Consider the following 72,089-nt stretch of genomic DNA (forward strand, 5'->3'; position numbering starts at 1 on the left):
AATTTAGCGTTAAAGTGCCAACTATTACTGAAGCAGTAAAGTGCCAAGTGCCAATTCAATTGCTATATGTCATATACTCATCACGGTTCAATGCAAAAGGTGGGAATGTCCTTATATGGGGTTTAACTGGAGCGGGGGTTTAGGCCAGGAATCACTGTCTCTTCTTGTCTTCGTGCGTATTGCCTGCAATCATAGAAACTAGAACCAGTTCATCTGTTCAGGTATATTTCACATATGAGGTTTAGGACCGTGGGTTTATAAAGGTAACGTTGCATAGAAGGACACTTACTCGCCCGCCAGACTGTACGTCTGGCTTTGAGGGTGTGAAGCGCGCAACGTTATCGCCACTGGACCTCTCCTCCGTTCCTTGGTTCGTCTGTCTGTCCTCCCCGTCTCTGCTGCTACTGCGCCGTCTGCTCACCGTCCGCTGCTGGTGGCTTGGTACGTGCCGCGATCACTGTATTCCCCACCTCTGCTCCGTGGTATGTCTGCTCCTCCTGTGCACAACCGTCCCTTCTGGCTGTCACTTCCACACTGCCCTGTATGCCTGTCTCTCTGCTGTCCAAGTGGCTCGCGCTCACTTTTGAATAAGGTGGGCCACACCCTACTCCGCCCTCATTCGCTCTGCCACCAGCGTGACCTGGGGACATTGGCCGTCCGCTGTCACAAGGCCAATGTCACACAGCCTATAGGGGAGTCCAATGTCAAGTGGCTCGGGGACCGGGGGGAAATACATTGTCAACCATAAAACATGCAGTGCAGAAATATAGTTAAGAGAATGATGTTTTTAAGTGCGTAATACAGGTTTTTCATCATCAATAAAAAATGTTACAATTTGGTTTCACCCCCCGGCTTTGACCCTGTCACACTCACACATAGTCACTAGTCACAGCCAGTTCAGGCCAGGTGTGACTGCTTAAATCAGCCATCATCCACACTACTGTATGTATGTATTTATGTATAGGCTATATATATGAGTACAATTATAGATATAGTGTTGGGTGTCTTTGTCTATGGGATGTGTTTAAAAACAGTAATATAGTGTGTGGTGTTTGTAAGGTGCAATCACAGTCTGTTTGGTGGCGATTCAAAGGGAAAGACAGGCCCCCTAGGCAGTCATCATGAGAAAACGTTAGGCAGTGGCTTTGATGACTGATTAAATGAGGCACTTTAATGCCTAACGTATAGTCTGTTGAAGGACGGTGTCCTGTGCAAAAATTGTAGTCTTCATGGCATGGTGTGTGTTGTTAGTGGTCTATTGAGGTATGTTTGTTTATAAAATGCTGGGTTAAACAGAGGACTGGTCCAAACTAATTAAAACGTATAGTAGAAATATATGCCCACCGGGGGAGGCAGTGGCTCAGGAGGTAGAGCAGTGTTATTGGCACAGGTAGGTAGATTGACTAGAGTCGATGTTATTGTCACAGATACGCCCATGTTTTATTGATTATTAATAGCTCCTTTGCGTATTTTCCCATCTATTTTTAAACATGCTGTGGTCCAAACTCTTTTAAAGAAATGTAACCATGATCTTTTTGTTCTTAACAATTTTAGACCAGTCTCTAAACTTACATTTGAGCTCAAACATTTTTGAAAAAAGTGGTTTCAACCCAACTTTTATCTTTAATGTGTCATAACATCTTCGAGAAGTTTCAGTCATATTTTAGAGCTTTACATTGTTGAGTTCTTCATGGGTCCAAAATGGCGGACCTAAATGCTGACCAATGAAATTTGTTCTAAGGTTCAATTGGTTTTGACCCGAATCCTAAATGGACCAATGAAATTCGTTCCGAGATCTGATCTGTTCCGAGATATATCAGAACTGACCCCGACTGTTGTGTATTATACGGATACAGAAAAAAGTAAAAAATACAACTAAGAATAGATAAATAAAAAAAATAACAATAGAACTAAACCAGTAGTAACATACAGGGATTGGGAATAGGTTACCAAAAACCAAAAGGAGATTTAGGGTCCATTTTATGAATGTATGCAAGTGTACATAAACAATCTATCCCCAGAAGTTTGGGGAAATATGAACAGTCACTCTACAGTATAATAGAGACACATGTTTGAAGAAAGCAGACAAAAACAACACGTGAGGATTTATAAATGCAAGGTAGTTGCTTTAACAGCGGAGAAAACAGCCGCTAACAGACCAACACCCACTGCTATAAAAAACATTCATACAATCGCCCCATTATGAAGGACCACCTTAAAGACTTTAGATTGATTCTGCATTGCTGTTTATTTTCAACAAAAGCTGAGACATTTTCCTCAGTCTCTATTGAGAGAAGCGTTTAGGGCCTGACTTCACTCAACATTTATATCCTCAGTAGTCTAGTATTTGGTGACATCAGTATTCACTAAATTTGTATTCAAATCAACAGGCCCCATCATTAAGAGATGTTGTTTATGTCGAGCATATCTTCTGAATGAGACTTTGCTGTAGTGACAAGGAGCTGCCAGCTGAATCTGTGTTAAAGTGTTACAGTCCATATTATGTAAACTCATTGCAAATCAAAAGACTATAGAAAACGGAGGGTGATGAAGGGAGAAGGAGAAAGACAGATGGCAGGACAGAGGAAGAGTGTCAAGTTCCCTGGAACGGCTGAGCTGTAATTTACTTGAGAGACGACAGCAGAGATACCAGCAGAAGTCCCAGACTGATAGCTTGTGGTTATGAGGGGAATGGAACATCAGTTATCTGCTGCCTAAGTGACAGAGCGTGTTGATAGTACACAATGCACCCACAACTCTTTGAAGAGGAACACCGGCTCTTAAATCAAGGAGAATCCCTGTCATTTCCCCCCCTCTATTGTCTTCCCTTGCATTGTATTCCTTTTTAACATTTGCTCAGCAGCAGACTCTCTTCTACTGTACCTCATAGTTCATTTTCACATTTCACAAACAACGGGGGACACGTCAACCAGACCCACATAATTACTATAGTTTGTGAATTTGTAAGTAGTATAACATTTTGATTTTTGAATGATTCATTTGAGATTTTCAGTGTTGGGGGTGAGTGTTAGTTAAAGGAGTAGTTCACCCAAAAAAGTTATTTTCTATCAATTACACGCCCCATGAAGCCTTGAATTCATGGAGATTTTTTTGTTTTTGTCGCATTCCTAAGCCAATAATTTGATGACCGGCGGAGACTCAATTGACCTGCATTTGAGTCATCAAATTATTGGCTTAGGAATGCAAAAAAAAAAGAAAAAAATCACCATGAATTCAAGGCTTCATGGGGTGATGATAGAAAATACATTTATTTGGGTGAAATACTCCTTTAATATCTTATTGTCAGACACCAATTGTGTCTGGCAGTTTTGAATCATGGGTAATTCTGTCACGTATATATATATATTGATGATGTAGGATATAGTGGATCTGACTACGTGAGACTAGGAGGGAGGAATGTGGTCTTTCCAGGGATGGGGGAGTGCTTTTTTGTTTCACGTCCTGCATTATGTGCAACTTCCAGGTGGCGTGCCGTGCTTGTTGACACGCAAGACTGCCTGTTTTAAAGTGTGTGTGTGTGTGTGCGTGCGTGCGTGCGTGCGTGCGTGCGTGCGTGCGTGCGTGTGTGTGTGTGTGTGTGTGTGTGTGCGTGTGTGTGCGTGCACGTGTGTGTGTGTGTGTGTGTGAACTGCATATCCTTTGATAATGCAATGATCAGTGCCGTGATATCAAACAAAAGCCAATCATCGACTTAACTCCCCTACCCTAAAGCTTGAATTGGGCTGTCGAGGGAGCCTTTATGCAGTATCATTGGGCCTTGAGCAGCAACTAAGAGACTATCAGCTGCCAGATAAAACAGAACCCTTCTCAACTTCTTTTCCTTGCTTTTCTTTTTTAATCTTCCAACCTTTTACACTTTTTAAAGCCACTAGTTGAGATTAGCTCGACGCCATTTTTTTTTACCAAAAGTTTAAATATTATCACTGTGTGATACAGTACAGCACAGTACAGTGCCAGGCAGGGAGCTGTACCTCTAGATCTGGATAGGCCAGAACTTTGCTCCAGCGTTCTCAAAATGGGGTCCAGTTAACCCTCAGGGTTCCTTGGGGGGGTTCCAAATGGACCCTTACACAGGGCTGTAACTCTGAGAGTGTACATTTTGTACACTCTCAGAGTTACAGTTATGAGTGTCTTTGAAATTTGAAAACATTTGAGAACCACTGCTCTATAGTGCCACAAGTTGACCAAAACTACCACTTGCACACAAGATATAAAAGCAAAACATCAAATGGATAGATTTCCATAAAACTTGCTGAGCACGTACTCCTCACAGGATGAACCTTGACAAGTTGAGTGACCCCTTGTGCCACCCACAGGCCAAAAGGTTAACTTTGCAGTCAAGATTTCTCATAATAGACAGGAAGGAGATGCAGAACCTCTAGAGGCCGCTAGCAGGACTTTATACAGTTTTAAGTGTTTGGCAGATGCTGTTCTAAATGCAAGAAGCTATATTGTAATGTATTACCAGTGGTGGAAAAAGTACTACAATTTTACTGCAACGTAGAAATACTCTGTTACAGGTAAAAGTCCGGAATTCAAAATGTACTTGAGTAAAAGTATAAAAGTATTGGTATCAACATGTACTTAAAGTACCAAAAGTAGAAGGTACCGGTACTCATTATGCAGAATGTCCCATTTCACAATGTTTTCAAATATAAAGTATAGAATCAAGTATAAAATGCATAAAAATCTTTGGAAAAAAGCTGATCTACAAGATCACAATGCGTCGCATCGTAACGCATTGTGAGCTTGTAGATCGGCTATTTTCAAATGGCCGAAATGTATATCGGGCTGAAGTGGTTTTGTAATAATAATCAAAATAAATCTACAAACTAACTAAAGTTTTCAAATAATTGTAGTGGAGTGAAAGTACAATATTTGCCTCTGAGATGGAGTAGAAGTAAAAGTACTAAAAATTATAAATACTCCAGTAAAGTAAAAATACCTCAAAATGTTACGTAAGTACAATACTTGAGTACATGTACTTAGTTACTTTACACCACTGTGTATTACTTCTATTTTATTGTTATATTGTAAGGTGTGTTAACATGAGTTAAGTCTCAATCAAAAAACCTTGCTTGACTTGAGAAGGGAATGAAGTCATGTTCTACTGCTCGCGGTCTGTTCTTTATGACGACCATGATCCAAGCACTCTCTCATAAGCTGCCCTAGAGAGAGGAGAGAGGCCTTAATATTGATGTTATGAAATGATCAATGGCATGTCAAGATGACTAATAAAATTAGCCCAAGAAGCATATTATGCTAATTTCCATCAAAAGGCCACTTTGATTACATTGCAGATATGCTGTTGGTGCTGTTCATGCTGTTCAGGGCCTGAAACCTGAATCTTATTATTATTTAAAAAGGGTGAAGACATGGCAAGAAATTAATCTTGAAAATCTACCGCACTGAGCTCTATTAAGTTATTTGAAAATAGCCGTATTAATAGGTACATGCTATTAATATAGATATAGACAAGATCTACTGTATATCTATACTAAAAATCTTGAATAATTGTGAACAATTTAATTTGGGGAAAATAACTCACATCTTCTCTTATGGGTACTGTCGTGAAATTCTCAATCAATCAGCAATCGATGAGGCACATAGGAGTCAAGACAATAGTCTTGGTGGTGTTTATGCTTTATGTACATGATATCATGGGGAGAAGTACAATAACACTCAATGTCAGTGGTAAGGTAGTTCTGCCTGGAGCACAGGGCAGAGATCATAGTTATACTGTTAGCTGCTTGAAGGACAAACTGAACCATAACAAGATAGGCTGCACCAAAACAATAGCTATTAGGCCTAGTGGAGACATTTAGGCTCTTACAAGCTGTCAAATATCATAATGTATTGTAGAAGTATTATAAGTGATGGTAAAGTATAAAGGTTAGATATAAGCAGCAATATAATTTCTTCCTCAGTACCACTGGCAATTGCCATAATATGGACCCTCATGGCCAAATGCATATCAATTTGGGGGAATCCTTGACGTGAAGAACCTCTGTCCTATGCTAATCAATGGTAAATCAATAGTAACAACAAAGGCGCTCTACCACCTGTTTTAGTACAACTCTCCGGTACAGCACCATTATCAGGACAAAGATGTTTGTATTATATTTTTCAGCTTGAGAGAACATATATCTTTTCATCCTCTGCTCAGTGGCTGCCTTTTTCCCCCCAATCGTCTCCTTCACTTGGGCAGGTCATTTTTTGGGGTCTTTTTCCTGGGTCCAGCCTTTGGGGATGGCCTCAATCTTCTCTGGAGTAGATCTGTTGTGTCCAGATATAGTGGATGGGAGAAGGGAAGGGGAGGCATACCTGTAGTGGTGTTGGCCTGTGGGGTCAGAATGGGCAGGCAGGAGCGAATTCTGACACCTCTGTTGAGGGGAGATACGTATCATTTTCACACAGAACACTTACTGAATGTTGACCAAATATAGCAAGAGGGAAGGCTGTGGCTAAATGTTTTAGTATTATGAATAGTCCTTGTTTTTCCCAGATTATTCAACATCCAAGCAGATCAAGTCCAACAAATTGTGCAAATTAGATAATGGTAATGAAAGTTGACCCGGGAGAAAATAAAATAAGGAATACTGTTCCTGGTCTCGCACTCACTCACTCCTGATTGTAGCCTCTCCTACTTATACCTTGTTTGGTTTGTGGACAGTGGTAACAACAGGTTTCGACCATATGGACTGGAGCGGTGTCTTGCCATCACATTGTACATGCTGGTGAAGAACAGGAAGGCTACTCATTGTAAAGGCACAGCATGTGCAAGGCTGGTGACCTCTGGAGTCCTGATTGATAGCGATGGGTGTCTCTTCTTGAACCCAGGGAACTAGTCTGCCCCTGCTATCACCTTCCTTGCCTAGTTTGTGCAGACAGGAGCATTATTGAGGACTGCATAAGGTGTACAGTATACATTTTTGGACTTTGAAAGGAAAGAGGCCATAACAAATGTCAGAGGCATTGGTTATGTATTCTTCCAGTTTACTTTGCTGGTCCTCACTGAAAACTAAACAGTTTTTTTTATCCATCGCACTGGCAGGGATGGGCAAATTCCATCTCCAGAAAAATCTGGTTCGACTTATTTTACTAAAATATCTTCGCAATATTTCCTGGTCTACCCCGAATTTGAACCCAAGTCTCCTGCGCAAGTGCTGAATTATTTACCACTGAGCTAATAGAGCCTGCCTGCTTGCTCTGTGGAGAAATTTAATGTTGACCTTCAGGTCAAAATTTTAGTTGAACCAGAAACAGGATCGAGTCAACGGTTGTGTCCAACCTAGACACATGATCTAAATGTTCCAATAGAAGAGCAGGGAGACCAAACACATCCACCCCATTATATAAGTTGTGTCACACTTTGTCCCAGTGTGGGTAGGATATGGCACAATTAATGGAATCGAACACAGTCCGTAGGTGCAAAACAAGTGTTTTATTTGTCCTTTTTAGAAAAGTCCCAGGGAAACACAATACATCACAAACTATACAATACTGGCCTGATTGGCTCTAGGTCTGCTCCCTACGGCAGCCCTTCACTGACTGCCTGGGCAGTGGTAGGCACCCTTCTTTTAAAGGCTAAGCCCCTCCCACTGGACCATACCAATCTTAATTGACTCAATCAATTTACACATAAACCATGTCCAAGGACATTATATTTCACATTTAACACATTTAAAGCGTCCTCACATTACCACATTTCCAATAATAATTCATAACAACAATTAGAATACCCCATTTCACTCAAACCCACAGTTGGTATGGTACAGCAGGTATGGACTGAGCATGCTCACTACAAACAGACAGGCACTATAAAAGGCTGCCTGCAGCTACACTCGGGTCCTTCGTCACTGCCCAGAACCAGGAAGCACTGTGGTAAGAGAAAGAAAAAACAGTCAAACATTTGTCAAAAGAACATTCCCTGCAACTTCAAAAATAAAGAACAATTTTACCCTTTAACCCTGTGTTGTGTGAAATCATTTAAGTCATATGTGTAAAAAACAATAATACATGAAACATACTAAAAGCTGTTAAATGGAGTTTAGTGTGTGCACCCACCAAACTATCCTAGCATGCTACCTGGCTATTGTGTGTATGGTGTATTGTGTAGTGTTGATGTGGTGTTAGTGGCAGGGTGAACTGCCACAAGTTGTATTGTTATACAGTATTACATTAACATTCTTTTTATTTCTAAACGTTTTAACGTAAATGTTTGGCTCTTATATTATTTGACAATTTGCCCAATGTTTTTTTTCGAATAGCCAATAATGTTTTACGCCCTTTTTTCTCCCCAATATAGGCACCTGTCGGCAGGGAGTGTTGAGCGGGAGGAGTAGGACGAAGGCCCCACGTCCTCGCGGTGGGGGCTCCTCACTGGCAGGTGAGTCAGTGGGATACAACAAGCAGTGTGTGTGGGGAGGAATTCATTGGCATAACGACTAAATTGGGGGAGAAAAAAGGGGGTAAAAAATAATTGGCTACTCTAAATAATAATTTAAAAAGCATGGATATTATAATACATTATACCAGCGGTCCTTACTGGGGGTTCCAGGGGGTCAGGAAGGGAAGTTCGCACACTGTAGCACCCAGTAGAAAATGTATTTAAGTTAGAACAGGGGTGGGCAACTTTGATGATGGAGAGGGCCACTCTCCATCATCAACTCATCGTACTTAAAGCGGGTCATGTTTGCATGCAGCTGAAATCAATAATATATCAGTATTCTGATCTTAACCTGCGGGCCACATTAAGTGAAGGGGGCCGCCTGTTGCCCATGTATGAGTTAGAACAACGTTTCGACCACTGTGGGTGGTTCATCTGGTATGAGCCGGTTCCAGGGGGTCCCCAGCAAAATGCATTTAACCACTTCAACCCTACAGTATATACATCGAGCAATTTGAAAACAGACGCTCTACAAGCTGTTGTAACTGTGTACTGTGCCACACTGTGTTACTGTAACTGCGCCACATCCACCTCAATCAAACACACTCTGACCGGTAAATAACTACAGTAATTGTACCACAGTGACACCATTGGGTATTATTAATTTGTCATTTCAAATGCTTGCTTATTTCTTTTTTGTGTGCATTTTTACCTTGGCCTAAAGGCATTTCGTTGAATTCTGACAATCTCAAAGGTATCACAGAATGAATAGGCATTAAACCCTGTTTAATTTGTTGAACAGGGTCTGTTTCACACACGCACACTCGCACGCACGCACGCACGCACGCACGCACACACACACACACACACACACACACACACACACACACACACACACACACACACACACACACACACAGACACACAGACACGCACACACACTCAGATGATTCTCTGTCATAACAGTTTGTTTCATCTGCTCCTGTTTGGATCATATTTCTGTGTGGTGACAGCTACTAGCAATTATCATGGCCACGTTAACCCTATGGGCTTACAGGGCCCAGGGCCACTGCCACTATGAGGACCCCAGATGAGCAGGAATTTAATTGAGAAATTGCAAAAAAACAAAATTGAACTTTTGCACTCACCGTAGATTGATGCAATTCCCTCACAATATACTACAACAGCCAAGAACTACTGCAAAAACATGTTTTGTTCATGTGAAGCCAGAGCAAAGAAGCCACATGAGAGCTGTGTATTTCGTCGACTAAAACTATGACGAAAAATGTCCGTCGACTACCTTTTTTCAATGACAAAATATAAATAGAAACCAAATAAAAACTAAGACTAAATGACTGACAATTTCGTCAACAAATAAAATCAGCCACTACGACGCCATCAAGGCACCGCCAAAATACATTTTAGTCGACTAAATCAAATGTAGATTTAGTCGACTATAATCTTATGATATTGACTAAAACTAGACTAACAGTAAAACATTTCAGATGCATAAAATATGACTAAAACTAAATGGAATTTTATTCAAAAGACTGACTAAAACTAAATCAAAATTTGCTGTCAAAATCAACACTGGAGCAGTATTGATTTCGTCGACTAAAACTATGACGAAAAAATACCTTTTTTCACTAACAAACAAAATAAAAACAAAATAAAAACTAAGCTATGATGACTAATTTTGTCAACAAATAAAAACTAGACTAAAATGTTAGGGAGGGACTAGTGGAGAAGAGATCCAGTAGAACTAAAAGACAAGTAATTTTATGTTTGGTTGCGCTCTGGTGTTGTGCTGTGAAAATAGCAGATTTACGGCTATTTTCAGCATGCAAGTGTAAAATCAGCCATTACGACGCCATTAAGGCACTGCCGAAATTCATTTTAGTCGACTAAGTCAACTGTAGATTTAGTCGACTATAATCTTAGGATATTTAGTCAACTAAAACTAGACAAAAACTAAAACATTTCAGATGACAAAAATTTGACTAAAACTAAATGGAATTGTATTCTAAAGACTATGACTACAACTAAATCAAAATTTGCTGTCACAGCTCCAGAGTGTTTCCTAATGTTGACATTTCATTCAGAATATCTCTCTCCCTCTTCAAACGCCAGCAGGCAGAGATAATTTTCTATGCTGGAAATGACAAAAAAACAAATAGACAGAGGACTTTGATGCATGAAAACAGAGACCATCTAACTTAGATGTCCATTGAATATCAAGCTACCTGTTGTGTCAGTTTGATTTTAACTGACATTTGGAAGAACTTTTCCTCTGTACACTTTGTACAATTGTAGCTTTTAACTCATGTTTGATGTCGATGGAAGGCGTAGAAAGCATTGAAAACATGTGTGTGTGTGTGTGTGTGTGTGTGTGTGTGTGTGTGTGTGTGTGTGTGTGTGTGTGTGTGTGTGTGTGTGTGTGTGTGTGTGTGTGTGTGTGTGTGTGTGTGTGTGTGTGTGTGTGTGTGTGTGTGTGTGTGTGTGTGTGTGTGTGTGTGTGTCTGGGGGGTCATGGTCACTGTAACCACCCCTATCGCCCATGGTTTCGTATCCAGTAACATTTATTTCTATATGACAATGACAAATAGTGGCTAAATGCACATAAACCAACATCATTAATTAGCATAAACATGTGACCTGGTTCCCAACTCAAATAACAAAACAAAGTGTTGGTGTATGCTATGGCTCAAGGCATGCTGGGAAATCCTCCTCCGTCCATTGGGACTCTACAATATATCAGCCAAAAAAACAGACCAGTAACTCATCTGTTCTCTATTTTGGTCACATTAATCTGAACATCTTGTGTTTACACTGACAGTGTTATCCACCCAGTGGTGGACAGTAAATACTGTAAGTACATTTACTTAAGTATATACTTAAGTAGTGTACACGTAGGTGTGATTTTCACTCCACTACATCAAAGACAAATATTGTACTTTTGACCATACATTTCTAGGAAGTGGAAAAAGCACATCTTTAATTAACAACTTAAGATCTATATAGAGAAATATAGATATGAATATAGAGCAAATCTACAAGCTCACAACATGTCATGAAATTTCTGGAAAATTTAATTCCTTTTTGGTGCAGCAATGCTTTGATATTAGAACGATTGTAATTTGTACTTTTAAGTATTTTTAAAAGCAAGAACTCATGCTAACTCAAGTACAAATTTGAATGAGCAACTTTCACTTGTAGTTGAGTAATATTTGACCAGGAGTACAGATACAGTACTCTGACTCTGAAGTACTGCGGTTGAGTTCCTTATCCACCACTGAACCCACCTTAATTCAACTACCTCCCACAATCAATCATCTACGTTTGTAATGTGTGTAATGTGTGTAATGTGTGTGCATTCTCTCTGCTCTGCCAGGGTGCAAGGTAGCAGTGAAAGCATGGTATGGAACTGCATTGATTTTGGGCATTTTCTCGATAAGCAAAGTGGACTGGATTTGATTGTGAAGCACTGGCAGCACTCTGAAAACAGCGCAGAGTGGATAGACATTCTTACATGCATAGATTTTCAGCTATGACCCAACTTTCATGCTCTTCAGAGTTTCTATTTCAAGACCATTTTAGAAGACAAATGTCTTCTAAATCCCAACAGTATTCTGAGTATTCCCCCAAAATTATATGTATTTGGCCGCCGACCCCAATCTCAAAATATTTTGTTCCAGGGACCCCCAGAAGTAAAGATTCAAGTTAAAAATGTTTGCTTTAAAACAATATATATATTCAAAGATTTGCACACATTTTCACGATTTTTCAAAAATAGCAGATCTACAAAGCTCGTAGCGCGGCACTCGGTGCCGCGCTATGAGCTTGTAGATCTGCTATTTTTGAATAGCTAAAGTGTAAAATAATGCTTTTTAGCTCAAATCAAAAAGTGACACAGATGCGTTCCAGGTCTTAACGGGTTAATTTACCAGGTATTTCCTTGACTTGTCAGGCTTTCAATGGTCAAAGGTGTTTCTGATTAATCACATCATGCACATAGCAGAAGGAGTTGCGAATGGTGTACTTTGAAGGGACATACAGTACACTTACATAAAGTACATTCAGTATCGGTCATTTCATTCATTTGAAAGACAATTACAGTCATTACAAGAAGTTTGGAACGAAACAATCTTGTTTGTTAAATTGCATGTCACAGAAATATGTAAAATATTTTCAAGGCTATACGTCACAAGATGTTATCTATGTTAAAGAATAACCTTTAAAGAAGTTCAGGAACTTCATAGTTCATACATGCGAGGTGTATGGCATTTCACGAGGCTATTAATGAGCAGTCTCTGGGCAGGTCTGGTATTACGATATGTGACATCAGATCATTATCTACAATAAATGTGATAAGGATCACTTTATCAAACACCCCTGGTGAACTCGCATTGGCCTATCGTTATGAACTTAATGAGAAGATTAATTGATACTGTGGTTATCGGTTGGACTGAGAAGAGGTCAAATACTGTGAATCCACTTATGCTTGTCATATACAATTTAATATTGAACAGCAATCTGTGAACTGTATACAGTTTCCGCTATAAGACACATTTTCCAAGCTAAGCATACTATCCATTTGGGGAGCAATCGATTTCGCCACCCCCCCACAACAGAATGCTAGCAAGTCAAAGTTATCTGAGCCTATGATAGTTAGTGTTTTCTATAGAAATGGTCAATTCATTGTAATATGAGTCATATTTCCTTTAGATAACGAATACATAATTAATTTAGATAATAAATTAATCACAACCCCTTGTTGTGGTGGAACATCCCTATATACAGGATCTATTTTTAATGAACTCTCTGGATTTACAGCATTTTATTGCATAAGAAACAAAGCCAGATTTAGTCAACACTAACTGGTCATAGTTAGATCCCTACCCTGGATAGCCCACTCTGCATGGGATTCTTCCCTTAGGCTACCTCTTGTCCTATATTTATTGCTCCCAAACTTTATATAAAAAGATGTATTTTTATTTGTTTAATGGTTGTTTGTACAGTTTGTTGCGTGTTGTTCTATGTCTCAAGGAAACAATGGAAACAAGCTTTGGCTTGGTTGTGTGTAATCCACATTTTTCCGCGTTTTCCTAAATAATGAGATTGTTGTGATTTTTTGTTTTAAACTGCCCATGAAGTATTATATCTATCTATCTATAATAAATATCTCAAATGCAACAGAAATGTAGATAGAGTATTCACCACTGTATATATATATAGGCTACTGTATGTATATCACTAAAACATTTCTAACGGAGAGGATTTGGTCAAATATTGAGTGGAGGGTGTTGAGCTGCAATGTATCTCAAAGCACACGTTGCACACAGAGCCATTTTCCTCTGTGGAAATGAGACTGCCAAGTGGACAGATGTAGACCAGATTAGACCTCTTCAATGGCTGCCAATGACCAAAGAGATTCTTAGCCACGGACACGGCATCTACAGTAGATAGATACAGTACGGTCTGTACTCTAGATACGGTTATTACAGTAGATGGATCTGTCAGCTACCTTTCTTGGCAAGAAGCAGAGAAAGGAACTGGGGATGGTGCAACCATGATTGGTTTACACAGTAAAATCAACAGTGTTAAAGTCATACTGTGTAACCTTTTCAATTAGACACAAGTTATTTTTTGTGGAATCTTTCACTGGTATATTTATCACAATACACAGAGAGAATTATGTGCACATCCCACGCCTGCATTTAGGCCAGGTGCTGGACATCAAGGGAAGAATCAAGGATAAGAAGAAGAAAGTCTACACACTGTTCTTAAGCTTTTTATTCATGCAACGTTTCGACCTTCTAGGTCTTCATCAGGCTTCATCATTTGCCTGATGAAGACCTAGGTCGTCGAAACGTTGCATAAATAAAAAGTTATTTTTTTTGGAGCTTGAGAACAGTGTGCGGACTTTCTTCTTCTTATCATATTTATCACAATAACCATTTCACATAAATGTGTTTTTGAAAACTTCTCTAAACACTATTAAACACAATTTCTATTCACAAGTGTCTGCCACCGACACTTGAGCCAAAATGACCTAGTGTACCGGAAATTAATTTATTTGTGTTATGCAACGATTATAAATACTGTTTCTGACAACTTTTTGCGTTTCAAAGTATCCTCGGGCGCTAGGACCTTGGAGCATTCCTTTTTGAGCGGTACTTCCGTTTTGACAAACGCTGTAATGACAGCGGTGCTACAAGAGGTGTCAAATAAGACTAAATGAATGGTACACAGTATGGCTTTAAAGCTGCACTCCGGAACTTATTTTTAATGAATACAACCAATCTGTATGGCAGAGTATGTTAATACCATATCTGCAGTGGTTGGAGGTGGTCTCCCTACACTTGCATTGAGGAATTTAGATGGTTGACAAGTAGTACTGCCTGAAGCTCATTAGTGCAATATCTCCCCTGTCCATGCAGGGGTTGCATCTGGGATGAGCGGTAGAAATGTGGTCTCATGCAGGAGACCTGGGTTTGAATCCCACGTGTTAGAGTGCAGCTTTAATTTAAGTGTACAAGTGGACCCAAATTCCATATGTACATTAGTACAGTAGAGTTAAATTAGCACCCAGGATTTTACAGTGTATGTGACAGGTGTCTCTTGCTCCAACTTCTGTACAGCAACACCGAAAGTGTAAAAATGTTTTTTTGACACTGGATTTGACTGTGTAATAGAGTTATAATGGCACTTAACAGTACTGTAGGTGCTAGGCTAAATATTGAGAGAGAGATATGGCGCCATTAATGCATCCCCAATATACCAGCCCCAGGGGCTCATACACAAACATGAGAGTGTGATAATTGGTATTGGCCTTTTCTTTTTAAAGCTTTATAACAAGCTTCCTCAGCAATGGAGGGCCATTAAAATGTGCAAGACAATACAATACAACAAAGAAGCATTATTTACAGTGAGCATATTCCCACCCCAAAACTAAAAAGCTAGCACCTCTCTAATTTAGGGTCAAGGCGGACAAAATACTTATATTTCACTTTTTCATTTGGCTCACCATCGCAATAGAAAAACACTTACTGTACACATTTCGGCACAGAGCCTTATTCAGAGTGTTACAGGTTTAATTCAACAATATACTGGGGCACAGTTGAACCCCAGCATGCCTATTCTGGGGCGTACATTAGACAAAAATAGCGGATCTAAAAGCTCACAACGTGTCACGTTGGTTAACTTTACAAGGAAAAAAGTGAGTACAAGTGAGTAAAAGTTGTAGCGGTTCTCTGAGACTAGAGGGTTTTATACACAGCATGGGGGTTGGACCCATGCAGGAACCAATCACCTTTCTTATTCTATGGATATAGAATAGATACAGGGAGGGACCAATCACAGATATTAAATGACACTAAATGTCACACTGTTACAACACCTCTGTTGCATATACAGTACGGTTCGCTATTTCTCCGTCACGGCCATAGATAGATACACAGATATTTGGGTATTTCGCCTATTTGAGACAGCGCTAATCTGGTGTAAAGCCAGAGTGGTTTTGCAATTCTCAATGCTTTCCCTATGAGAGGTGTTTCAAAATACCCTCTTTTCACTGGTAGACTGAGGCTTTAGTGTTTTTATTTGAATCAATATCGTCTCCAGTTCATTGAATTACAGTGGATACCTATGGTATGGGCTGGCCATACGAGAGGATAAGGCAGCAGTCATGCAGTTGCAACGGTGTAACACAATGGCTGCCTCCTTTCTTGGAGGAAAAGTATCAATTCATTTTCAAAACAAATTTCTATAATGTTATTCACACCTTTTTAAAAGCTTTGTGGATGTGTTAATTTTGTTTTATTTTATTAGTTATAATATATATATATATATATATTTGTTTTATCTCTATACTCTTTAAACCCCATTGCATAGCCAACAACATAAAGCTTCACAAAACAATTTTTCTGGCCATCGTTGATTCACTGTTAATACCATACATTAGATGGCAATAAAGGGACACAGATTACATACAGTCCTAACCTAAAATCCACATGTCTATGCTGTCCATTAGATGTATAGTATTGAGTTTGTGTTGAGTATTATGTTTGTTGAACAAACCAAACAACCTCTTAAACAATGAATATCAGAGCACAACACTGCAATCAGCACAGGAATGGATTATGCAATGGCAAAGCATTATGCTGAAGCAAATCATGGTTCACCCTCTTCATTTAAAGAAAGCCAAACTGGCCTATACAGAAATGTTTTGGATACATCCACACCTATTATTAGACTTATTGATGATTACAGCTTAAAATGCTTTTTAGGTTAGGACTGTTTGTAATCTATGTCCATGTATTTCCATCTAATGTATGGTATTAACTGTGAATCTATGATAGACAGAAACAGTATTATGAGGAGCGTGTGTGTGTGTGTGTGTGTGTGTGTGTGTGTGTGTGTGTGTGTGTGTGTGTGTGTGTGTGTGTGTGTGTGTGTGTGTGTGTGTGTGTGTGTGTGTGTGTGTGTGTGTGTGTGTGTGTGTGTGTGTGTGTGTGTGTGTGTAAGCGCGCGCACATGTATATAAATGTGTGTGTGTGTGAAATGCATGTATTTTATACTCCTTCAGCTGACATTTTAGATTTTCATATTTTTTGCTCACCGGATATTAGAGTTAGCACTCAACTGAGAATCCCATTGTTGAAGCACAACCCCCCTTTTCTAACCAACGTATTATTTACATTTCAGACAGGAAGTGAATCAATTGCTTGATTTCATTTTCCACGATCTTCAGCCATCGACTTGTCATTTAACAACCATCAAGCCAGGTGAAATCAATTTAGGAATGCCATAATGATTGCTAATATCACTGGAGCGCGATGACTCACCGGCGAAAGCAGATAATCCTCATTTTCTATTGCTGGAAGTTGAGCAGGGCTGTGTTGTAATTCTATTTCCATGATGAGTGACTCATTTCTGCCTTTTTCGAGGCACAACTCTTTTGATCCGCTGCTCTTTAACATTATGGAGAGGCTTACTTTTGTCTCCATTGCCTCATTGGGGCTTTAGAACACACCCCATTGCATTTTCATTATTTTCTCATTTGCTGACATCCCATGGGCATCCCAGCATATTGTGGGAAGAGCTTAGGAGGTTGCTTCTCTGGGTGATTAAAATGTCATTTTCAGCACATGGTATCTTCGCAAAAACAAACTAATTTGACTTCACATTATGCACCTTGACAGGCCCCGAATATATATATATACAGAGGTGTGTGTGTGTGTGTGTGTGTGTGCGTGTGTGTGTGCGTGCGTGTGTGTGTGTGTGTGTGTGTGTGTGTGTGTGTGTGTGTGTGTGTGTGTGCGTGCGCGCTAGTGATACATATATGAAGAGAGAGAGATAATAGTCTGAAAATTAGGCTATATTCAAAGTAATCTCGCTACCAAGAACCCGTCAGTATTGTACACTGCACCATGTGAATGAGATGGAGAAAGTATTCTGCCATGATGTGCTGTTTTGTGGCACCAGGTTATGGTATTAAAAGTGTACATTAAGCGTGCCTGGGTAGACAGATGGTTGACGCCTCGAACATGCAACTGTACGTGCTTTGATTCTGGCCGTAAAATCCTTGGTTAATTCGAATCTGAGTGGGAACAAAATGTAACCACATGGACCAAGGGTCCACTTGGTTACATGTGGACCCTCTCAGAGTTACAAATGGATATATGAACACTGTGTGTGCATTGCATGTCATTTGTCCTCTCTGCCACAGTATTCGTGTCTCTCCTGTTGTGATAAATAATATAAACCATACATTTCTTAATGAGGCAGAATTTACTGTATACAGTGGCAGGCCTGTGTTAAGAGATTTGAAAGCCATACATATTAAACAGTATGGCCCGTACTTACACATACTGTATGGGTAAATATGGTTTGGTTTGTGCACTTCTGCTCACAATAGAAAGTGATGCATGGTGCGTCGTTGAAAGGCCAGGCTGGAGCTGTGGAGCATTATGGATCTAACTGATGGCCTTGTCACCGTGAAATCGACCTGTTTACGTTCAACAGCACTGATCAATATGCAGGTAACAGAAAATGTATTGCCGTTGCTTTCTTTCTTTAAATGGATTGAAGACGGACAGTAAAATATAGTAAACTACTATACGATTAGAGCCCACGAAAGCAGGTTTTTAGGATTCACCGTGATCATTTGTGGCGTTTGGGGTAGCGCTGCAACAATTGGGACTCGAAGCATATCGTGGTATTCATAAATAACCTGGTATATTGATACTACTGTAGACATTGTCATTTATACTGACCAAGTCCTCAGCTTAACCCCCTCCACACGCACGCACGCATGCGCGCGCGCGCACACACACACACACACACACACACACACACACACACACACACACACACACACACACACACACACACACACACACACACACACACACACACACACACACAGCACTAATGTTCAATTTACAGTCTCTCTGTTCCGTTACACATACCACCTATCATTGTTTCTGTTTATTTCAGCATGGCAATGAAATGTCTTCAAAAGTATCCGTTGGTTAAAGAACCCATTTACAGTATAAAGAAGACCATCAGCCACCCGCATTAAAGGACTCTTTATTTGATAATGGCCGGGACTGATGTGAGTGACAAACAATAAAAAAAACTGAAACAACTATATAACGGAGAAATTCAATCACATCTTCACACAGTTTTCCCCTACATAAGAAATACATTCCTCGAGGCTTAAGGATTAAACTATCTCCCTCTATTGGCAGGGAGAATCCAGCCCTCTGTGACCAGTGGTTCAGTGTTCATTCAACTTAATGGCCACTCAACCACCAACAAACTTTAATGTTGTCGATCATAAGCTATTTTAGTTTGTGTAAAACAGTTATCTTATGGCCCAGTCCTTTAAGCCTCGCACAGCAAATCTTTAGTGTTTACTGTAACTGTTAAGGTCCATTTTGTTGCTGTAGGGCAGAAACCTATATTTCATTTTTTTTTTGAGTGTGTAACACTCTCTAAGAAACACCCTGAATGGAATGTGGGCGTGCACTTCTGTTCATATATATACGGTGGGGGCGTGGCTGTGGAAAGGGGGCGGGTTTGGTAAAAAAGGGTCCAGAACGCGTCATTCTTGGTTGCCATGCTTATTGTAAGCGTAATTGCGTAAAAATTAATTGCGTAAAAGGATTTTTTTGTGAAGGTGCTTGTAAAGACTGGTGGTTGCGGTTTGTCCCTGTTTCTAAAATGTTGTTGATATTTGGTATGAGTTATTGGTTGATATATTGATATATTTTACACACTCTCACATTGGATTAATATCCAATTAAGTCTTGTTTGTAAATGAATGCCCTACTACTTCGTCATACAAGAGTGTCACCTCAACGTAGTGAAAATAGCAGATATACAAGCTCACAAAGGGTCGGATCGCGATGCGTTGTGAGGTCGTAGATCGGCTGTTTTAACTATTTTTTGTGATGACAGCCGCTCTACATTTGACCGTGTGTGTTTGTCCGTCCGATCACGGCATAAACAGTGGCAGCTGATATTGCAATACAAAGACAATAGGACCTCAATGGAAAGGAGTCCGCTGGACGTTTTTGTGTTATATCCATTTAGATTAAGTGTATGACTGTACTCGTTATGTTATTAAAATATTCAATCAATCAAAAGATGCAACCAATTAGTGTTTAAACAGGAGGCGGGGCAACACATGCGCCACTTAAAGACATGCATACACTCATCAAATGGAGTAGTACCGCCTGAATACCAGCACCCACAACAAATAGCTGCTACTGATATTATCAGCAGGTGCCATCCTCTGGGAAGCATGAATAAGCTTAGATTCATGGCACTCCAGCCATTACATTTTGAGAGAGTTTGATGGCAATCCTCCCATTACAGGACATTTTGGCCTACGGGTCAGAGAGGAAAGGCCATTGGGTCACCAAAATCAGTAGGGGTCATCCCATGGGGACCATGAAGGTGCACAACAAATCCTGTGGCAATTCAGCCAGTAGTTTTCAAGATATTTTGTTCGGGACCCAAGTGGCCACTTAAAGACAGACAGACCACCTGACATCTTTAGAGCCCCACCGCTGGCAGGGCTATAAAACAATGTCCCTTGTGAAATTCAAACACAGGAGAAAGCTTGAAAGTGAATGTATGTTACAGCATGAGGTTGCGTTTGTAGAAAATTTGAACTTTCTTCCCAAAATATCATTATTAGTGTTTTCAGTTATTGAATTTGTATTCATGAAAACACGTTTTTTTGTCATTCTGCATGTTGTTGATATTAACAGATTATGCAGTAACAGCAACAAATCAGTATGTCTCCAAATACAGCTCACTGAGCTTAACCCATTAAGACCTGAGGTGATTCTTAAAAATGTTTTTGAAAAAAAAAAAGTGCCGCGCTATGAGCTTGTAGATCTGCTATTTTTTAATAGCCAAAGAAATCTAAAGTGACACAGATGCGTTCCAGGTCTAAGGAGCTTTAAATCCAAAATCCATAGTGTTTATGCTTCCAACAATATAGATCTTAATATAATGTTGGTTTCAATTGTGTGCATAACTGATCACTTTCCACCCTGTTTCTCAAGTTTTCAAATTGCAACCTTGATTCAACAGGTTGTTGATTGTGAAGAATAGACCCTGTTAACCCTCCACACAGAGCTGTACCACTGATCACCTGTTTTGCATGTAATTTATCATTCAAGCAGTCTTGATTATAAAATAAATCTAAGAGCCGATTGATTGCCTGTAACAATTACAATCTCTTGTCTAGCCTCTTAAACAGAAACAAATATACACTATATGTACTCACTTCTCAGATACTGTAAATAATATTCACAATCATACACTTATACTGGTTAAGATATCAACCATAAGCATAAGCACAAGCATATTGTCTCTGTTAGGTGGAAACCTCATATGTCCAAAATCGTTCCTTTTTCATTATTGTTTTACAAATATTTTAAATTAGTGAAAATAGCCAGAGGTTCTACAAGCTCACGACACGCTGTGAGCTTGTAGATTGGCTATTTTCACTACTTGTGTGCTACACAAACGATGAAGTAGGGCATTCCTTTACGGGTAAAAAAAAAAACATGGAGATACAAGCTTTCCTCCCGACTTTATCAATATAATAAATTATTCTAAGGCTTAATTCCTTGCACACTGAACAAAATGAAATGTAGATCAACCGATTTCACACAATGTCTGCTATCAAAGACATGATCCAAAATGGTCCTACAACATATCGTCGCTGTTGGGCAGAAACCTTGTATCTCCACATTTCAGCTTTTGTTGTTTTCGTAAATTAATGCCCTACTACTGTACTTCATTATACAAGAGTGTTGTGAGCTTCTAGACAGGCTATTTTCGCTATTTTGAAAGGGAAAGTGGTTAAGTCTGTCTGTGGGTTTGGGCCTGAAGTAACGGTTCAGAACATAAAAGGTTTCCGTGTGACAGTGACAATGTCTAAACACAGCCTACAGCTTTATCAGAAATCTGATGGAGATAAACTCTAAATTGTCGAGCTATTGAAACTGTAACCCATCCCGTGAAATTATCATTAATTAGCCCGGAGGCCGGTGCTGACATTGAAACCACAGCACAATCTATCACCTTACTGCAATCTATCACCCCATCTATTTTGTTTGGAGCACCCATTTGGCTCTGACGCTATGTGAAAGTGTTTGTAAGTAAGCGTGGATGGGAGCCCTGCCCCGACTCTGTACCTTACTGTAATTACATCTTCCATCACCACAGATGTCAGACTAGTCCAACCTCCATGCTGGCCTCAGATCTGGGGTACCATCATCCTGGGAGCTCATGGGATTCTTGCCCAGTACAGCACACTCGGCGTTTGATTCCAGGCATTTGATGATTTCTCCCTCAAGCCTCTAGAGTCCTTGCACCTCCTCCCTCTCTCTTGATTTGTTTTTGATTGGCCTTGATCAATTTGTCCTCTGACGCCCGACTCTGTCGGTTATTTGATGCAAGCTGCTAGTCTCCCGTTTTCACATTATTCAGCTTTACTGCATTGCCTCGTTCGCTAAGCGGCACCTTTTTGATGTCTTTCTGTCATGTCCGTGGTGTTCTCTCACTTCACTGTACCGTCGCTGTTTGTTTTCGGATGCAGTCTCCTATTCTTGACATTAACCACTTGAGCCCTACACATAGTAGCTGCCGTGTGTGAGCTTGTAGATCTGCTATTTTCACTTCTTTTGTGCAGCGCTCTTGTATGATTAAGTAGGGCTTTCATTTATGGGCCATTGGGTCACCAAGATCAGTAGCTAGGGTCATCCCATGGGGGTATGGTGCACAACAAATCCCATGGCAATTCAGCCAGTAGTTTTGAATACATTTTGTTTGGGACCCAAGTGGCCATTAACAAGAGCTTGTGACAATAATAACTACATTGGGTCCATTGGAACACATGTTCCTGAAGTAACGGTTTAGGACACACAAGGTTTGACAAAATTACAGCGACAATATCTAAACATTATCAGAAATTTGATGGAGATAAAATAAATTGTCATGATATTGAATGGTTGGAAAAAGTTGAAATATGGAGATACAAGGTTTCTGCCCGAGCCAATTCGCTTAACGGCTCAGTCGTGAAGTCTCTGTCACAGTGAAGCCCTACCGTAGACAAGCACATGTCTCCTCCAATACACATGAAGTCACCAGCCACTGATTTTCACCTGACAGTGAGGAGTTTCCACGGGAGGAAGTAGCTCATACGGAGGAACACGCCGTTTTTCTCCATGAACAACCTGTAGGAGTCGGCGAGTAGGTATTGCTATTGACAGAGTTTGCCCGGCTTCCCACCCTCAAAGTCGGCCAGTTGTGTTTTATGGATGCACCATGGAGGGTTCGAAACCCCAGTCTCTATGGTGGTGGGCAGGAACTTTACCCTTGCGCCACCCGAACGTCCCAAAGTGAAAACCTAACTTCAAAGGACATCACCTCTTGATTGCTGTTTTTGTCCTTGTCTGTTAAGATCAATAAAACAATGAGTGTTCATGGAATAAGACAAGTTTGGGGGCGCTGCTGCCCCAGCCCTTTGTACAAGAGTGTTGTGCAAAAAGTAGGCTATGTTTAGATATAGATACAGGAGTTGCTAACACAACAGATTACATTGCCCGAACACGGTTAATTGTGTTTCTATAGGCGCTCCAACCCAGATGCACCACTACTTGGATAGGTACCTCGACAAACCCTGTTCCGAATGGCTACCTACGGCCATCTCCCAGCACTGGCAACATCAAAGTAAAGCAGTCTTTTATTTTCACTTTGTAGGTGCTCATGTATTGTTCTCTTTCAAGAGCTCAGGTTGAAATAAGCATGCAGTGCTGGAATAATTATAGTTGAAGTACTGTGATGCTCTCTACAGTGTAAAGGGACATTCATGAGCAGTTATACTAAAGAACAAATAACCGGCAGAAAGTAATAATACAGTACATCCTATTATTTGCCAAAAGGGTGTCATTCATTGTGTGGCATTTCATCTTCTACCTGATACTACATGAATTATAGCATTAACGTGAGTGTACTGTAACTGCAGAACCTCTTATATAATCTCCATACAGTATGTATGAGTATGACTCATTGGGATTCTTTTGCCCTCACTGTGCCAGTGAGTCTATCAACAGCATGTAGGAGAGACTATGGGAGACATTTTAAAGCCACAATCCGGTTTAATGAATAAAACATTAGCGTAAACCTGTAAAATCTGTATGGTATAGTGTATGTGGGTCGCAGAACCCACATACACTATACCATACAAAAATACAAATCACAGTTTTTCATAATTAAAAACTAAATCTAGCATTTTTCAAAATAAATTCCATAAATAAATAAAAACAATACCTTTCAGAAGTAGAGAAAATCTACAAGTTCACAAAGTGTCAGAACTTTTTGTTTGTTTGTTTGTTTGTTTGGAATAATGACATGCCCAAAAGCCAAAACCCACCTGGCTGAACTTGCCACTACAACACATTTGGAGTCACAGCTTCAGCTATACTGTACATGTGGACCATGGTTACCTCTTTGGAAGGTGCAATTTCTTTCTTGCTCCCTGAGCTATCACAGCTGTATAGGGGAAACATACTGTACTAACCCCAAGTAGCGCACTAAGTGGAATTTTAACGCTAAGACTCTTTTCCCAGCAAGTTGATGTAACGGGCTGTGTCAAGGGATGGAGCAAAGCTTTTTGCACATACTGTACTGTACAGTGCTCCATAGGGAGAGGGCCTAGGAAACAAGCTAAGTCAAGATCCAGGAAGACTTCCCTTTCTTACTGATGTGAAAAGGACTGATACCAAGGTCAAGGATTGGCCTGAAGGCTGGGAGAGGTGCAACCAGAACGTACAGGGTGGCTCACTTCTACGAAATTAATCCTTACGCTTTATACAGTAAATCCTTGTTTTACCACACCACTTTTCTATAGAAAAAAGTAGTGGTGCAGACAGGAAAGTGATCTCGTCCCTGTAGGATGGAAACCTTGTATGTCCAAAACCCTTTTCAGGAAATGGAAAAAAAAAACTACATGTGTTCGATGGATCTAATATAGATATTATTTAGTCACAAGCTCTTATCAATACTTTTCGTTGGTTTAATAATTATAAAACCTACGGACAGACTTAACCCGCTCAAAACCCAATTTTGGGCATGTCATTTACAGGCACATTTTTTTCCCCAAATGTTTCAAAAATGTAAAATCATTTTCAAAAGTAGTGGAGATAGCAGATCTGCAAGTACAAGCTCACAGTGATCTTGTAGACCGGTATTTTCACTACTCGTGTCATAGGACACTGGTCACTGTTATAGGATGTTATAGGATGGCAATAATGAAAACCATATGAAATACGGAGGTATAAGGTTTCTGCTCGACAACGACAATCCAATATACGTTCCCTAAAGGAAGGAAATGCACCATTTCCGTGTTGGTGTTAACCCAAGTTGTCAGGAAGTTGTATTTTGAGAAAGAAAAGAAAGAACTTATTTTTTTGTGAAAAATATGTTTGATTTCAGTTTGTCTTTAAGCATTATGCAACGTGTTGTGAGCTTGTAAATGTGCTATTTTCAGCATGCAACACCATGGTATGATGGTGTCATTAGGCATTAGTTTATGCATATTGGTTAGTCACATTGCATCTTGATTTCTGCAGTCAACTGAGGTGTTGTCTACTTCCTAGATTAAGTTGACTGTAGCATTATCAAATGTGCGATCTCTATTTATGTATAACTAGAGTTTCGGGGGGCTACGCCCCCCTCAACCCCAGCCGCGCACGGGGCCCAGCGTGGCCGTGTGTATATTGGGGGACCCAAATCGCCGGAGTGAAACTGTGGAAAAGTTTTTTTGAAAAAGGTAAAAATTTGAAGAAATAATATTTGTTATGTTTCAGGGGGTCCACAGGGGGTCCGCGGACCCCCTGATGGTCCACTGACCCCCTGTGGAGTGTTGGGACGCGCAGGGACACCCCTGGAACATTGCGGACCATTTCGGTGTTTTTTTTTTTTTCATGAAGGTGGTTGCTTGTTTCTGGCGCAGGCTGTGCAAACCTGGCAACCCAGCGCATGCTGCCGCACGTTTAAGTGGCGTAGCGTCATGAGGGTCAGTGGGGCCGTGGCTCGGTCAGTGAAGACCCTGTAGTGCGGATGATATGTGGCATAGAGGGGCAGATTGTAAATCCACAGAGGAAACATCCGTGGGCTACCATTGGTTCAGCGATGTGTGCGGTCGGCCTGCGGCCCCTCCTCCTCCACCAATGTGCAGTATTGAGAGCCCTGACGTCACAACAATTGGAGCGATGGGCACTGCACTGTGGTTGGTTAGGGTACACCTAGGGCCCAGGTAGAAGCCAGTTAAAGCCTGCATGGGCAAACCCAGTTAGGACCCGCCTTGGTCCCACATAAACATGGCTAGTTGGGGCCCACCTAAGGGCCAGGTAGAAGCTACTTATAGCCTGCATGGGCATCGCAGTTGGGACTGAAGTGGATGGCGCTGACATTGCTGACATGGGGTCCATATGGTTTAGCCCACCTTGAAACCATATGGGAACTACGCTGGCATGCTGGCTGTAATGCAAACGCTGCATCATACCTGCAGTGTGTAGTTTGATGTTGTGTGTGTAGCAGATATACCTGCAGTGTGTAGATCAATGTCCATAGGAAAGTCAATGCCCAGCAGTGTTTTTTTTCCCCAGCAGAGTTTCTAGTGTCTCTGTGTCTCTCTGGAAGAGGTTGCACATGAACTCTGCAGCCGCACTGAGGCGCTCCAACACAAACACTCTGACATTAAGCTGCTTCACACAACAAACATCAGCACCACGCTGCTGTTTGTCCAAAAGACACAATATCTCCTCTCCCACAGACGTCATGTGTTCATTTATCGACAGCCGTACAGACTCCTTTTGACACATTTTACGTCGTTTATCCAGCTCTTACTGACTCTCCACATCGGGCTGTTATTTTGCTGCGATCAAGTCAACGATGTGAGAGATTAGCTATCACAGACGGACGGACAGGGGGTGAAACATAGTCTTGCGCCATGCCTTTCGGCCTGGCGGAGACAATAAAAAACCGAAAGTAAGGGAAATGGCCATTTCTGCAACAGAAGTAGTCAATAAACTATGCTATGAAAACATGGGCCACATTGGCAAAGAATGTAAGAAAGAGGCAATCATGTAGAAAATAGCCGATCTCCAAGCGTACAAAGCCTCTGAACGTGAGGCGTTTCGAGCTTGTAGATCGGCTATTTTCACAATATGTACTTGTGGAACGGAGTCAAACAGAATGGGGGGGTCCCAGATCAAGTACGTGTATTTGGGGGGGGGGGGGGGGGGGCGGCGTGAAAGGGTTGATAAACACTGCTGTAATCGGAGCGAAATTATCTGAAATTACTACATGAGCATAATGCAGCGTAACATGCGTTGCACGGGGCGGTCCTGCCATTACGTTAGTTACTGTAGTTGCTGTGGAGCTACATAGTTCTCCAGAAGACACACACAAACATACACCATGTACAATGGACGAACTGAGCAGCAATATAGACATTCACCACACGAACGTGCATTGTTGACAAAGTGATTGCACAGCCGCTGCAGGCATGACAACCAGGCTAGCGTTAGCGACATGGCAGCTATCACAGCGCCCTGTCCGTCGTGCTGCAACTGCCTGTGATGGCTACAGCAGTAACAGCAAGCTGTCTGCGATGCCATTGTCTGGAGACTGCTGTTAGCGTGACACGACCAATGAGAGTGAGCGCTGTAGTTGTTGCTAAGATACGGTGGCGTCTCTGCCCCATAGCTTGTAGATCTCTCACACATGATTGGCGTAGGCTGCGTTGCCAGGTCTGACTTTGTGTGTAAGCAATGGGCGGCTTATTTTTGCGCGCCTTTGGGCTCGTTTGCATTGTGCGCACGGCAGCGCTTGTTTAGCGTACGTCAGCGCGACGTGGCAACGGACGTGGCAACGTGAAAGGTGATTGGCTGGTGAAAAGAAACACCCGACGTTACACCAGAAATGGTGCCTGGAGAAAATGGTGACCAAAAAAAAAGTTTGGAAAAAAAGGAAAAAAAAACCGCAGCGGCTGGCTGCTGTTGTGGTGATGAGGTCGTGCGCACGGTAAACGGTACGAAGCTGGCTCCCCTTCCGTTTTGTCCGACATTTGGTGAGTAGAATTAATTATGTTGCGCGGTGGAAAAGGTGTAGTGAACAGTGAGATGTCCCCTACGCGAGGCGTAAATTCAGCGCGGCCGCCGTGGCGAGTCAGTAGGCGACATGTGGTCTGGCGGTGCGTTGTTTATTCGATAACAGAGCTGTGGGGTGTCGCCACCGAGGGTGCGGAAGTTGCTCGCCATTTATATAGTTAGATTGCATTAATTACTTAACACCTTTGCTACCGTAGACAGTACTTGAGACAGTAGTTGAGCTTTTATTGTGATTAAATGAACAAGAGATGAGCTTTAATTGCGATGTGCATGACTGACCAAAATAATTTACAATAGTCTTCTAATTCATATTTGAATATTCGATCCCCCCTCCAAAAGAAAAAGGCAACAACAAAACAACAACTATACACAACATTCTGTTATTCTTTTTTCATAACATGGATCATTAAAATCAAAGGCTATTGCAAATAAATAGGCACTTCAGGATAATCCTTCACAACATTGATTGGCTCAACTGACCGACAATAAATCAAAATGACTCACGATTCACCATCGTAGTCTATAACAGCATTGCATTGGCCTATTAATCCATTAAGACCGGGAAGGCATCTGAAGATTTCTTTGGCTATTCAAAAATAGCATATGAGCTTGTAGATCTGCTATTTTTGAAAAATTGTGAAAATGTGTGCAAATCTTTGAATACATATTTTTTGAGCATTTGTAACTCAAATCTTTGCTTCTGGGGGTCCCTGGAACAAAATATTTTACAAATTATATATATATATACACACATTATATACATTATATTTTATATTTAAAAAATATATATATTCAAAGATTTGCCCAAAATCGTCACGATTTCTTCAAAAAATAGCAGATCTACAAGCTCATAGCGCGGCACTCGGTGCCGAGCTATGAGCTTGTAGATCTGTAGATTTTTGAATAGCCAAAGAAATGCACACAGATGCATTCCCGGTCTGAACGGGTTAACCAGTTGTTTATATAAACAGAAACAAAAATAGCATCTATTAGACCATTGTAAATAAACTGGAAAAGGCAGAGAAAGGACACCTGTGTCTCATCTCTTGTTTTCCATTCTTCCTCTTATTGACACAGCATAGAGCGCTTTGCACTCCTCTGACAGAGGTCCACCCCCCCCCTGCCCGCCCCCCCCTCGTCTTGCCTATTTCTCTCCCACACATTGGCTGGCTCTCTCTGAGGCCTAATTAGTCGGTGGACAGTAGTCAATACAGGAGAGAGTGAAGGTCTCCATGCAGCCGGCTTGAAAGACCCCCCCCTGCCCACCGCCCCCACCCTTAACTTCCTTCAGCCCTCCCTTCCCTTAGATGTATGTTATATTATGTCGCTGTGGGTGGAAACCTTGTACGTCCAAATTCAAAACGGTTACTTTTCAGGAAATGGAAGGGAGAAAAAAAAACCTGTGTTCCAATGGTTCCAATGAAGTCATTATTTACTAGTCAGAGGCTTGTGTTAATACTTTTCATTGGTTCAATATTTATAAAACCCAGACACACTTTCACGTAAAAAAAATACATTAAAGGAGTAGTTCACCCAAAGAAATGACTTTTTTTCTATTAATTGCACACCAAAGCCTTGAATTCATGGAGATTATTATTTTTTTGTTGTTGCATTCCTAAGCCAATAATTTGATGGCCGTGTGTAATTCCGGTAGGAGACACAAAGAGTCTCCTTTGTGTCTCCTACCGGATACATTAGCCGGTAGGAGGCGGTAATCAAATTATTGTCTTAGGAATGCGACAAAAACAAATTCATGGGCTTCATGGGGTGTGTAATTGATAGAAAATCAGTCACTTTTGGGTAATTACTTGTTCAAGTTTTTGGGAACTACTCCTTTAAAAAAAATTGAGGTTGTAGATTGGCTATTTTTGCTACTTTTTGTGTGACAAAGTAGGACATACTTTCACGATAAAAACCCATAAAGAGTTGAAATATGGAGATAGAAGGTTTCTGCCTGACACCAACGACTTGTGGACCAGTAAGTCATCTTGATTTTTAGTGGACACAGGACCCAGGCCCTTCTGTTCCCCAAGCACCGCCTGTTACATAAACCCAGAGGAAGTGTATTGATCTATCACCCCGAGGGTCTCGCTATCAAATACACAAGCACCATACCTACCACTGCAAAAGTGTACAAACTGTAGTGTACGCTGTCTGAGTTACAAATGGATAAATTATCACTGAGAACTTTACTGTGTGCTTACAGGCATACACCGTAAAAGTCCAGAGTGCTCATTTCATTCCGAAAGAGCAAATGGATAAATTAATACCAACGATTTTTTACTGATCTTAGACTCGAGGCATGCGCAATAAAGTCCACAGTGCTCATTTAATTCAGAAAATACAAAAAGGGACCTGTAATGTTTCATTTTTGGGGCGGTGTAGCCGCCCCCTATAAGTGAGTTTTGGACACCGACCAAAAGATTTGTATACCCCCTAACCCTTCCATTGTTAATGCAAATCGATACTTTTGCAAAGTCAGCCAATCACATTACAGCTAGTGTCATCACCACTAACTGTAATGTGATTGGCTGACTTCGCAAATTCAGGACTGTGATTGGCTAGCGAAACACATGACACATGTGCAGCCCTATGAATAGCAGTATGGACTTTAAAAAAAGTCATTTATCCTTTTTTTAAAGTGAGTCATGTTGTGATGACCACACACCGCCCACTTCACACTGGGTATGATTTTTATACTTTAAGAGAAGAGTTGTGAAAAAATGTGCAGCCTCTATTTTGCTATACAACATAGACAAGCAACAAGAGAACATTGTTAAATATACATAACAGTGAAATACTTTTTTATACAAAGAGCGGGTCTAAGCAGTAAGGATATTTAAGTTAGACTAGTCCTAACTAGACTACTACACCACCACAGAGGCATGTCAAATTATAGGATGATTGTGTGTGTGGCACTGGCATGCATACGCACATTGAGTTTTGTATGAAACATGTTTAACAAAAGGCTTATGGATTAATCTGGATTTATATTAGTTTCTCATTGTCTCAAACGTGTGCATTGAATACTGTACATCTTGAAACACTTAGCAAAAGTCCAGTTTTGAATGGCTGCCTGCTGCTATGTGCACAGAAGCACCTCCGGCTACAAAAGCCTGAAGTGCCCAGTTAAGTGAAAGTGAAACTTAACGATTGTGAAAGTTGGATTGTAATTACAAATCTATACATGTACTGTCTGAGTCTGCGAATCACCCAGTTATATTATTCTTATGACGCAATTCAGTTGTTATTGGTGATGTATGTACAGTAATATATGGCTATTTCCATTTGGCTAAAGGAGACAGACTGTCACCAGAGACTGGGATACTCAGCTGAGTATCACCATTACATACTGTAATGTGTGCATATATATATGTGTGTGTGTATTTATGTATTTAGCACAAATACATTGTGGCTCCTAGGGGTCGAGCCGTCTAGAAGAGGGTCTGTGAGTCTGGAGCTAATCTTGCAAAGTGCTGTACTAATCCGCGCCAAATTTCCCATGCATGCTGCCAGTAGGCCAAGGAAGGAATTATAAAGCAACGGAAATTACATCGATATAATCTGCGTGAAAAATGTAATGCCAAATACAGGGTGCAGCCTTAGTGTAGCTCGGTATAGTTTCCTTCTACTTAATAAAGTGAATTTTCTAGTTACGTAAATCAGTATGACCTTTTATGAATTTCAATACAACATCCTTCCAACTTGAATGTTTTTTTGTGATCTGAACAAAAAGTGGAATGTGGTGAGCAAGAGCTCTTGAGATTACATTAGTTCAAGGAACTAATGAAGGTTCTTGGTGAAGCCTTTATAGACTCACTGGTGCTTAGCAACTAATTTATGTATAACTAATTCTTAAGTCTAGCACTGGGATTCAACTATGTGGTGACTTGCAGAAATCTACCATGCAAATTGTTCAACAATGACAAGACCAATCATCTTCCTCATGAGTAATTTAAGTGGGATTTTGGCATAACCCCACCATAGCACCGGTATGACTTATACTAAAGATGAGGCTATTAATGATTCTGAACACGCCATCTACTCTGATCATTGCTAGATTTTAATGCATGCAAGTCTGTTCTTTTGTCTTTTGTGCTATTCAAAGCTACAATATGGGACTTGGTTTAATGAATAAAACTTAATTTTAACCAATCTGTATGGTAGAGTATGTTAATACATTATAACTTATGCAGTGGTTGGGGGAGGACTCCTTGCTCTTCATTCATTGAGACATTCAGACCCTGGTGTCGGTAGGTCACCGAGTGGCTGACACCTGATTGGCCACTAGCTGCGCTGTACTGATTGCATTCTTACCATTGTGACCAGTGAAGTAACGGATTCATCTATACTGGTCATTTAATGAAATTACTGGTACTTTAAAGTAGTTTTCCAAATCCAGTAATGATTTAAATATATAAACTAGTTTGTCCAAGTCGCCTGTTCAGCGCAGTGCGGAATTGAGTCAGATAGCATGAACCTCCATGCAAGTTACACTCTCTCTGCAGAATTCTTCACTGTCAGGAGAGGAAAGTGGAGGAAATGTGACTGTGTACAACCTTCTACAGACCAACAGTGGAGGTTAGCAGCAACAGAAAACACCGTACACACGGTGAACTGACAACCAACTGAGGCTAAATAGAAAAACAGAAAGGAGGGGGTAAACACACAAAAGGTAAAAACAAAACAAAAAACTAACAAAAAAAAACACCATTGTCTTGCAGCCTTCCTGCTTACCTGTATGCATCGTACTGTAGGCATGGACATCCTCTCCAAGGCACCACCCACCATGTGTGTGTGTGTGCCTCTACTGCTCCTCAGCTGTGTTTGTCTCCGGCTGGTGCCAGCACCACCGCCATGAATGTAGGTTTCTCCTTTGTTGTGCCTCTCGGTCTTGTCCAGCAGCAGAACAGGCTCTCTTCCAAAGCCTTTTTTTTCCCCAGAGACTCTTCTTTTTTTCATTTGTTGTTGGTGTGCTCTACCAAAGCCTCCCTCTCACTGGCACAAAGCATTTCTTTGTTGGTGAGTTGTGTGTTCTCTGAGGGCTTTTCTCAGCCTCTATAGTTGCCTCAGTCTCAGATGATCCATGGCTGAGTTGACGTTACGTGTAACATGTTGAGGGTATTTTTACATGAGTACCAGAAAATATGGTTATGCATTATGCATGTACGGTAGAGTTCTGTTGCATCCCATATAGGGATGTAGCCGTTTATTAGAAATACATCAACGAGCATACTTAACAGCTTATTGATTATTTGGGTTTGCATAATAATAAATGCATCTTCTGACATTTTGTTGACAATGTTATTTGGTGGAGGGGAGCTTTTATTAATCAATAGATGAGCTTAGATTCGCAAAAGAATTGGAGAAATATAGGTTGCATTTCCACACTGGGAGGTCTAGTTGATCAGAGAGTGAGAGCCAATGAAAACGAAAATGAAAATCACAAAGTGTATCTCGGGTTGGGACCATTTCACAAAGGACGACGGCAATGTTGCGTGTAAACTTTGTGACATGGTGCCCAAAAACAGCAGCATGAGCAGCATGCTAAATGTGCTTGTGCTGCCTGGTAATCTGGTAGATATTAGATGTGTATACAGTATAAGCAGCAGTGCTTATTTGTTGTTACAAACCTGGTGACCCCAATAGAAAAAATAAAAGTGCAGATTTGCGCTCACCGCCTAAAAGAGCTAAATTAGCAAACTACTCTCTCCATTGACATCAATGGCAACTGTCGCTCTTACGTGTGTCCTATGTGAAAGAGACCCTCCTGGTTACACCGTTAATAAAAAAATAACTAAGTAAAATAAAACTGTTAATTAACCAAATATTGATGTCATCTAACCGGCTGCAAAATGATCCGTTTTTGGCATAATGTAAGGCAATAGTGGTCGGATGTGGCTGAAACGTTGCCCTAACATGAAGTCATAGATAGCCTATGTCCAAAAAAAATGTAAATGAAAAAAATAAAAAATAAAAACAAAACTGCTCAGTATGTAAATAAGCAGTTTTTACTCACATAATGTGAGTGGATTAATGTATAGCCTATGTGAATACCTTACTGCACATTCTATGAATCCAGATACTAAGCCCCCCTCCCCTTATTCTGCACATGTCCCCCATTGCGCTAAACTTGTTTATTCATTGATGTATTTAATCTTCTTAAGTGTTGTTTACCTGTACTATTGCAACTATTTATTTATGTATGTATTTTTAATCTACTGAAGTGGTTATTTTTGTAATATTTTCTTCTCTTTTATTTTTTGTATTATTATTACATCCAGTATTGTCATTAACATTATTACAGTGTATTGTATTGTTGTTAGCATATTGTTGCGGAACATGCCACACCAACATTGTGCTTGATTGTACTTGTATGAGCGAGTGACACAACCATTTTGAACACACACATGGAACTCCAAGATTCACATGGGAGCCAACACCATTATTACTCCCCTGTCATGTTAAATGAGGTTTGCTGTGGTCAGAGAGGTCTGTAGTCTAGACCGGCTCAGAAATCCCTGATGACCGGCTCAGAAATCCCTGATCAATCTCATAGTGCCCGGGCGGCAGTGGCTCAGGAGGTAGCTTGGGAAATGGGAAAGGGTTCCCGGTTCGATACCGGCTCCCCAGTGTTACTGTCGAAGCGTCCTTGAGCAAGACACTTGCTCCCAAGGCGGGTTGGTGCCTTGCATGGTTTGCTCCGCTGTCAGTGTGTGAATGTGTGTGTGAATGGGTGAATGTAATGCACGTTGTAAATCGCTTTGGCGAAAGGCGTTAGGAATAGTTAGGAATGGTGGTAGTTACCCTCCTGTTCTCTCTTCTCTCAGCTCCTGCTGCTGTAGTCGCGTCACACGGTTAGACTTCCACATCGTCTTCTCCAGTTGTTGCTTCAGACCTGTTTTAGCTACGCAAAGCTTTTGGGCAGGCACTGCAAGGCGCTGGTCCAGGCTGTGGCGGTCTTCTAGAATCTGAACCGCTGAGGAAAGATTCTTCCTCATTCTGCTCACAGAGCAGTTTTTCACATGACATCATGTGAGCATTGTTGCGTCCCAGAGCCTATGTGCACTTACTTCTTCATCAGACTCTTGTTCAATCTCAACTCTCTCCAGATGGGTATGGTGGTCGGCATATCCTGTCTTGTTTCCAGCCAGTTCGATGTGCGCGTACTTCCCGCTCTTCCCTTTCTTCCTTCCGCGTGGTGGTTGGGCTGACCTCCTTCCATTACTGGTTGGGGTCAAGACGGCCAGCTCCTTCACCCTGTTAGCGTAGTGTAGCGTATTGCGGGTATTTTCACATGATGACATACCAGGAGATATGGTTGAAATCATGCATGTACGGGAGTCCTCCCCAATTAAGGAGTCTTTGAGGACCTGAGTGAGCTTGCTGTCCCTGAAGGGAGTGTAAGGGTCATTGCGTCGCAGAGCCCTGATGCACTTCTTTAGCGCCAGCAGACTCTTGTTTATCTCAGCTCTTTCCCGACGAATGTGTTGGTCAGTGCTGTACGCATCAGCTGCTCTCTCATTCCCAGCCAGGTCGATGAGCGAGAACTTCCCGTGCATCTTCCCCTTCCTCCTCAGAATGATCTGGAAGACGGCGTGGCTCCTTGAAGAGCGCGCGTTTGCCGACGTCTGACCCTGTGTTCTCCAGCTGCTACCCACCTCTATGAGTTTGAGAACATCCTCCGAACATTCGACTTCTGTCTCCTGTAGTCCTAGCACACGAACCTGTTTACCATTATCTGACACCCTCAGCTCAGTTTTACCATTCAGAAGGTCAAACACCATCCCGTTGTATATTTCAAAGAAGGTTGCGGACACTTGTAGTTCTAACTTGCTATAGATGGGTTTCTTCAACATGAGAAATACATCCCAAGCAGTCAATGCGTAGATTCCTTTGGAACAATCCTGGCTTCCGCCAGAGATTTCTCCACACATAGTATGTGTTTTTCCACTTCCCGTCTGTCCATAGGCAAAGCAGGTAGCCATGCCCCTCTCGAAGATGGTCTCCACCAGAGGCCTAGCTGTGAACCTGTACACCATCTCGTTGGTCGTGGAGTCGTCAAAGGTGTAGTCGAAGCGGAAGGTCTGGTTCTTCAGGTAGCTGGTCAGGTCCACCTTCTGTTTGGGTTTGTGGACCATCACCACGTCTTTGCTGGGTATGGTGATCACGTCCAACTCCTTCATGGCCCGTTCCTTCTTGTTCAGCGGACGCTTCCTCACACAAACGCATATTCTGTGTTTTTTAATCAGATCTGTGGTGGTCAGAGGTGCGCAGTCTAGACTGGTTCGAAAATCCCTGATCATGTACTTGATCTGCTGCTGTTGACGTTTTTCTCGGGTCTCCCCCTCTCCATTTGATGTCCTCCTCCTGTTCTGCAGGTATTGTTGGGCAGTCTCCTCCTCCCCACTTGATGTCCTCCTCCTGTTCTGCCGGTATTGTTGGGCAGGGGGAGGGGGGGATGTCTCTGGCTCTGAGGGAGACCTGGCGCTCTGTACGGCTCTGTTATGTCTGGATGGAGCAGCGTCACTCTTAGACGGGGCAATTGTACGATGGTTCTTTGCAATTCTATTGATTTTAACAGAAGCAGCAGTGGGACGCGGTGGGGGGGTCCCGGGGGGGCTGGGGACAATGTCCTCATCTGGGGCAACATCTGGGTTTAGAGCAAATATAAATCCCAAGTCGACCTCTTTAGCTTTTGGCTCCCCGTTCTCAATCCATTCCACGGTGACAGTCTTCCTGTCCTCGTTCAGCGAGGTCACCAATGCCCGGTGGATTCGCCAGTTTTGCTCATCGCCGCGGTTTATTTCCACATGAGTACCAACATCAATCTTTCCAAAACCACATGCCATCCTACATCAGATTAATTAGTGAGATTGAACTCTTTTGATATGCATATAACTATCCATATACCTATCCATATACCTATCCATATAACTATAAACTAAGCTCTCCAGTGCTTTGCTCGTTTATTTGTATTCCCAGACCCTCCGGAGTTGCTTCGTCACACCCGATTGGACGGTGTTTTGACAACGTCATGGTTGCTATTGTAGCAGAGATCAAACAGAATAGTTTTTATAGTATGGCTCTGTAGGAGAGGTGAGCAGGCTAGAAGTGTCTGCCTGTAGGCCAGCAGGCCAAGGAAATACCTGGACATAATTTTTCTACATGTGGATCAGATCGGACTGTATACTTTTCCCAAATTTGGAGTCATACGTCATAGATAACTCATGTCATAGACTGGCCAAATGAAGTCTGAGGGAGCCACGCTGTTGTTAGACCCCGTATTTTTATCTCTGCAAAGTCGAAGGCAAGGGGAGGAGATAATGTTTTCGCCCATGTGTCCGCATGCAGCTAATCTCGCAAATCTGGATTTGGTGTCACTTTTTTTGGTGAATTTTATTCATTGTTGAACAATTTTCCCCTGGATTCCTTGGATTATGACACAACCTCCTACATTAGTGCCAGACTAGATCACCCGCCATTTAGCATTTTCGTCAAAACTTTGCTACTTTTGCTACTACTACTACTTACAAACTATTATGTCCAAAACTCACACACATCGGTACACATTACTGTATCTCTGGACTCGTACGATGAAGATGTGTGCGCACGCACACACACACACACACACACACACACACACACACACACACACACACACACACACACACACACACACACACACACACTCACGGACGGGGTGCAAAACATAATCTCGGCCATGCCTTCAGCCTGGCGGAAACAATAAAGAAAATAAATACTTACAATTACAAATAATTATGGCAGCCAAATATATTACACGTATTAGCCATGTACATTTATGCAAGTAATATAGCACAACAAACACAAACAAACACTATCCTTCATTTTCGCCTTGCCTACTTGTTGTTAACTAGTTGTACGAACTCTTGTTTTATTGGATCTTGTTTATTCGATACACTTATTTGTTTTAGCTCTTGCTCATTTGATTTTCCTATTTTGTCTCATCTGTTTATGAAAGTATGTTGCTGATATATTGTACTTTTACTTTAGCGCTAGGAATACTCTTAGTTGCTTGTTTTAGAAGAGAATGCACTTAATACTTCTGGTGATTAGTAGTTTCGTTCCCTACCTATAGTATGTTGAATGCACTTATTGTAAGTCGCTTTGAATAAAATGCTAAATGACTGTAATGTAATGAATCTAGCAATTTGTACAGATTGAGAGAGAGAGAGGGAGAGGGGGGGCGGGGGGGAGAGAGAGAGTTATAAACTCTTTACGAGCCTTAGTCAGAAACAGCCCATTACCGGGGTGGTGTGCATCCTTCATGATCATTTTTGCCCTACTCAAGCACCTGCTGGCGTTTGCATCCTGCAGGGACGGCAGGGAGCTCCCTGTGGTGCGCTTGGCCAACTGCAACGCCTTCCACGGGATTCGCAGATCCTGGGAAGAGCTATTCCCATAACATATTACATACAGTGACTTCCATTTGTAGCCTGCACTCTCAGAGTTGAGTTCACACTGATGATTTTGCTGTGTAGCAATGCCCAGCTCCTTTGTCATTTGTGCCCGTACTCTGTCTGCACCATCTTTGTTCTTCCTGTATCTGGACATGGCTGTATGCCATGGTGTGAGAGTTTGAGAGCACAAAGCCAGTGCTAATTAAAGTGGGCAAACTTCAACAAGCTTGTCTCACTCTCACTGACCTTTATCAAAACACTGGCATTCATGTCGGGCAAACGCTGGCATATTCCCCTGAAAGCAACGTAGGCGTCAAAGTAAACAAACACAGCCTCATTAGGTTGCACCAGAGGGCATCCTATCGCCCTCGTAATCTTATGTTGCTTAACAATTCGGCAGACCCTCTACTCCCTTGTGGTCGGTGGACGTTGTGTCCCTTACAGACTGTGGAACACCACGTTCCTCCCCGGTATCAGTCTGGACTTCGGCCCATAGGGAGCCAGTATGAGAAATCAGAAAATGATATTGATGCTTTTCACTGTTGTACGGACAGCAGTTGAAACGCAGTCACCGATTGGCCCGATCATTTTCAGATTTCTCATACTCGCTCCCTATGGGCCGAAGTCCAGACTGATACCGGGGAGGAACGTGATAGTGAATGGCGATCGTGGTCAGGAGGAGGAGGACAATCTCCTCACTTTCATTGTTAAAACTGGGTGGAAAACGCAGTAAAACAAAACTGCATTGCAAAGTCTTTAGGGCAGTCCTTCATATTGGGGTGCGTTGACATGATGGTTTCCAAAGCAGTGGGTGTAGGTTGTTCTCGCTGCTGTTCTAGCAACCTCCTTTCATCCTTTCATGTACTGTATGTATGTATGTACACACACACACACACGCACACGCACACGCACACACACGCACACGCACACGCACACGCACATGCACACGCACACATGTACTGTATCTCCTACTCCCACTCTCTCTCTCTCTCTCGCTGATTGAGCCCCCTCTGGCCTTTTCATAGAATTGCTATCTGCTCAAATGTTGTCGAAATTGTTTATCCTTTGGAGCAAATATAAGGCCAGTAAATGAAAAAAAAAATCATGAATTAATTGGGCTTTTTTCTTGGACAGAACCATTAGTAGGGGTCAGAAGGCAGTACAATCCTGAGTGTTAATTTAACACTGATAGCGTACAGATGTACATTTGTATACTACTACTCTCAGGGTCCATTTTGTGGAACCCTGTAGAGCAGATTTGTCATCACTCTCAACTGAATGTAGCACCTATGTAAATGTTGCTAGGATACGGGCTGAACATTGTGTTATCTTGAGAATATAGGTACAACATACAATGCTAACATTTCCGTTACTTTGACATAATTTTACCCAATAGGATAAACACATTATTTTTCCATCGACAAAAGAAAGACCATTAGCAGGCACGCAGGCACACAGGCACATTGACGTCAGAGAAAGTGAACGTGACATCGAATCATTGAAAGTAATAGCGACGGTCCTCTCAAGATGGCGCTCACCATGGAAGAGGGGGGTACCATCTTGAGAGCCACATTGACAGGAGCTTTGAGAGGCTTGAGAGGCCCTTTGAGTTCAATGGATGTGTGTGTGTGTGTGTGTGTGTGTGTGTGTGTGTGGGGGGGGGGGGGGGGGGGGGGGGCATACACAGTGGTGTAAAGTAACTTAGTACATTTAATCAAGTACTGTACTTAAGTAAACCTTCGAGGATTGTTTACTTTACTGGAGTATTTCCCATTTTCAATACTTTTACTTTTTAAATATCAGAGGCAAATATTTTTACTCCACTACAATTATTTGACAGCTGTAGTTACTAGTTACTTTGCAGATTTAGAGTATTATTACAAAACATACATTATCCACTTCAGCCCTATATACATTTCGTCCATTTGAAAATAGCCGATCTACAAGCTCACAATGCGTCGCGATGCGACGCATTGTGAGCTTGTAGATCTGCTATTTTCAAAAGATTTGATACATGTTGAACTTGGGAAATGGGACATTCTGCACACAATGTACTTTTACTTTTGGTACTTTAGGTATAATTTGATGCCAATACTTCTGTACTTTTACTCAAGTACATTTTGAATACCGGACTTTTACTTGGAACAGAGTATTTCTACACTGCAGTATGACCCCTTTTGCTTAAGTGAAACATTTTGAGTACTTTTTCCACCACTGGCCATAACATTCTCTCTATATGGCGTCATCACCATGATGTCAGAAATCTACAGGGATGCCACGCCATTATTAGAGCCTGTCTATGTTTTACGTTGTGTGTTCCTTCGTGCTCTCGTCCAACTCCTGAAGATTGTTGCAATAACCTTCTACAGAATCACTGTAATCTCTCAACAAGAGGGTGGGGATTATGGGTTAGGGGCTGCACCATTGATGTACTGTGATAGTGTGATAGACTGGACGTTATCCAACATCATGACTTTCTATTGACCGGGGATGAGTAGTGTTTATTACACTCACCGGAAAACCATGTGAGATTTAAAATAGACGGGCAGCAGCCAGCTCGAACGATGAAAGTCTGGAACAATGCAAGTTAGGAATATGTTAATCTCTCAAGAACAGATTCTACTCTCCGCTTGAATCTGTCGGGGGGGTTCGTCATATCGCGTACGCACTGGCCTACAAGAGGGCGTGCCTTCAGATCAGGAAGCAGGTCGCGCTTTACCCAATCAAATGTAGTGGGCGGGATTTACGTGTGTACCGATCCTTCCCCACTAGAAACAAACCGAAACTCATTTAACAATAGCGTCCTCGGAGCAGACAAAACCACGGAAAGATATTCACATTTTAACTTGCTCTTTCATCATAGAAACAAGTGGGCTTATAGCCAAAACGATCCATGTTCTCTAGGAGAAGTGGTGTTAGTGTTCCATGTAGAAATATTGTTAGTGGGAATGAAAACATAGTCGCACCACCGGAAGTGAAAGGCTGAAGGCAGACCAAAACCCCGGTTTCCTTGCGTACGTGTGCTACGTCGACTTCCTCCCAGAGCCAAGTGAGATAAAAAACAGCAGAGGTAAAAAACAGCAGAGGGCGCTGTTTTTCCTTTTCATTTGGCGATGGGTTCCCAGATTGGGAATATGTTAGCCTGGCATGGCCAGACTAATACTACTGCGTAGTTACTAGTCTGGAATCGCTGTGTCCCTTTTATGCCCATACTGTATGGAGATACCTGATGTCATCAGTATATGCCGGCGGTTCTGGACAACTGCCTAACCGAACGACTCGGTGCCGGGAACCGCTTTCCCTCGAGTCCTCACCGATGCACGTGCCGAGTTTGAAGTCGGTTGGTCTACATATGGGCATACAAGGGGCAAGGACAGGTACGACGGTAACTCTGACAAAGCCCCCACACTATGACTCAGACATATTTTTTTGGTCGTATCGGCAGTGCAACGTAGGTGTGAGGGCCGCTGAACCTCTAGTAATGTATATTTGCTGGGGACCCCCTGGAACCACCTCAAGGACCCCACTTTGAGAACCACTGGCTTAGAGAGAGTTTGCACTTGAAGTGGACAGCCTGACAGCAGGAGAACACAATGTAAGCCCGTTCGAACTCAAGGTCCCAGTTAAAAGAAGAAATGAACCTCACGCCTGGACTGTTTCCTCAGCAACCTTACTCTGGCCATTACACTAACCTCAGTGAGAAATAACTCAAACTGTCACAACCTCCTGTGTCATGGAAACTGAACCTTGCTCCTCTGTCCTGCTTTACAAGCTATATTTTGACTAGCCTGGGATCAACTCCTTTTTCGGTTTTCTGATCTGGTCTAGAGCGGATATAACCCATGGTGGAATCCACGAGTGCTGTGCACCTCCAAAATGATTCCCCTAGTTTAAAATGTGTTACGTTTGGTACAGTATAATCATTTTGTTTCTTTTGGTATAATAATAATCGTTTGGTATAACCATCTTTTATTCTTACTTATGTATCGTGACTTGCGATAAACGTTTTAGAATGAAAACCAGAAATTCTGTCAAGTTGTAAAAAAAAATAAAAAAAATAAAAGGTGTTATTTCTCTTCCTAAGGTCGTAATAAACTTGGTCAGCTCGTTTTGAAAAACAAACAAATGCTTTAATCTTCGTCTAATCACGAAAACGTGTTGTGTACAGTACCATTGAATCGCAGATACCCGGGCAGTTGATTGTTTTGTCTTGGGAGCTTCGTGTTAGTTGTTGACATTACATACATAAATATGGGAATTCAGGAAGCTTTTAAAATAAGCTTTTAGACAGAGCCAGCGTGTCTCAGGGTGGCTCGCGTCAAGCTGACAGGAATTCAATAATTCCAGAGCCTCATTAAGTGTTGCCAATTTACCTCCTGTAATGTGTCATGGCACATCTGCAACTGAAGTCCCCCTAGCAGACAGTATAAAGCCTGCTTTATACTTAGTCGTACAATGGTGTCCCGTACCAAGAATACCGTAGACCAGGGGTCTTCAACAGGGGGTCCGGGACCCCTAGGGGGTCCTCAGAGTTACTGCAGGGGGGGCCGCCAAACCTTTGTGTGATAGGAACTTTTTTTTTTTTTTTTCACATAAATCACTTTATTCTAAGTGGAACGTTAGCAAAGATGTTTGGGGTAGGGGGAAAAAAGAGCAGACCAAGTACAAGTTTTCTGAGTATTGCTTGGTTTAAGTGGTTAAAGGTAGGGTAAGTGATTTTCTTTGGTTAAAATAAGTGTTAAATAGCTCTATATTCTGATAGTACTCATTGCTATAGAGTGTTTGTTCGGTAAAAGGAGTCTCCTTGTCTCTCCAGCTCTTTAAAAACAGAAAATACATTTTCGTTTCAGTTTCAGTTTAATTTTAAATTTTATCCAATCAGGATAGAGAACTCAATCAGGTTAGATTAAACAAGTGAAATTGGAAGTGATGACACTAAGAAATGAGCAGGCAAAATTGGAACTGGAACTCTATAAAAATTAAGCTTAAAAATGGGTACTTTCTCCTGATTGGTTGAGATTTTGACACCTACCGGAAAATGTATTTTCTGTTTATTAAAGAACTGGAGAGACAGGGATACTCCTGTTACTGAACAAACACTCTATAGCAATGATTACTATCAGAATATAGTGCTTTAATCTTTTAACAAAATACTTTTTGTTTTAACCAAAAAATATCACTTACCCTACCTTTAACTGTCTGAAAATACACATACACGTCTATGAAGCTATACAAATGTTTGATATGCAACACAATTTTATACAACATGTAGTGGGGGGGTCCCTGCTTCATCTCTCTCTCAGCTAAGGGGTCCTTGGCCTGAAAACGTTGAAGACCCCTGCCGTAGACAATCTTCAAGCCTCATCACGGCGCATTGTGAGCTTGTAGATTAGCTGTATTTGGCGGAATCCGGAGCTCGACACGATCTGCAGCAGCAGCAGCATTAGTAGATGTTATTGCTCATGCAGCACCTCACCCAGGTGCCCAGTGAAAGCTCCACTATTCGCATTCAGAGGGAGACCTCCGCACACACAGCCCTCGCGCCTCCCATCCCTTTGCTTTGCTTTGCCGCTGACAAAATAAAAGAGGAAATCAATGAAACCCGAGGATCAATAGGACTCCACATCTCCTCCATTGCCAAGCCCATCTGCTGCTTTTTTTTTTTTAAAGATGATGTAAAGTTCAATGCTGAAAATAGCTGCAGTCTGACATTAATTCTTCCCCGGCAAATGCAGGGGTATGAAATGGTACAAGTAAGCTTCCATTGAAAGTTCACACAATAACCTGTGCTGAATACCTGAGGGTGCTTGGAACTGTAACCTGAAAAGCCATTATCCACTATTTATGAGGGATATAGCCGAGTTCTTTCAATGTTCAGAGTGTCCATATGTGTTTATTTTTCACCCTTTGCGTCAACAGAGCACAATGTCGAGTAACAAGAACAAATGACATATGTCATGTGTGTGACCGGGATAACGGGTTGGAATGGAATGCATGAACCCTTTCTCTCTCACACACACACACACACACACACACACACACACACACACACACACACACACACACACACACACACACACACACACTCACACACATTCTTCACGGCTGGTGGGTGGTGAGTAAAGGAGACAGTCGGCAAATGTACATTCACTCTCACATTCAGTGTATGTGACAAATGAACACAGTTATGCTACGCTACGTTATCGCTTTTGTCTTTTTTTTGCGTTCTGGTGGGTTTGCCGCAAGCCGTTCTCACCGGGCAGGCAGACACCCGGCGGAGAGAACACAGCAAAAACAAAGAGGCTGTATTTGCAATATTATTCAATACTGGAACAACTGTGTGTTTATCGGCTACAATGAATAGTTTCTTTAGAAACAAACTGCGGCAGTCCTGTCTGTCTGTCTTGTCTGTTCCCCAGCACCGGGCAGCAAAAGCCGTCAGTGTCCGCTCCGAGGAGCGCCGCGGCTCGCTTACACGCCCGCCCAGAGCATGGGGCCGCCCAGAGCATACACTCGCCCAGAGCATGGGAACGAATTTGCAAGCATTTATTGGCCCATTGGCCGTCAATCAGCCCAATCATCAAAAGGTGGCCGGGAATCTGTTCTGGACGTCTGACCCATAGATATAGAAACCTAGATACCTCATTGGCCTCTGCAGTTCATTGGAGCAACCTGTATCGCTCTGGTGGCCGCCATATAGAGGGCAAGCTGACACTCAAAGTGACTACTGGCCAATCACAGCGCGTCTAACTGACTAGTTGCTGCGCGGCTGCCTCTTACGAAAAGACCCGCCCCCACCTGTCTCTGATTGGCCTACCGAACGTCCCCTTCTGTGACGCACGCGGAAGTTTCTGTGGAAGCGGAAGCGCGCCCGAGATACAGACGCTGCCGCCTCAGAGCCGGAGGAGGCATCTACCTTTATATGTCTGTCTATGGTCTAACCAAGTACATTTTCAGGATCTGTGGGAGATCGCTCTCTAGGCCAAGGATGCTCCTTCAACAATCAGGAATTCATGGGATGGTGCGGATTTCTCTTTGAAGCATGTCAAGTAATCTTGTATTCCCTTTCTGCTTAACACCAATATATCACACAACAGTATCTGAAACATACATATTATTATCTGCCTATTGGGATTCAACCTTCACAGGTCAAATTTGTACCTTTCCTTTAATATTATCTCATAATCCCCTTTATCTTCATTGTAAGCAGACATAGCATTTGTAACTGTGTTATCGGCTATGCAATGAAGGATGGTGCGGTGTCAACGCTGACTTTATTCAAAGTGAAATAAAGGAAAATGGGGAGATTGGAAAGATACTGTCCGGAAATTATGTATGCCTGTGGGGGCAAACAATCTAGAAACGGTACAGAAACCATCATACCAATCTATATAATGTGCAGATCTTTGAAAACAAAACAAAAACAACACAGACCCAAGCTAGTGCTTCATTTCATCACGTCTGATGGATGGAGTCAATGAGAAGATTAGCTCTGCTGTTCCCAGGAGCGGGCCAATGCAGGCTAGTGATTTCTGGAGTGAATATACCATGGGACCGTGTCAATTAGGTGATCTTGCAAAAGTCGATTGATTGCTTTTTGTATCTGATCTCATGCTTTCATCGCCATTTCTTCTACTTACTGTACATCTCGTATGATAAATATGTGTGGTCAAATAGGAACTGGCCAATTGACTGCATACACATGCAGACACACTGAAGCCCTATTTTCAAACGTGTGTTGTGAGCTGAGCAATTTTAAGGTGTTATACTAAAAAGGTAATGAGGAAATTGATACATTTTGACATTTCATAAACATGAATGCCAGGTTGAAAGTGGTTAAATATCTGCAGTGCCTGCATGTGCAAAGAATTCAAAGGTTTTATCGAGGTTTCTAATAGATGTATTGATACCTTAGTTGTTGTTAACCACTTACACACTCTGTTGTGTTCCTTGTTACCACCAAATCTCTTTGCCAAAAATAGCACATCTACAAGGTCACAACGCAACGTGTTGTACTCACTCATTCACCACTTCCTACTCCCTATACCGAGGGAGATCTAAGTGGGGGACTATAGTGAACTTGGACACACTCGGGTCGATATACGTACTGTGTGTGTGTGTGTGTGTGTGCATGTGTGTAAGTGTGTGTGTATGTATGTATGTATATACTGTATATACTGTATGTGGGCGTATCATATATGTTTGAGATTCCCTTTCGGGTTACTTTATGGCACCAGGACTCTTCAAATGAAGCAAACATGACTCGAGTCATGAGCTATGAATCTCTGCGCAGAAGACTGACAAACTGCAATTTCATGGGATACTTTCCACTGCAAGTGGAGGGGCATGAATGTTGTGCTCCTTTCATCATACTCATTTCTCTCTCACCTAGAATTTACATTTAAATTTAAGTGCAATTTTATTTCACCCCAACAGTCTTGCCTTTTTTCCCTTAACTTGTCACCCCCACCCCCCGGCATGCCCCATCAAGATGGAAGACCATATTTGCACTGTGTGCGGCTGCCAAGAGCCAAGGCTTAATTCAATATCTATGTTTTTTTTTTCTGATGCAATCTCAGCACACTTTTAGGGGTAATCAGTCAGTGCCGTGACACGTCGACTTCCGTCTTTCTCTCTCTCTCTCTCTCTCTCTCTCTCTCTCTCTCTCTCTCTCTCTCTCTCTCTCTCGCTCTTCTCTTTTTCTTTATTTCTTCCCTCTTCTTTATTTTCCCTTCTCGCCACACTTCACACACAAAGAAACCACACAGCTACAGTATAAGACCTTCTGGTAATTGCATTATCTCCGGTGCTTGTGTGCTAGCAGTCTGCGGTTGAGGCTGGTCCCATCCTCAGACAGGTTGAGTGAGGCTACATCTACAGGTTGATTGACTGAATAATCCACTGCCGTCCTTATCTCAGTCTATATACCGTGTCCCTCTAGCCAATCCCCTTCTCTTACCAGAAGGTGAGCTTCAGAAAAAACACATTTATCTCCGTCTCCACTGCTCTCCTCTCCATCGCCTTCCTTCCACGCACGTTTTCATGTTATGCTTGTTCTCACGCAAGGCTCCGGAGAGTTCAAACCTCCCCGAAATCGTGTACATATTCGCACGTTAATTAATAATAAGTCATTATATTTTTTAACAGGTTTCTGTCTCTCATTTACATCTTATTATCTTCTGTGGAATATGAACATGCAAAGTCGGTCGTAATTAGAATTTACATAACAAATTCAATTTTGCACGAACCCAACGAGGATTTAGTTGCTCTCAGGCAGAAACCTTGTATCTTCCATATTTCAACCTTTTAGGTTTTTTGTAAATGAATGCTCTACTTTGTCATTCTACAGGGTGTAACGCAAAAGTTTTGAAAGTAAATTAAGTTAAAGAGTGTCCGTGGGGTTTATACATATTTTAACCAAATGAAAGGTATTAACAGGAGCTTATGACTTAGTGCCATTGGAACACAGGTTCTCTTCTTTTCCCTCCATTTCCTGTACAGTTTTGGACGTACAAGGTTTCCACCCCAACGAGCGACAATTTGCCGCCGATAAGATATTCCTGTTGCTGTGGTGCAGTGTGGGATTCTATTCTCTCTGTGGAGGGCTTCATCTCCCACTCTCATTCCATCCAGACGTTAATGACAGACAGCACAAATCAATGCTTGACTCCTCACTTTAACCTTGGTATGTCATTAGTGTCTCCCCATTAAAGCCAGGCTTGACTGAGCTAATTTACCTAATTGAGAATATCTGCGAGTCCAGATGACAAGAGGAAGATGCGGGTTCTTTCCTACAGGAATCCTTGCAAAAGGCATTCTTGTTCAATGATTTATTTGTTGAGTATGATATATGGTTCTGTTGATTGTTTTGGGGGGCTATATTACCATACTGTATATACAGCCTACTGTAGTAATATGCTTTCTGAATTAAGGTTGTCCCAATCTGTACAGTTGTGTATTTAATCAAATGTGATATTGTGAGTGCTGCAGTGAATGCTGGTTATGTGAAACAATCTCTTTTAGAGCTAATGCTGTTTTATATTTAAATACCACAGGGAACAAGATGGAACATGAATTATGGGTCAATGAAAATAATGAAAAGCCCTATATGTACATTATGTCCTTTTCTGTTGAAATTCAGATAAACAGCTGCATCTATCAGAAAATGAGAGAGAGAGAGCCCTTTTGATCTCACGCCCACTCACAGGCCACTCATCCAAGCATTTAGAGAGTGATGCGTTTGTCTCGTTTACAGTGGTGGAAAGTAACTAAGTACTCAATACTTAAGTGCAGTTTTGAGGTATTTTTTACTTTATTGGAGTATTTCCAATTCTCAGTACTTTTACTTCTACCCCACTACATCACAGAGGCAAATATTGTACTTGTACTCCACTACAGTTATTTGAAAACTGTAGCTACTGGTTTCTTTGCTGATAAAAAACCTACATTAACCACTTTAGCCCGATTTTGGGCTATTTGAAAATAGCCGATCTACAAGCTCACAGCGCGTTGCATTGCGACGCATTGTGAGCTTGTAGATCTGCTATATTCAAATATTTTAGTACTTTTACTTTTGGTACTTTAAGTACATTTTGATGCCAACACTTTTGTACTGTTACTCAAGTAAATGTCTAATTCCGGACTTTTACTTGTAATGGAGTATTTCTACATTGCAGTATTGATACTTTTACTTAAGTACACAATTTTACTACTTTTTCCACCGCTGCTCATTTATATGGTTTATATATTCATACGCGATCAATCAAAAGTCTCACAATCAGACTTCTTCATTTGATATGTGGGCATCTTCATTCCTCAGAGTCAGTCTGTGTCTGTGGGGGGGTATTTTTACTGTCCCCACGGCATGTGTCCAATCACACTGGGTTATCCCGCACACAGTAAAATGCTCAGTGTTAATTTACAGTATGTAGCCAAAATGGACCCGTAAGGGAGTTAGATTAACACTAGATATCATATCACTGTGTGCACCCTCCGGCCATTTGGCAGACACTCATTACCTCCAGAGCAAGTCCCCATTAGAATAATGGGAAATAAATTTTTTAAAAGGAGTGATACCCAGTCTTTAGAGTGCAAATCAGTTTTATAGATATCGTCAGGGAATGGAATGAAAAGGATAAAATTAGCATTTTCCACCCTCTCCGCCTAAACCGCTCCCTTCTCTCTCCCATGGCAACATTCTAAATGCAGAATCATAATAGAAAAGGGCAGGAACATCAAATATTGTTTTTTTTTCTCATTTGAGTATATCTTCCCTAAAGTCAGTATATTCTGTTCCAAACCAGAAACATAATTGTGTGGAAGCAAGTTCATACAGTGTGTGATAAAGATGGTATGGGAGAGATGCCGTCACAGGCCCTAGTAGTGTTCAGAAAAGTGTCTGCCTACTGTATTTGAATGCTAGAATCCCCGTTCTAGGTGCGAAAATGCCGCAAATCTACAAGCTTTTTGGTGAAGAGAGTTGTTGTAAAGGGGAAATGGGGGGGTGGGTGGGAGTATAGAGCCCTTGGGGACTCTGGTCAATTACGTACGGTATGTAGGGTTTAAGTGGCTAAAGGCTACAGCAAACTTTTTGCTAAAAGGAAATTCCGCGAGGTCTTAAGAACAAGATTCCGTTATTGCAGTGAACACAAACAAACTAAGTTCATTTGGACAGTCGTTGCACCTCCAAGGCTTTCTAAGCCGAACATCACCAAAGAAACACCATTGAGAACATTGTGCGTGATTGATCAGAAATTCAAGGTGCCCGTGATTTATGCTGTTTTATTTCTGCAATGAGAAATCAAATTCCAACACTGTATTCAGTACAGTGCACGGGTTTATAACGTTCAGCACTAAAAGCAGAGTCTAAAACAATTTCGTCCTCGGAAAAAATTGTTTGGTTTCGGCAAACCTAAAATAAATGTGACTTCTTTTGAAGTGTACTCTCCCAGCTTTAGACTCCAGAATCACACTTGTGGAGGCAATTACACAGTAGCACTTCCATTAGAACATACACTCCCTGTCCTGCATACTCCCCCCTGCCCCCCCCCCCCCCCCTCCGTCCCCTTCAACCCCCCTGCCCCCCACCCTCTTTGTTCCTGTTGAATCCAGCTCGCTTCATATCCAGCATTTCTTTCTTGTCCAACTCATCTTTCATCTTGATGAGTGTACTTGTCACAAGCAGGCCATTGCCAAGTCCATTTAGTCTATTCTAGACCTAATGGTCTACATGAAGACACTGTATGTCTTGGGTTTCAGAAAGGCGCTATATAAATTCAAGTTATTATTATTATTTTCTTGTGGTTGTTCTTTGTTATGTGTATTAATTGCTTTTGTAGATTTGTTATATTTGTCTCTAGGGCCGGGCTGGAAAATTAACTGAAAATATATTGAAACTGACGTCTAGAACCTCTAACCGACTTAACCTTAGAATAATTGAGAATCATATATATCTTACAATAAATGTACCGAATCTCTGTATGTACGTACGTATGTATGTATGTACGTATGTAATCCACGTATCTCGAGAACCGTTCGACCGTTCAACTTCAAATTCGCCACACACGTCACAGACAACCTGTTGGAGTTGTAGGACTTCTGGGAGTTTGGCTGTTGGCTCGTGGCTGTTATTGAAGCCAATTGAAATGCATCTGCTAGAGCTCCCGTTTTTTTTAATAATAATAATAATAATAACTTTATTTGTATAGCACCTTTCATGACATGAAATGCAGCGCAAAGTGCTTTACAGAGCAAGAATACAGTTACAGTTACAACCAATTTAACAATAAAGCAAACAAAAAATAAAATAAAATAAAAGCAAAAGCATAAAACATTAAAATAGGCAATACAGTGAGGACTTAAAAATCAACCAAAGAGTCAGCTAAAAGCAAGAGTGAAGAAATAGGTCTTGAGCTGTGCTTTAAAGCTATCGACAGAGGCTGCCTTTAGAGCATACCCGCAGTCATAATGAGGACATATCTATCGTTAGATACCAAATGTTTATAACTTCCTGTAAACGAAAACATACTGGGTGATGACATAGATAGACCTTTATGAATGAATCTACATTTCATTCGTTTGATTCCCATAGCTCACGTTCCTCCACTCGAACCTGATTTTAATTAGGGAGATACTGTTGGGCTGCTACGTTCTTTATCTAACTCAAGATGACGGCCAGACGGTGCATTACTCATTTTAAACTTGAACAGTACACTAATGTATATTATCTGAAATTTGTTTTGGTTCGATAATCAACGTAGTAACATACACATGCTTCACACTGTCACTGGCCCTCTCTTTCTCCCTTGTGCTGGTGAGATGCAGCCTACGACCATAGCCTTCTCTGGGCTAATGCCTTCCCATAGCCCAAGGGGATGGGACCTTCTGATTGGTTCAGAAACATACAGGCTACTGTTTCAGATTGAAACTTAAAATAAAACTACCGAAAAACCCATATCACCAAAACTTTAAGCCCGGCGATGTGATGCATTGTGAGCTTGTATATCGGCTATTTTCATGATTTATTTCTCTTTAAATAATCGTTCATTAAGTCTGATCATCGTTATGGTGATTTGAAGTCACATCGCCCCGCCCTATTTGTCTATGTGATCCTACTGTATGTGTTAATATGACTTTGGCGGTACTATAAGAATGCATATAATGGTCATGCCTCACCAATGAGAGACGGTGATCTACAGTATGAGGAGTATTTAAAGCATTCAAGCCTTGTCCTTCCTTTGTTGACTCCGATGAAGACATCTGTTGTTAAAACGTTTAGTCTAGTCTTCTTGCACCATTACAAATTTGCCAAATTGACCGTTTGCTCCAGAACTAATTTCTTTGTCTCATTTAGTCTCTGTGCTTGCAGGTGCTATAGGCTTGGCACCTGACGGGAACATTCTTAGTCCAACTTAACGTCCAATGACTTTATGCGCATGTGCGTGCGTGTGTGGGTGGGTGGGTGTGTGGATCTCTTGGCGTGCACAAGAGAGGCGTTGAGGAGGAGTGGCAATGAAAGGAGCAGGTTTCTCTTTTGGCTCATTACCTTTGATTGGCTCGACCTCACGCTTAAAAGGAAATGAACCTGGGCAGGAGTGACAAGCCTATTCACTGACTGTAATGGATTGTGGGTTTTTTCGTGCAAAATCCAGCCTAAGACTTCAGATGTGTGCTTGCTGCCTGGTAAAGCCACCATCCTCTGCCCATATAGGAGTGTTTAATGAAGTGTATTCCCGTGCCCTGGTTGGCAGTCTGACGAAGCCAGTAGAGTCCAGGCATTCCCCTTCACTTCCCGGGAAGAAAGGACACGGAGGAGTGAGAGAGATGGTAGTGAGTGGGCCGATTTTTCTTGCTGTCAGGACCAGACATGTGGAGGCAGCCAGCCTTTTACCTCGCAGCTGTTTTAGTTTTAATTGTAACCAACTCCCGCTCGCTGAGCACCAGTAAGCTCTGAAGTACTACTTTCATCTTCTAAGGCGAATTGTTGTATTATTTCAATTTCACGACTATAACTTTCTTTCTTAGCTCATTCCCTAAATCCATAATTTCTTTTTAAGACCAGGAGTTCAGAGCAAAGTCAGAGTTATAAAAGCATTGTTGGGGAGCCCGCTGGCCTAGCGGTCTAGGCGCATATCACATTATGCTGGTAATCCAGCTTGACGGCGTGTCGCGGGTTCGACTCCGGATCCAGGCGAGCTTTGCTGTGTGTCACCCCCCCATCTCTCTCCCCATTTCCTGTCAGCCCACTATCCTATCAATAAAGGCAGAAAAAGCCCCCAAAAATATCTTATAAAAATAAAATCATTGTTGCATTACTCCAGCCCGTGTTGGCTTCGCGTTTCGCCGTGTTGGCTTCATCGGGTACTATGTGCTATATAGCACCTGACGAAGCCAACACGGCGAAACGCGTCGTGCAGAAAATAAAATAAAAATGAAGCATTAAGTGAGTCCTGTCCATCATCATTGGAGTGTGTGGTCCCTTCCTGCTTCCTGAGAGAAGCAGTGGGAGGTTTTCTTTCTTAGATATAATATACATTTATATATATTTTAACTTTTTGAAATATTTAACTTTCAACTTGCTTTCTTAAGATTTAATGTTGTATTCCGTAAAATAATACGGAAAATAAAGCGGAATGTATTTATTCCGCTTTATTTCAGATCAGTCAGTGAGTGCAAGACAGGAAACCAAGGGCAGAGAAAGGAGAGCCGTGTGAGACAAGACAGGAGTTGGATTCAAACCCGGGGTCCCAGTACTCACAATTAAGGAGCATATGGTCTGTGCACTAACTGTCTGAGTCACCAGGCAAGGCCCCCTAATGGTTTTCTAGATGTTGTCTCTAAACTATCTCTCACTGATTGCACTTTTGAATGTCCTCTCTCCAGAGGTACACTCTCTGCAAATATTTACAGCTGCACTGTGGTGCCGCTCACCCCATCATTAGTTCTTTGCTTTGCTGGCCCATCCACAAAAGAAAGAAAGAAAGAAAGAAAGAACGAAAGGAAAAAAAAGTTAAGTCTTTCTGCTAATGTATTCGGTTATTGAGGCATGTAAAAGTAATTTCCGCATTAACCCATTGAATCCGGGAACGCATCTGTGTCATTTTTAGATTTGAGCCATAAACAATTGTTTTATGCTTTGGCTATTCAAAAATAGCAGATCTACGAGCTCATAACGCGGCACCGAGTGCCGCGTTATGAGCTTGTAGATCTGCTACATTTGTGCAAATCTTATATATATATATATATATATATATTTTTTTTTGGAAACAACATTTTTAACTCAAATCTTTGCTTCTGGGGGGTCTCTGGAACAACATATTTTGAGAAAACATGATTGATTTTGGGGGTCCTTGACAAGAAAAAAGTTTGAGAATCATATATATAACAACAATATAAGTTTAAAAAAAAAAAACTGTTAGGATTTAGAAGACATTCTGTAAAGATTTGCACACATTTTCATGTTTTTCTCCCAAAAATAGCAGATCCATAAGCTCATAGCGTGGCGCTCAGTGCCGCGCTATGAGCTTGTAGATATTTTTTTAATAGCCAAAGAAATCTAAAAAATTACACAGATGCGTTCCCGGTCTAAATGGGTTAATCCTAGAGAGAAAAGAATGGAGGCAGATAAGAACTAGCCATAAAACTAAATCCTACTGGCCCATGGCTGACAAAGTCTGTTTGCCTTTTTTTGCCACACAGCACAGCAGCCACGAGGCGGCCCATGTCGTCTCGTCTCGGTATGGCGGAAACCTTGTATGTCCAAAACTGTTACTTTTCAGGAAATGGAATAAAATAACATGTGTTCCAATGGATCCAACGTGGTCAGGGACGTGCACAGATAGACTCTAGGTGGTGCTAGACCTGCCCTTTGCCCTCTTGACCAGAAGTGCCCTTTTGGAAAAAAGGGAACTTTTTTCAGTTTACAGCAGGGGTCTTCAACGGGGGGTCCGGGACCCCTAGGGGGTCCTCAGAGTTACTACAGGGGGTCCGCCAAATATTTATGTGATACGATTTTTCTTTTCACCATAACCACTCAAAACCTAGCATCCCTTTTCTGAGGAGAACTTTAGCCAAAAATAGCTGATCTGGCGTTGTGGGCTTGTAGATCAGCTATTTTTGGCAAAGAGGTATAGGTGTAGAGGGAAAAAAGAGTAAACAAAAAAAAAGTATAATTTACTTGAGCACCTGCCCCTCAAAATGTCTGTGCACGCCACTGAACGTGGTTATTATTTAGTCACAAGCTCTTGTTCAGTTTCAGTTTCATTGGCTCAATATTTAGAAACCCCACAGACACACCTAACTGGTTTCACTCTCACTTTCAAGAATATATACAGAAAAACCGAAAGTAGCTGCTAGTACATTTACAGCCACAGGGTAAATCTGGCATTGCGTCATCTTATCAGACAAAATAACTTTTTTTGCAGACTCACAGACTACACATCCTTAACTCTTGTTGCACTTTGAATCCCTTTCACCATTTTATGGAATAGAACTTAAATTAAATGATATCCGTCAGCTAATGAATGCATAAAATGTAATTTCTAAAAATGTGTGCCACAGTATAAGTGTAGAATTACGAACATAACCTACAAATGAAAAGATTTATGTGCTTACTGATGTTTTCTTTTCTATCAGCAAACAGTGCATCATCAAAAAGCTTTACAAGAACAAAAAAGATGAATACAAGCTCTCATAAGCTTGTATATCGTTACTTTTGCGTGACACTGTTGTACGACGAAATAGGGCATTCATTTACAAAAAAAAGCAATACAAAGTTGAAATACGGAGATACAAGGTCTCTGACCGACAGTGACAATATGAAGGTTGAGTTAACCTTGTGTGAACTGAACGGTATCAGACCATGACTATTTGGCTAAAAGCACATGAGGCAGCTGAGGGAAAGTTTGTTTGAAGAGTCCTCCAGCAATGCAGAATATAGAAACATTAATACATCCTTTTGTCTCCATCCATTATTCCATTTTTTAAATTTATCTTAATTTAAATACACGATAGGATTATAATTTGGGTATACCAAATATGGTATAATTTGATCTCACATGGAATCTCTTTATTCTTTGTATTCCCATTGTAAATTGGGTTAAAGTGGGAGATGGCCAAATTTAATAAGGCTAAGTGAGTCTTTAAAATTGTTCTTGGCGGTGCAAAGCTGGGTAGGAAATGGAAGACAATTAACCCATTCAATCCGGTGACGCATCTGTGTCATTTTAGAGTTCTTTGGCTATTCAAAAATAGCAGATATAAAAGCTCATAGCGCGGCACAGAGTGCCGCGCTATGAGCTTGTAGATCTGCTATTTTTGAAAAATAATGAAAATGTGTGCAAATCTTTGAATATATATAATTTTTAAGCAAACATTTGTCCCTGAAATCTTTGCTTCTGGGGGATTCTACAAATGTCTTCTAAAACAGTTTTATTTTTAAAACTTATGTTGCTATAATATCAGTGGTTCTTAGACATTTTTCATGTCAAGGACCCCCAAAATGTATTTGGCCGCGGACCCCCATCTCAAAATATGTTGTTCCAGGGACCCCCCAGAAACAAAGATTTGAGTAAAAGAAATTTGCTTTAAAATATATATATATTCTTAGATTTGCACAAATTTTCAAGATTAAAAAAAATTGCAGATCTACAAGCTCATAGCGCGGCACTCGGTGCCGCGCTATGAGCTTGTATATCTGCTATTTTTGAATAGCCAAAGAAATCTAAAACGACACAGATGAATTCCCGGTCTTAATAGGTTAAAGAGCTCAGAGGAATTTTTGGCCTAAGGTTGTTTGCATGACTCCCTTTGTAGTGCTCTCTATGCACTGGGAGAGCTCCAGGATCTAAACTACTTCCATTTTAACCTCGTTCCCAGTTTTATCTCCATCTCACGAGGAGATAAAGCTTGGAAATAAAATGACTGCCAGTGTCTATAGTATCTAACCGGATGTACAGGAAGTAGGCCTACAGGGCTACATGTTGTCCCGCCTACCAGAACATCCTTTAGAACTGTGGACTCTGTGATAGTACGTCCAGGCATACTCTTTTTGGCAGTAGTTCGTGTCCAGCCTTTCTAATTCCTCCTTTTATGTGTATAACATGGCAGTTTCAATGACGAGCAGGTCCTCATTTCATTATAATCTCAATACAACTGAAGGAGGTTTAGGGCGGACTTTATACTTGATTTTATTACCTTAGTAAACCTTTTCATAAACACTTTGTTTTCAATCGCTAGTTTAAAGTATTTTTTTAAATCATCATTAGCGTTGGTCCCTTTAATTTTACAATTAATAATAAAGTAGGGTTTGTTTATAGGGTTTTCTACTGGTTCTACCGAGTGAATGCCCGCTCTCGCTGCAGTTGCAGCCAATAGCATTAATTTCCGTTAGCATTTCGGCCCGGATATAGAAAGATGGCGGATTTGAAATAGCTATAAAACGAGCTTCAAAACGGGACCTGTAGAAACCAATGGTGTCACTTTGTCCATTATCTTTTACGGTCTATGGTCTGGGCTCTATCTCCGGATGCACATACTGTACGCTATGGCCCGAATGGCATTTCCTTTCAAAAAGAAAATCATTGTCAATAATGATGGAATTTGGTATTTTCCTCCAGCCAAGCAGGAAGGAGTATAATCGTCTCCGCCAGGCCGAAGGCGCGGCCGAGACTATGTTTTGCACCCTGTCTGTCGGTCTTCGTGTCCGTGTGTGTGTCCGTCTGTCTTTGAGCAGCTAATCTCCGTCACCGTTGGCCTGTTAAAAGCGCCACCAGGAGGCCGATTTTTGCAAAACAGATTATTTTATATCACTCCTACAAATGTTCTCCAAACATCACGTAAATCGGTACACATTATCTCTATAATCAAGTGATCAAGACGGATTTTCGTATTCCATCCTGATTAGGGAATTCCAAACATTGCTGTACCACACTAACCTACCTGACCTGGCGGAGACCTGTGCTCCGAGGAGCACTTTTTCTAGTTGATCTATCTATGTGTTCTCTCCAAGATGCAGGCACTTCCACAAACCTGGAACTGTGCCCTTTTCCTCAGCACTGGATTTATTAGTAGACTCTATACACACAACTCCATATGCGTTGTGTGAGCTTGTAGATCAGATATGTTTTGCTATTTAGTGTACGACAAAGTATATACGGCTTTAGAGGTGAGAGGTATTATTTATTGGCCCGCATAGCATTGAGATCCACTGGTGTTTTTCATGTCACCATGAGGATGAAAAGTGTAATGAATGAATCCTCCTGGCTATTATCAAAAAAAAATGAAAACGCAATGTGCAGGGTTCAGTTGAATGGATCATCATCCCCCATTCTCCTCAGAAAACATTTTTTTTAAAGGTTTGTTTTACAACATTTAATCCTGTCTGCTTGGAAGAAGATGCTCTTGGCAGAACTACCCCCCTACAAACAGTAAATTGTTTGGAAACCCATTATGTTTTTGTTATTGCATTTACTTTATAGCTGATATCTTACGTCTGATATCAATAATATTATAATTTCACACATGGCAGACTGAGGCTTATGAAAAGGAAACGGACTTTCAACACAAAATGTAGGAGGACGACCACAGTGTTCTCACTCACGCAGCATTCATATCAAATCATTTTCCATCACAACATTATGTGCTCATTCTTACCAAACTCACAAGTGGGTTAGAATAGATAAATATAAAAAGTTGGTCCGTAATGAATTAAACTTTCAAATGTCCTCTTTCTCTCCTCTTCATCTTTTTCCACGCTCTGAAGCCAAATTTCAATTCCGCCTTTCTTTCTAATGACCGTGTGGATGAGAGATAAAGAATGCCAGGCCTCAAAATCTTATTTTATTGATGTATTTATTCCATTTTTTGAAATGCTACATTAAGTGTTTGTTATATTTTAGGGGACTGTAGGGAATGGTTTTCTGTGAAATCCCACAATATACTTGAATTCTGAAAATAAACACTTAATTTCCATCAAAGATGACAATATCCAGCTTTACAGTACCCTTTAAAGCTCTATGATAAGCCATCTTTCCAGCTTTTCAGATAACCAGAAAACAATTGTTACACTAATGACTGTGTGCCTTCGCCCAGACCCAGTGGCAGAAGAAGAACTCTGATTTGTTACTTTAATAAAAGTAGCAGATGAAGTGGAGTAGAATTATAGAGTATCGAAAAATGGAAATGCTCAAGTAATGTGTAAGTACCTCAAACTTGTTCTTGAGTAAAGGTACTTGTTTACTTTTCAAGTGGTTTAGAGAGGAGACCAAATCCCTGTCGGAGGCCTGGGGTTCACTGGTTGTTTCAGCCCCTGGGTCTATTGGTATGTATATAGTTGCTGTCGGTTACCTTGAATACCTTGTATGTCCAAAAAAATGTACTTTCAGAAATAGTGAAAATAGCAGATCTACAAACTCACAACGCATTGAGATGTGACACTTTTGTGCGACACTTGAAATGATGAAATAGGGCATAAATTTACAAACAAAATATATATATAAAAAGTCTAAATATGGAGACACACGGTTTCAACGATATCTAGCCATGCGAAAACCATGTTGTCATAAATCCATCAGCAGATCAATTGGCTGTAGATGAAACCGTGGTTATTATCTCCAAAATTAAGCTTGGAGACACTGACATGGATACATTTTCACTACAACATTGCGTTATCTTTCTACACTGCTGCCATGTTTTCACTAGACTTAGACCGCTACGCCTCGTTTCTTGCCTCAAGCTAAAGACAAACAAAACAATCAATAATTATCAAGTTGGCTGTTCTCATTTTAGAATACGCTGTACCGTATATAGGCCTATATATACGCATGGAGTGAGGAAGCTGATTCTTCTCCCACGCTGTAAGCTGTCAATTAGCATTTTTGCCACAGGCTATGGGATCTGTAGTTGCGGTCCCCGCAGGCTATGGGGTATTGGTAGCTAGTCGCTGATGGGTGGAAATGCGACTATATCAAATGTAAATGCAATGGTAAATTTATGCCATCAGAAAGTTGCATTTTCATGCTGTGTGGATTCAATAAAGGTAACAGTATTCTCTGTTATCTACTGCGAGGCTGTCGACATGCTGTGGAAGTGAAAAGAACACCAGGAAAGAGACAGGGCAGAGAATAACAAGGCCGGCAGTGAGAGAATATCTATAGCACACACTAGTAACAGCTCGATAACACTAACACACTTGTAGTTGTATGACATGGATGGTGCTTTTATGTCTGTAGTGTGCACACTGTAGTGTGTGTGTTTTTTTTGTCCGTACAGCGTATGCAGGCCTGCCACACAGGCAGGCAACTACTCACTCACTACCAGTGGTGGAAAAAGTACTCAAATGTTTTACTTAAGTAAAAGTACCAATACTGCAATATAGAAATGCTCTGTTACGTAAAAATCCAGAATAAAACATTTACTTGCGTAAAAGTACAAAAGTATTGGCATCAAGTGGCATTAAAGTAGGCTACCAAAAGCAAAAGTACTACACATTTTTGAAAATAGCAGATCTACAAGCTCACAACGCGTAATTGTAGTGGAGTAAAAGTACAACATTTGCCTGTAAACACTGTTTAAAACATAAAAACATGTAGTGGAGTAGAAGTAAAAGTATTGGAAATTGGAAATACTCAAGTAAAGTACAAATACCTCAAAATTGTACTTAAGTACAGTACTTAAGTACAGTACTTAAGTAAATGTACTTAGTTACTTTCCACCACTGCTCACTACTCATAGTTTGTTGGAATGAAGTACACGACCATGTGGAACTGTGTTTTGACACACCGAGTTAGCTTGTTAAATGGCGTTTAATACAATTCTTTTATGAACTGTGCAACAACTGGCCCCTGGCCATTGGTTGCCATAGCTATGTTTAACCCGTTTCAACAGACTGTGTGTGTGTGTGTGTGTGTGTGTGTGTGTGTGTGTGTGTGTGTGTGTGTGTGTGTGTGTGTGTGTGTGTGTGTGTGTGTGTGTGTGTGTGTGTGTGTTTAATGGCAAACTGTTATATTGTTAAAACATGACACACTAGACACCTCTCCAAACTAATACACACGCACCAGCTTAATTGCAGGTAGAACCAGTAAGCACTAACGGTGTCAACTGATACAAACTAGTAAACTGTCAAATTAAAGCAAATACTCCAAATTTAAATGCCATTATTTACTTGCACATTAGCTCTTGAAACGGGCCCCCAGATTTACTCATATTTGTAAGCACCAGAAGCCACCACTATGATGACGATAATAATAAGATATCACTTTTAATTATACATGTACACCACATAATTGTCAATGTTAATTTCACTGTTAGAGTGTAAGAATGGACCCTTAACAGTCTTCTATTACAGTGATTATCAACCTGTGGGCCTGGGCCTTGAGGATACTGTGTGTGGGCCCCCAAATAAATGGCAAAACACTACGGTTTTAATGATAATATAATCATCGACTATTACTAATCGATTGGAAAAAAAAAGTCATTTTGGGGGTGAACTTTCCCTTTAAGTGGTCAGGTGGGTGGGCCGCAAACGCTTTCAAGATTTTTCAAGTGGGCCCTGAGTCAGAAAAGGTTGAGAACCCCACAGTGTTTTACTGTGTGTGCACGACTGCTGTTGTGCTCGTGACTTAACTCTGTCAGATGTTTTCCACAGACCTCAGTCCCCCACAGACACCCTGACATTTCAGACACAGGGAGGTGGACCTGCAACAAAACCCAGCGGGGGCTAAATTGCTTGAATCAAATAAAAATACTGCAGCATACATTGTTTTATGTTATAAGCCATTAATGTAGAGAGAATAATCGCACATCCACTGTTACTTATTTCAGGTGCGTTGGATAGTAGATAATCTGAATCAAACAAGAAGTCCCGCACACTGTATCTTGCTGTGGCAACCTGCTTTTTTTAATGACAAACGTTTCGGTCCGTCTGGACCTTCCTCAATAGTGTCTTTGATATAAGCCTTTGTTATAAGCCATTAACTTGAGTATACTTGAGTATTTAAGCAAGTACTCCAGTACTTTACATCAAGTACAAATTTGACTGAGACTAATGTACTGGTGTCGAGTACTTTGTCCACCACTGACATCCCTCTCCATCCATGCACTGTTCATGCTGACTCAGTGTGATCACATCCTGCATCCACATTCTCAGTCACATGACGAAGAGCTGCTCTTCACTTTTTCCATACATATCACATGCATTAATGGCACTTTCACTTGTAGTTGAGTAATATCTGACCAGGAGTCTCTACGGCACTGTTTCTCAACCTGTGGGTCAGGGCCCATTTGTGGGCCCACAGATAATTGGCATGTGACATCATTCCAAAAAACGTCACATCCATCCGCCCTGACTATGGGATTTTCAGAAAAACACCTCTAACTCAGTTGCTATTTTTTGCATTGAAAACCACCGTTTTCAGCGGGTCAAAGCCCCAAAATGGCGGATCGCGGACGCGGTTGGAATGTTGTTGTTCCTCTGAATACACAGATCCCTCCGCCTACCCACGGGGACATTTTTTTCTTTTTTTTGTGCACAATGTCGCACGGCGTTTCAAAGATCATTGATTAAGGTAATTACGCTGGCAAGGGGATAACAAATGATGTTTAATTCCCATGGCGGGTGAGGTGTTAAAAAAAAAATATGTAAAAAGAGAAAAAGTCATGGTATCTTTTCTTTAAAACCTTGAAACGAGTGTGTTTTACATTGTGATACAGACATTAAATAGGAACTTAAAATATACTACGTTAGTTTCGTTGATCCAAAGCCAGAACCCAGTCGATTAATTGATCGTTAGAACAAATGTGCTCTGAAAACGCACGTGGCCCTGCACCATCTGGCCACTTAAGTGTTAAGTGTCAAGAGGGCCTTGAATAGAGAAGGTTGAGAAGCACTGATCTACTGCTACTTTGACTCAAGTACTGGCTGTGGGTTGAGTACTTTTGTCTACCAACTGCACTCAGGATTCTCACAGTGGTAGACGTCAGACTCTGCGAAGTAATGAATGGAAACAGGCCTTGGGCAATCTTCTCCTCATTAGATTGCATGGTCCCTGTGGGTGTCTGCTGGAAAGGGCCTCGTCTCCTTGACTAACCCATTTAGACCGGGAAAGTCATTTTTTTTTATTTCTTTGGGCTATTCAAAAATAGCAGATATACAAGCTCATAGTGCGGCACCGAGTGCCGCACTATGAGCTTGTAGATCTGCTATTTTTTTGTGAAAAATCATGAACATTTTTGCAAGTCTTAGAATACGTATGTTTTTAAAGTGAACATTTGTAACTCAAATCTTTGCTTCTGGGGGATTCTACAAAATGTCTTCTAAATCCTAACAGTTTTTTGATTTAACAGTTTTTTTTTGTTGCTATAATCTGTGGTTCCCAAACTTTTTTCATGTCAAGGACCCCCGAAATGATATGTATTTGAACACGGACTCCCATCTCAAAATATGTTATTCTAGGGACCCCCAGAAGCAAAGATTTGAGTCAAAAATCTTCCCTTTAAAAATATATATTTTCAAATATTCGCACAAATTTTCACGATTTAAAAATAAAATAGCAGATCTACAAGCTCATAGCGCGGCACTTGGTGCCGCGCTATGAGCTTGTATATCTGCTATTTTTGAATAGCCAAAGAAATCTTTTTAATGACACAAATGATGCTTTCCCGGTCTTAAAGGGCTAAGTGGACTCTGCAAGAAAACCACTCTGGTATTTGTGTCTGTGGGGTGTCATCTGTCGCTTCACTGATGCATCACACTGTTTCAGGCTTCAACCCGTCAAGTTTCACACTTTTTACAGCGTGGTGTTTAGAAGAGTGCTTCTCAAAGTGGGGTCCGGGGACCCCCCCCCAGGCCCAGGGTTCCAGGGGGGTCCCCAGCTAAATTGGTAAATCATTGTGCAGTTTGTAGGTCGGCTACTGTATCTTTGAAACATTGTGAAACATCTTTGAACAATTGTGAACAGTTTAGTTTGTGTGGTTAATTGTTTAATTAAGGGTCCATTTTTGGTCCATGTGTTACCAAATGCAGTTTAATAAGTTGACCCATTAAGACCTGTGGCCGATTCTACAATGTCTTCTAAATCCTTCCATCTAAACAGTTTTCTGAAAAACATATGTTTCTATACTGTATGAGAATTTGTTTTGTTTACTTTTTACTTTTTCATGTCAAGGACCACCCAACATGATATGTATTTGGCCGCCGGCCGACCCCCATCTCGAAATATTTTGTTCCAGGGACCCCCGGACACAGATGCGTTTCCCGGTCTTAAATACAGATACTCAAAAATGTTACTTAAGTACAGCACTGAAGTAAATGTACTTTATTACTGTCCACCACTGCCTGAGTGTTCACTTAACTCGGAGAGTGTACAAATGGAACAAAATGGACCCATTGCATGAATCCGTACTCGCTCTGCGTTACAGACCCATATGGGTCCATTTCATTCCATTTGTACACTTTCAGAGTTAAATGATCACTGTAAGGATGTTACTGTACAATGACAGGCCAATGATCATTTTTTTCCTTTTATTTAGAGTAGCCAATTATTTTTCTCCCCAATTTAGTCGTTATGCCAATTAATTCCTCCCCACACACATTTCTGTGTTGTCACTGCTGTTGTATCCTACTCACTCACCTGCCAGAGAGGAGCCCCCACCAGGAGGACGTAGAGCCTTCGCCCTACTCCTCCCGCCCAACACTCCCCGCTGACAGGTGCCGTCACAGCCCGTAGGAATACAGTACGTGCAATGACCAGTATCACCCTCCCTGTCCGGCTTCCCTTCCATGAACAGGGGCCGGTTGTGTTTGTATGGACGGCCGACATAGCCGGGGGCACCACGGTGGATTTGAACCCACAACCTCCGTGGTGGTGGGCTGTGACTTTACCACTGCGCCACCCGAGCGCAGAGGACATCCGTAAACACTGTTTAAAACATAAAAACATGAAGTGTAAAACATCCTGCAAAACACAGTATGTCACTGTAGACCCATTTAAAATAAATATCTCATCCTCAGCTCTTTGCAGCATCGGTTACTATTGATTTTGAGTCACAAAAGCATTGACTGAATAATGTCAAATGAATAATTCAATATCTGGCTTTGCCTTTGTTTGAAAAGAATATCATTTAAATAAAAGATATTCGGCAACATGATGTGAATTTGGAATTCACAATACCGATCTCCAATCATTATTTTCCTAGAGATGAGAATTCCAAAGGCGATGCAGTGCTCTGCAGCCCTACGGTGGCTTTGCATTGTTTATAATAACCTCAATAACCCCTTGAGTCCCGGCATGCCTATGGGGGAAATATTAGGCAGAAATAGCCCATCTACAAGCTCTGCAATGTTTTGGCGAAGAGATTTCGTGTGTCGCCATTATAAACTACTACAAGTCGCACTGTTGGAAGTGAGATTTCCCATTCTAGTGAATGAGGCAGCCTAGAGGGCGGAGCCAAAGAGTACACCTTCCGTATGTCACTGATCACATGACCCCAACAATCGATTCTCCAGTTCTAGGCAACACAGAAGGGGGGCCTTTTTTTCTTATTTCCACACAACAGCTCTAAGGTATATTATGACATGGTTCCCCTTTGTAACGGACCCTGGTACGGCCAAACCTTTATTTTGAAGGGTGTATCCGGAACACAGAACACGGAAGTCAGGGCGGCTGGCTTCCTGAAAGGGAGTTATTTAAACCAGCTCAGTGACAGCATGGCAGGAGAATTTTTTGTTACGGACGGCACGGAAGGAAAGACTGCACATAGACTGCATGTCTAATAATGGACCTGAAAGGATGGTCAAGGAAAGGACTGCACAGAAAATGTTTGTCTAATATTAATGGACCTGAAAGGATGGTCAAGGAAGGAAGGAAGGTTACAGAACTCTGCCATTAGCGCCTAGCTGGAAGGGGAAAAAGGTATTATTTTTGCGTTATATTTTCTTGGTACTGTTGTCACTGTGGATGCTTCATTGAGTTTTATTGTTTTCTTATGGTTGTTTACACCCTTTACACCCTTTAAGTGGATAATATCTGAATAACACAACTGATGATGTCAGCTAGCCCTAAATCAATCTCACCCTCCTGCCAGCGTGAAATATGTCTCACTAATATGATTCGCTAATGTACAGTAAGCTGTAAGCCTGCCAAAACAGGACAAAGCACTGTAGACAATAGACATACAGTACAGTACTCCACTGAGAGGAGTATTTAAACCCGTCATTCAAGCTTTGTCCTTTGTTGACTCTGATGAAGACACCTGTTGTCGACACTTCGGTCTCGTCGTTTTGCACAGAATATAATAAGAATCGACTGTGTGCTTCAGATCTTATTTATTTGTGTAGACACACTGCATGTTTGTGATCTATATTGTCAACAAACCCATCCCAGCTTTTGATTAGGGTTATTGCCTTGGCCACGTTTTGTGAGGCAATGCTGGGTAAGTCATTTGCTGCAAGGTAAAGGGAGCTCAAACTAATGAGTTTGTCTCTCTTGGCTGGCTGAGTGCTGACATTCATCACCGCCTAGCGTTCGCTAATAACTTGACTCACTGTCACTGACAAAGCCTTTCACTTGGCATAACTTTGAAATGGAACATTTTGGCAATGTTCTAAATGTCAATACAGCAATGCATTGATATTAGCAAGAAAATGTACTTTTTTTTTGTACTTTTGAAAACTATATTCACTATATCCGGGGTCTTCAACAGGGGGTCCGGGACCCCTAGGGGGTCCTCAGAGTTACTACAGGGGGTCTGCCAAATCTTTGTGCGATAGGATTTTTTTTTTACATTAACCACTTGAAGCCTAGCATCCCTTTTCTGAGGAGAACTTTAGCCAAAAATAGCAGATCTACAAGCTCACAACGCCTCGCGCTGCGAGGCGTTGTGAGCTTGTAGTTCGGCTATTTTTGGCAAAGAGTAATAGGTGTAGAGGAAAAAACAGAGCAGCAAAAGTTTATCTGAAAAACACTTTTATACAATATAGAGGGGGTCCCTGCTTCATCTCTCTCTCTCAGCTAGGGGGTCCTTGGCCTGAAAACGTTGAAGACCCCTGCGCTATATGCTTGATTATATACTTTGTCCACCATTTCATATAGGCCTACAGTACCTTATTTTACATGGCATATACCCAAATCAATACATGTCACATGTTGGCCCAGAGGTGGTGATTTCAGCAACACCGTAGGCCATATATCCTGGTCTTACCAGCCCAGGAGGAAAACGTTCCACACATTCAGCCGATGATGCATTAGTATGGAAGGGAGTGATGAAACTGTCAGTCATCCCCGTATAGACAGTGCAGTTAATTGTACTTACTTGATGAAGTACTTTAGATGTTTGAACTAAGTTTGAACTATGCAAATTCGCCATACTGATGCAATATTACAGATGCCTTTGTAATAGTGTGTGTATCCAGACAGTATACTGTGTATACAGAACTAAAATACAAATATTGTTTAAAAAAATTAACTATTTTAATTGCTAAATATAATATATATATATATTAAAACATTTATTATCCTTGTTCAACCCAAAATCGATGTGTGCTGCTGATTTACTGCAGTGGTAGAGACACCCCAATATAGTATACTTTAAGCTAATGTGTATCTGTATTATGATGTAAACTCATTTTTCAAGGTTTTTCAAGAAAAAAATACCATGATATTTTCTTACATATATATTTTTTTTATATCAAAGTTATATTATCAATTAAATCAATTATTTGGGGCCCCACTTGCAATATTCTTATGGCCCACAGGTTGGAAATTGCTGCCCTGCTCCACCTCGCCTCCCACACCGGTGCACAGCGCGTACAGGAAACACCAAACACGCACAGATGGGGAAAAACATGCTACTGAACCTCCAAATTGGTTTCAATACGGTGTCTTGGAGTGTGCCACTGGTAATTTCTCAATTTATCATACTTTTTCCATTTCAGGACAGCATAGAGAAACAGGCACAAACTCTCACAGGCACAAAAGGAACGCCTAATGTGTGTGACAGGAACGAGGTCGAGAGCACTTCAAAACCCTTTCTTTGTCATGTTCAGAAAATGGAAAAAGTCATTTCCTCCTCACTGTCAGGGATTGCTTGGATCTTAAATGAACAGTTAAGGGAATGACAAAGTTGAAATCGATTAAACATCACTGATACAAAAAAAAGACTGTGTTCATTACTATTGAAAAAAAATATCCAGCCATTTTCCTTATATCTGATGTATTTTGACTTGCTTCACGATTTCTTCTATTAGTATTATTTATTTATTTATTTAATGGATCTGTTCCACTGGCCCACAACAAAATCATTCTTTGTTGTGCATCATGAACTACAGACAGACGCCATTGGAACACATTAAATCAGATGGGGTGGTTAGGAAACTTATAAGTGTACAGTACATAGTAAAATCCTGACAAATGGAACCAAATGGACCGGTACACCTCTCTGAGTCCATTTGGTTCTATTTATACACTCTCAAAGTTAGATTAACACTCAGGAGGAAAAACTGCATCTCTTTGTCGCGGCGTAATACTTTCATTCTCTATGAATCTACTCATGGCTCAAACAACGGCTCCAAAAATATATTTTCGGGCAAATTAGTCACATGAACAAATGTCCCAGTGTGTAAGTAAATACTGGTCTTCAAGTGTTGCACATGTTATTTCATCATCTTTTTTTTTTTTCATACTGGGAAGGCAGGACAGGGAACATGTTTTCTCCCTGCATGTGCACATGCGCGCGTGTGTGTCCACATCCAATCCTGCTACACTGGTCAGCGTTCAGCCAATTTCAAATTGGCTTTCTTTCAAATCCATCAATCACAGTAGATAATCTGTGTACGAAAAATATATATATTCTAGAGAAACTCTTTGTTCCACCAACACCTATATGACACGTGCATGTGTGCTGTACTGTATGCAGACAGAGACACAGAGACACTGTCCTGCACTTAAAACGCTCACTGCAGCACTTAAGATGCACGTGCACAGGCACCGCACACAGACAGAGAACACAGAGAGACCACGGTACCCGGTGTTCAGTTAAAGCCAACGTGTGATTAACAGTAACACACTAAACATGACAATATACCCTGCACACCTGATGCGTTCCTGCATGCATGCATGAAGGCTCGCTCACCGGACACAGAGAGACAGAGACAGGGAGTGAGAGACACAGTTTGACGTTACTGCATCAGAGAGTAAATATTATTATTGGGCTGTGTCTCCTGGCAGAGATTTGCACTCCACTGAGCGCAAGTTTCTAATTCTACATTAAACTTCAAATTAAAGAAGCATTTTGCCTACCATAAGAGGATTACATTAGAAATGAAGGAATTGTTGCAGGAACATTTCTTTATTGGATGGCAGTGCAATTTGTGCAAAATTTCATTGCTCTTCTCTTCTTCCTGTCTTGACCTTCGACAGAGTACGGATGGCTCAATCACAAGGAAAAGGAGGATTGAGTTTTTTTCTGAGTCATCACTTAGAACTTAATAGCATACAAAATAATTCTCAAAGTGTCTCATTTCTTGAACTTTGGAATACTCCATCACAGGCTACAGTGAGTGACTACATTTTCTTGAGAATAATTCATTGCTTCTCCTCTTAGGCTTATGTCAAAACATTTAGACAGCGAGCCTTTCACCAGCACAACACTACATCTCAAAGCTCTCTGTTGAAAAAAACACTTGATCAAACTGTTTAATGAAGTGAAAGACAAGAAATCTATAAGCATATGAACAATTGAGCTTGGCAGTCATTAATCACCTACAATATTCAGTATGGCTGTCTGACAGTCCCTTTATCATTACGCTCCACTCATAGCACTACCATTAAGCATCTGCCCCTTCTTTAGAAATATGAAGCGGCATAATATCTTTTAGGGGGCATCCACAATGGTAATCCCCTTCTATTAAAGGTTAAGCCGTCTCTTAAACATACAGTTGGTGTTAATAATAGCCTAGTTAACATTCAGCCGTTATTGTAAATACATGATCAGTTGCAAAGGTACATTTCCCAATGTCATTAGCTGAAGAGTACTAAACTAAGTAAATAAGAAGCTTTGAATCAAAGCCATGTGGCCCATAGATCAGGAGCCTACAGTATCTCCTGTTTCTGTAGTGTGAGGCAGCTTGATGTACATTGGTTGGTACATTGTGATTGGTTTAGTTAAATTCTGAACCAATTCTAATTGGTTTAGGACAATTCTAATCCCCTCCCCCTTGTAATCGCCTACACTGGAGCCAATGTCAGACTGAAGCTCCGCGCAGCTTCAGTCTGATAATCAGGCTAAAGCAGGGAGGCATTGGGTACCATTTCTATAGTCTTTGGTATGACTTGACCAGGGTTTAAACCCTGACCGGCCAATCTCAGAACGGACTCTCTTACCACAAGGCTGCTGAACTGGCGGTACTAATAAACCACATACTGTACAGTATAACTTTGTAACATAATCAAATGGCAATTACATTAAGCGCATAATACCCGGAATGACTCATGGGCCCATGGGCAAAGGCTATCAAGACGCATGTAAAAAATTATCTAATTTGTCAAACTGTGTTGTGAGCTTATGTACACATAACATTTGTACATTTCAAATATTCTTCATTATGCTGTTGGCTAGCTAGCTGTGATTCTCTTTGAAAATGAATCCTAAAACATAAGCCCCAGTTATTTATTTGTTGTTATATTATTTACTGTAATTCACAATAAATGATCTAATCTTTAAAGTAATTAGATGACAAAATATTGAGCTGTTTTAGAATTAACTCACACACACACACACACACACACACACACACACACACACACACACACACACACACACACACACACACACACACACACACACACACACACACCTTTTTATTTTACCATTTTGTCAAACATACATATTTGTACAGTATAATGCATATTGTACTTGCATTTAGTCTGCATTCAGTGAAAATCTGTTTTTCGAGCTGCAGTGACTATTCTAAATGATGAGGTAAAAGAAGCTGCCATCCAATGCTAGGATTACTATTTGTAATCAGCAGGTGTGTCAACAATCTCATCTTATCGGGCCATTTCACACCGGCGTGCACTCCAATGCATATTATTCCACATTATCATATGCTTTGCAGATGCTGGCTGCTGATATACAGCTGCGCCTTCGTAAACTCACTTTTGCAGGGCACCAAACACATGGGTTGTTGTATAATAAAGCCAAACGTTTCAGTGACATCTCAAATGAATTTAGATTCAGTGATCGTTAGAAAATATGCTTATCTTGTGCTGAGGCATCCTGATAAGGCCTTGTTAAAGGTCACATAAGCATAAAGGTACACAAGACAGTACGGTACAGTACAGGACAGGACAAAAAGCATTGCATGGTACAATAATACAGAGTATAGAACGAAGACCATGTGTTGCATAAAAGCAGTAAAAGGACCCTGACTCACAGAATTCCACCTGGACATGTGTATGTAATTAATCGTGTAATAGTCGCGCTTCATAGGACAGGATATGAAAAATAAGGAATGGTCGTGCGTGCATGCCTCAGTGAGGATTACCGTCCATTTCCTGATACTATCAAGGTCAAGGTTTTCTTTAATACCACGGAGGATTCTGGTTGGCATAAATTATTCATTAGGTATGAGTAGCGTTTACACGTGTGCATGTGCACGCGTAACACACACTGTATATTGTATGCACACACTGCGGAGAGACGGTTGCTTCCTCCTGTGTTTATTTACACATAGATATATAGTCATCAAAGATCCCATGGTGACTCGGGGAGTGAACAAGCTCATGAATAGTGCAGATGGGCTGTAGCGGAGCGTGGACCAGTGAACTGACCTAGGAAGAAGTAAAAATCAATCTTTCATGTTTTTGAATTGCATCCAAGGGACATCTACCTGTGATCTACTGACCCGCTCTTTCAAGAGGAACGTCTGCTTTTGTGATGACCCCCGTTGGTGTCAATGGCCTTGCCTTGGGATGCCTATATATGCAACAGGGCCTGCAAAGATAATGTTGTATACCGGGATTCATGAAGGGTGGAAAG

General features: G+C 41.2%; 1 protein-coding gene across 1 annotated transcript; it reads right to left on the reverse strand.

Annotated features, from left to right (window-relative positions):
* Positions 1-6,217: 6,217 nt before the first annotated feature.
* LOC311058675 (kinesin-like protein KIF2A) lies at positions 6,218-50,715 on the reverse strand (the record flags this gene model as incomplete). The annotated part of the gene is given in 8 exon segments (XM_084076138.1): positions 6,218-6,404; positions 34,924-35,118; positions 35,190-35,343; positions 35,346-35,361; positions 35,364-36,969; positions 38,453-38,714; positions 40,097-40,117; positions 50,646-50,715. Coding segments are annotated over 8 exon segments (2,511 nt in total).
* Positions 50,716-72,089: the final 21,374 nt, after the last annotated feature.

This window comes from Gymnoscopelus microlampas (genome assembly GCF_963454915.1).
Source record: "Gymnoscopelus microlampas genome assembly, chromosome: 13".
In the NCBI taxonomy this organism is placed as follows: Eukaryota; Metazoa; Chordata; class Actinopteri; order Myctophiformes; family Myctophidae; genus Gymnoscopelus; species Gymnoscopelus microlampas.